This window comes from Bubalus kerabau, chromosome 19, assembly GCF_029407905.1.
Source record: "Bubalus kerabau isolate K-KA32 ecotype Philippines breed swamp buffalo chromosome 19, PCC_UOA_SB_1v2, whole genome shotgun sequence".
In the NCBI taxonomy this organism is placed as follows: domain Eukaryota; kingdom Metazoa; phylum Chordata; class Mammalia; order Artiodactyla; family Bovidae; genus Bubalus; species Bubalus kerabau.
Window position 1 is genome coordinate 35,309,528 of NC_073642.1, and position 70,079 is coordinate 35,379,606.

General features: G+C 45.9%; 3 protein-coding genes and 4 pseudogenes across 5 annotated transcripts; all 7 read right to left on the reverse strand.

Moving 5' to 3' along the window:
- Nucleotides 1-1,167: 1,167 nt before the first annotated feature.
- LOC129633921 (granzyme B-like) lies at nucleotides 1,168-6,783 on the reverse strand (annotated as a pseudogene).
- Nucleotides 6,784-9,269: 2,486 nt separating this feature from the next.
- Nucleotides 9,270-11,267, reverse strand: LOC129633836 (duodenase-1-like). The gene is made up of 5 exons (XM_055555785.1): nucleotides 11,180-11,267; nucleotides 10,838-10,985; nucleotides 10,215-10,350; nucleotides 9,767-10,024; nucleotides 9,270-9,431 (listed from the first exon to the last, which is right to left on the reverse strand). Exons 1-5 carry the CDS (start codon nucleotides 11,229-11,231, stop codon nucleotides 9,270-9,272), a joined length of 756 nt encoding a protein of 251 aa, XP_055411760.1. The 5' UTR covers nucleotides 11,232-11,267.
- An 11,385-nt stretch (nucleotides 11,268-22,652) lies between these two features.
- Nucleotides 22,653-25,120, reverse strand: LOC129633922 (granzyme H-like; annotated as a pseudogene).
- A 2,480-nt stretch (nucleotides 25,121-27,600) lies between these two features.
- LOC129633871 (duodenase-1-like) lies at nucleotides 27,601-29,563 on the reverse strand (annotated as a pseudogene).
- An 11,363-nt stretch (nucleotides 29,564-40,926) lies between these two features.
- LOC129633923 (granzyme H-like) lies at nucleotides 40,927-43,414 on the reverse strand (annotated as a pseudogene).
- A 2,569-nt stretch (nucleotides 43,415-45,983) lies between these two features.
- Nucleotides 45,984-47,922, reverse strand: LOC129633924 (mast cell protease 1A-like). The gene is made up of 5 exons (XM_055555891.1): nucleotides 47,868-47,922; nucleotides 47,506-47,653; nucleotides 46,910-47,045; nucleotides 46,462-46,719; nucleotides 45,984-46,139 (listed from the first exon to the last, which is right to left on the reverse strand). Exons 1-5 carry the CDS (start codon nucleotides 47,920-47,922, stop codon nucleotides 45,984-45,986), a joined length of 753 nt encoding a protein of 250 aa, XP_055411866.1.
- Nucleotides 47,923-60,216: 12,294 nt separating this feature from the next.
- On the reverse strand, nucleotides 60,217-63,586 carry LOC129633819 (granzyme B-like). 3 transcript variants are annotated; one of them, XM_055555752.1, is made up of 5 exons: nucleotides 63,532-63,586; nucleotides 62,138-62,285; nucleotides 61,524-61,659; nucleotides 61,261-61,326; nucleotides 60,217-60,431 (listed from the first exon to the last, which is right to left on the reverse strand). In XM_055555752.1, the coding sequence occupies exons 1-5, from the start codon at nucleotides 63,584-63,586 to the stop codon at nucleotides 60,288-60,290; spliced, it is 549 nt and encodes a 182-aa protein (XP_055411727.1). In that variant the 3' UTR covers nucleotides 60,217-60,287. The 3 variants fall into 3 exon arrangements, with proteins under 3 accessions (XP_055411727.1, XP_055411726.1, XP_055411728.1); XM_055555751.1 differs by having other exon boundaries at nucleotides 61,069-61,326; XM_055555753.1 differs by lacking the exon at nucleotides 61,261-61,326.
- Between the last annotated feature and the right edge of the window lie 6,493 nt (nucleotides 63,587-70,079).

Consider the following 70,079-nt stretch of genomic DNA (forward strand, 5'->3'; position numbering starts at 1 on the left):
TTGAGGCAATCAAGAGGTCCCAGCAGATTAAAAAGGAAGGGCCCTAGATTTCATCTCCCAGCGGGAGTGTTGCAGTCAAGGAAGAAGAGGCTGTGGGATGGGAGTTCCACGTGAAGTGAGAGTGGGTGCCAGGGAGGCAATGCAGAATTCCCCCACCACTACCCAGAGAATGGCATTCTGATGTCCCTATACAAGTTGCTAACCAAATTATCCTGGCCATGTCCCAATAATGGAAAAGGTGGAGAGAGTCATAAAATTGAAAACATCATGGGACCTTAAACACCTTGATCTCAAGTCTCTTCTAAAGCAATGAAACCTTTGATTAAGAAACAAAGCCCACTGTCAATATGGATTCTGGCAGGGGAGCCACAGGTAACCAGGGCATGTTGTCCAAGCCAAGCCCACGTCGGGTGAGCATGTGTCCACACCTGGCCTCTCTCCTGTGGGGACACACTTCTCACCCTACACCCTGCATTGGGCATCCTGGATCAGGTAACAGAATACAAGTGAGGCGGAGATTCAATGTCCACGTGGGATAAGGAGGGTGTTCACACAAGGGATGGGTGGTTTCTGAGCAAGGGGGGTTTACGGGCCTTCTCGGGGGTGGGGGCAATCAGGTGGGATTTATCAGACCAGGACAAATAAGGTGAGGTGGGCATTGGTAGGAAGGGGCCACCTAATGTGCGTCACCAGATCCTGGGGCGCGGGGATCAGGGGATGCCCTTGGGGATGATGGGTGAGAGATCGGTTATATATATATATCTCTGCACATGCTGATCAGTCAACTTATTCAGGCTACTGAGCTAGGTTTTTCACTGAGGATTAGATGATGATTGTGGCATCAGTGTTAACTTCCTGGGTCTGAAGGTTGGATGGTGGCTACGTATGTCCTTGGTTGTACGAATTACATTCTATAGTATTTGAGAAGCAATAGAGTGCCGTTTCAGTAACTTATACTAGCAAACGGTTCTGGAGAGGAAAACTTTTTGCATCGCGATTGCAACTTGTCTATGAGCTTGAGATTGTTTCCAATGTAAAAGGAAACCTGTACCTTTCACATATATAATAATAACCTGTTTTAAGATATAATTTAAAAGAAAATCTGTTACAGAAGTACCAAATATAGGTATGAAGCTGAGGAAAACCTTAACCAGAATTGTGAAAAACCTATTCATGCAAAATGTTAAACTGCTTCTGAAAAACACAAGAAGTTTTTAGAAATAGCAAGATTTTCTTAGTTCTCAAATAGAATAGATCTACACCAAAAATGTACTGATTCTCTCAAGTTAATATATGAATATGTTTATAAAAATCATATATATAATGTGATTTTTAAAAGAAAGCTATTGAATTTTTTCTCCTAGTGTTCCACAAGTTCTAGATAATTTCTAAAATTTAAGTGGAAAATAAACATGAAAGAATCACTAGGGAAATTTTGTCCAAATGAAAAATGTGTAATAAGGGAGAAGGTTAGCCTATCAGAGCTAAAAACTATGAAAGTTCTTGTTGGAACACAGTGTGATTTATTCTCTGTTCTTCTGCCCTGCTTTTCTGCTCCATTTTGTGATGTCTCATTTTGGCTTCTTTATTGGCTTTCCGTTATCTATCTACCTATTATTTTAGTTGTTACACTGAAGGATATGCCCTCAGCCTCCCCTGTGGCTCAGATGATAAAAAACCTGCCTGTAATGCCGGAGATCTGGGTTTGAGCCCTGGGTTGGGAAGATCCCCTGGAGAAGGGAATGGCTACCCACTCCAGGTTTCTTGCCTGGGAAATCCCATGGACGGAGGAGCCTGGCAGCTGTAGTCTATGGGGCTGCAAAGACTCAGACGGGACCGAGCAGCTAATGCTTTCACTTTGTTTTTCACTCATATGTGAACCTCGTATGGTATATTTTCACTCGACTTCCTTCTCACCCTTTGAGTTATCTTTGTCATGCATTTCACCACTATATGCCTCGTATACTATTTTGCCTTAAATCGTCAATAATCGATGTAAGAAACTGATATAAATTCTTTTCCATTTGGTCACTTTTTAAAAATTAGAGTATAGCAACTCACAGTATTAGTTTCTGCTGTACAATGTCGTACCCCATATTTTTATAGTTTATACTCCATATAAAGTTATTATATAGTATTGACTACATTCCCAGTGCTGTACATTATATTCATGTATCTTATGAACATTGACATTTTAGGAATCAGGGAACTAAAATGGACCAAACAGGCAAATTTAATTCAGATGACCATTAAATCTACTCCTGTGGGCACGAATGCCTTAGAAGAAATGGAGTTGTCCTCATAGTCAACAAAAGAGTCCAAAATGCAGTACTTCAGCTCAATCTCAAAAATGACAGAATGATCTCTGTTTGTTTCCAAGGCAAACCATTAAATATCACAGAAATCCAAGTCTATGGCCCAGCCACTACTGCCAAAGAAGCTGAATGGTTCTATGAAGACCTACAAGACCTTCTAGAACTAACACCAAAAAAAGATGTCCTTTTTATCATGGGGACAGGAATGCAAAAGTAGGAAGTCAAGAGATACTTGGAGTAACAAGTAAGTTTGACCTTGGAGTACAAAACGAAACAGGTCAAAGGCTAACAGAGCTTTGTCAAGAGAATGCAGTGGTCCTAGCAAGCATCCTCTTCCAACAACATAAGAGACGACTCTACACATGGATATCACCAGATGGTCAATACTGAAATCAGATTGATTATGTTCTTTGTAGCCGAAGATGGAGAAGCTCTATACAGTCAGCAAAAACAAGACCAGGAGCTGACTGTGGCTCAAATCATGAACTCCTTATTGCAAAATTCAGACTTCAGTTGAAGAAAGTAGGGAAAACAGGTCACTCAGGTATGACCTAGATCAAATCTCTTAAGATTTTACAGAGGAAGTGACAAGTAGATTCAAGGGATTAGATATGATAGATAGAATGCCTAAAGAACTATGGATGGAGGTTCATAACATTGTACAGGAGGTGGTGATCAAAACCAACCCCAAGAAGAAGAAATGCAAAAAGGCAAAATGGTTGTCTGAGGAGGCCTTACAAATAGCTGAGGAAAGAAGAGAAGCAAAAGGCAAAGGAGAAAAGGAAAGATACATCCATCTGAATGCAGAGTTCCAAAGAATAGCAAGGAGAGATAAAGCCTTCTGAAGTGATCAATGCAAACAAACAGAGGAAAACAATAGAATGGGAAGCCTACAGATCTCTTCAAGAAAATCAGAGATACCAATGGGAACATTTCATGCAAAGATGGGAACAATAAAGAACAGAAAAGGCCTAACAGAAGCAGAAGATATTAAGAAGAGGTGGCAAGAATACACAGAAGAACATTATAAAAAAGACCTTAATGACCCAGATAACCATGATGGTGTGATCACTCACCTAGAGACAGACATGCTGGAGTACAAAGACAAGTGGGCCTTCAGTTCAATTCAGTTCAGTTGCTCAGTCGTGTCCAACTCTTTGCGACCCTATGGACTGCAGCACACCAGGCCTTCCTGTCCATCACCAACTCCTGGAGTTTATTGAAACTTATGTCGATTGAGTCGGTGATGCCATCCAACCATCTCATCCTCTGTTGACCCCTTCCCCTCCTGCCTTAATCTTTCCCAGCATCAAGGTCTTTTCAATGAGTCAATTCTTCGCATCAGGTGGCCAAAGTATTGGAGTTTCAGCTTCAACATTGTCCATCCAATGAATATTCATGACTGATTTCCTTTTGGATGGACTGGTTGGATCTCCTTTCATTCCAAGGGACTCTCCTGAGTCTTCTCCAACACCACAGTTCAAAAGCATCAATTCTTCGGTGCTCAGCTGTCTTTATAGTTCAACTCTCACATGCATACATGACTACTGGAAAAACCAAAGCTTTGACTAGAGAGACCTTTGTTGGCAAAGTAATGTCTCTGCTTTTTTAATATGCTATCTAGGTTGGTCATAACTTTTCTTCCAAGGAGCAAGCGTCTTTTAATTTCATGGCTACATTCACCATCTGTGGTGATTTTGGAGCCCCCAAAAAGAAAGTCTGTCACTGTGTCCATTGCTAAGTTGTTCCCATTCCTAAGTGGGAAACATCACTATGAACAAAGCTAGTGGAGGTGATAGAATTCCAGTTGAGCTATTTCAAATCCTAAAAGAGGATGCTGTGAACGTGCTCACTCAATATGTCAGCAAATTTGGACAACTCACCAGTGGCCACAGGACTGGAAAGCTTTAGTTTTCATTCCAATCCCAAAGAAAGGCAATGCCAAAGAATGTTGAAACTGCCACACAATTGCACTCATGTCACACACTAGCATACTCACACACTAGCCCCAGGATGTGTCTTGGTGTCTAGAGGGTGAGGCGGTCCCCAGGTCCCAGATCTTCTGCAAACACACTTCTCCCCAGATCCAAGCAAAGTAGATGTCATTCTCACCTTAAAGGAAGCTTTCTTTGTCTTTGGGTCCCCCATACATAGCTGGATGGTGTTGGTGTAATAGTAGTGTAAGTGGGACTCACACATTTGATCCTCCTGCATGATCAGCTTTACCTCCTGCAGTGAGTTAGGGTAGGTGCCTATGGTGTCCTTCCCCCAGCCACAGCCACACTGCACGTCTGTCCTGGCTTCATTCAGGCCATGGCCCTGGGCAGGCGGAGCTGCCTCACAGCTGCAGTCTTCTTGGCCTTTCTCTCCAGCTATGGGAAGAGGCAAGAGTCTGGCTCAGCCAGTGGTCCCCAAGCCTGGACAGGGCAGTGACGTTGATGTGTCTCCCCTCTCTCCTGAGCCACAGGGACTGGTCAGGCAGCCAGGATGGGAGGGACGAAAGGGCAGGAGATCCTGGGAGGGCAATCTGATCCCAGGAGGGCAGGGCCAGTGGGGAGTTTTCCTTGCCTGCAGTAACATGATGTCGTTGGAGAAGTTCTTAGGATTATAGTCTGGATGGCGGATGGCCCTCCTCACCTGGATGACCTGCTGTGTCCTCTCCTGCTGTTTGATGTTGTGGGCCCCCAGGGTGACGATGATTGAGCTGCTCAGAGACCAGAGCAGAGGTGTGGGGATCATGGGGTCACTGGAGATACAGCCCAGGAGCTGTGACAGGCAGCTGAGACCAGGGCAGGCCAGCAGCTGAGGGGGAATTGAGGTGACAGACGGTCCTGGGGCTGAGTGACTCTGAGCCCTGTGCTTCTCAGGGACATGAGGGCAGGGCTCCGGGAGCTTTCTCAGCAATATTGTGAAGTGACTCTGAATTTGGGTTTTGGCTCTCACTGCACACTCTCATCCTTCTCTGATGCTGTATTTGGCCATTGTGGGTCAACTCTTCTCAACCTGTCTCTTGTTCTTACCTCCGACCCACTGACCTCAAAACCTTTCTTGTCCTGTTTCTCAGCTTTTCATCACCCTAGTCCTGCTCATAAGATGGCTTGTCTAATGAGCACTTGTGGTCCTGATTTTTAGGATCCTGGAGTGATGGAGGGGTACCCCTGGGCTCAGCTCCTGGGGAGAGGACGGGTCCCTGCCCAGGCCTCAGGTAGGGTAGGCTGGCTACTGCCCCTCACCTTCCTCTGCAGTGAGCAGCTGTCAGAACAAAGTCCTTTTGTGTGAGAACACCGCCACACCTCTTCCAACTCATCTCATCCAGAAACTGAACCAAAGCCATGTAGGGGCGGGAGTGGGGCTTGGCCTCGGGGCCCCCAATGATCTCCTCTGAAAGAAAGGGCTGAAAGATGGGGAGATGGGAGAGGCTATGGTTAGAAGGGCGGTTCGGGAAGGTGGCAGTCAAGGTGGGTCGACAGTGCCCAACAGACTCTAGGGGAGAGTCCCCCAGGTTCTCACTGCAGTGGGATAACCTTTTCTGAACCCCAAACCTCAGTATTGTTCTCCACATCCTGAGTCACACACACATATGGAGGGGCCCAAGACTGCCTTCCAGAGGGTGGAGCTCAGAAGATCATGGATGGGACCCCCTAATGAGCCCTCATTCTCATGGAGTCTCCTGGACCCTTCTGAGCCTCTGCTAACATCCTGATTGGTGCCGTTTTCTAATAATCCACCTATGAGTTTATGGAGTTGGGTTTTCTAAAATCCTCATGTCCTAGGGCATAACGCATCCGAGGATCTCAGTAAACATCTGTTGACTGGACGCCTGAATGGCCTGCAATTAGCTTTTGGCTGAGGTTTGGTGGGGATAGTACTGGTGGGATTTAAGACGACAGGGATGGGGGAGGACATGCCAAAGACACTGGGGCAGAAAATGAACTGCTTAGGGCCTGGGGAAGAGTAACGACACCCAGAGAGCTTTGGGTGCTGCCATCTAGCCATTTCTGACCAGTCACACCCTGGGCTCCTCTCCTGGGCAGGAGTGAAGGGTGGGGAAACTGATAAGTTTTCTGGTTCTTAAGCTGGGTCCACTGAGAACTCCGGCACTGGGGATGGTTTGTCTGAGTTGTCCTTTCCTGGCTAGAGTGAGGAATTTTCCTACTTGTGCTTTGCAGCTTCACATCCTCCAGCAAATGCACAACCCACTTTACCAGTGGTGAGAGAGAGGCTAAGAGCTACAAAAGCTTTTAGTGAAAGCTTGCTTCCTACCACCCATCCTTGCTGAATGTCTATGCAGCATCGAACTTGTAGTCTCAGTTAGGATGGGAGCTGGTTCAGATTGAAGCTGAGCAGAAGGGCCAGGATGTCGGGAGGTTTAGTGAGATGGGCTACCCTGTCAGAAATGGGGATGGTCACTCACGTATCCCAGCCTGGGAGGCCGAAGAAAGGCCATGAGGATCAGGAGTAGCTGCATCTTCCAGAAGATTTGCCCAGTTCAGAGCTGCTGGGGTTTCTTCCCTCCAGACACAAAGCATAGGGGAAGGAAGCAGGGGAGGCTCAGTGCCCCCACAGACCCCCCAGAGCTGTGCTCACCCCAGCCGGGTGTGAGCATGCCACTGTGCCCATGTTCTCTGCTGTGGGATAGGTGAGAACGACACAGTCACCACCCTTGCACCCCCACCGCTGAGTCACAGAGCAAGAGGAACAGCAAGAAAGTGGAGGCTGTGTTGCAGCCAGGGGAGGAGCTGGATCCCCAGAGGCCCTCAGTGACTGAATCAGGAGGGTCTGCATTTCTCCCCTCTTGAGTCTTCTTGAATTCTGGGGAAAGCATGAAGAATTACCCAAAAGGTGAGTGTCAGGGATTCAGTGACTTGGCTCCTGTACTTGGGAAGCTCAGGGGCTGGAGGAGACCTAGAATGTATGGGCAGAAGTCACGTGCGTGAGGACTATGGTGTGGGGCTCTGCTTGGGCCGAGGGTGAGGCAGAGACTGCACTTGCTCTAGGAGCAGAGAGGCCTGGACTCAGCCAAATGGCCCAAAGAGCAACCCCATTTCGTATCTTGCCAGGTTTCCAGCCTCACAATTTTGGAGAATTTAGAATCTCTTTTTTAAATATAAGTATTCTGTAACAGACAGCCTTTCTTATCTGAAAAATTTGAACATAAAGCCCTAGACTTGATATTCACTGAACCAGAAAAAAACCATCACCGGGTCCTTCAGCAACGAGGCACATGGTTGGGTTTTGCCGAGGTATCCAGCGCCCCTGAAGCTGAGACGGAGGCTTTCCCACCCGAATCAGGGTGTTTATGAGTCAGGAAGGGCTTCCTCTTCAGAAATGCTGGTGACTGGTGAGTGGTGAAGGGGAAACAGATGCCCGTCATCTAATACTTACTCCCCACTAAGTATTCCCTGTCCAGAGGCCAGAGAGCCATCTATCTGCTGTCTCTGGGCCAGGCCATCCTAAACATGTGCAGATGACCCCCACATTCTCAGCAGTATGAGGACAGAAGAAAGAGGAATGGAAAGGAGGTCATGAGGAGCGCTAAACAACCCAATCCCAAGGAAGTTGAAGCAAGAGAATCTTAAGAATTAATAGAAAAATAGTGGAAGGAAGTATGCTTAAGCATGAATGATGATGATCGCAGGTGGGGGACTGCACTTCGTTTCCTTTTCTCATCCATATGTTCTGTATTTACTTGTCTTTCTATGACGAATGGGCAGAGGAGCCTGGAGGGCGACCGTCCATAGGGTCACAAAGAATTCGACACGACTGAAGTAACTTAGCACGCTTGCACGCACCGTGTTGACTATGTTCCATTTATGAGGAATGTATTTTGATGAATATGTGTTACTTTCTACCAGAACACATTTTGCAATAGTTGAAGCTCACTCTCCATTCAAATGTTCAGCAAACCACTTCTCTTAAGCCCTCCTTAAACTTCATGTCTTAAAACTAAGGTTGCTCTTCTGAACCTTGCAGTAAAACTTCAGCAATTGATTAAAAAAAAAATACAGGAAGAAATGTACCCAATAACTATAGGCTATAGATACTCTTTGAAATTTTAGGATACCTTGAAACCAATGATTTTCTTTAGAGTGAGTTTCCTTTGCAGATAAATATATTTATGCACAAACACACATGGGAATGATGAAGGTGGGGAGCGTCTGGCTCAGCCCAAGGTGGAAGAGCCCCCTCAAGGTCACTTGGGGCTGAAGGAGGATGTGTCCTCAGGACACCAGACGCTGCACAGGGCCCTGGGCCGAGGACCCCAAGACAGGGCTGTGACAGGCACTCAAGCTGGGCCTAGGAATACTGAAGGCCTCCTGGAATTTTCTCAGGCTTCTGAGCTCTGCCTGCTCTGATGCAGGGATGGAACACTCATGGGGTGAGCCACACCTTTGTAAACCTCCCCCATTTCTGTTAGGGTGGACAAGTGCCCCCCTCGACCCCAGAGTTTCTCAGGTGGTCCCCTTTCCAAATCTAGATTCTCTTCTGTTGCCCCCTGGACTCTGGGATGTGGGGGAGGGAAGTAGGTGTTGACGAGGAGGAGGGCATATGAATGAGACACAAGGGTCGTGGACCAGGGGGTCCTGTGTTCCTGAGGAGGGGTCTCCCTTCTCTGATGGAGCTCACGGGCAGCCTGAGGGGGAGCTGGCACTGGGGACATGTGACTGGAGGGAGCTGGCTGTAGGTACAGCAGAAGATTTTATTCTAGAGAATGGAAGGGAGGGGTGGGAGGAGCAGTGTATGTGCTGGAGGCGGAAGCTGCTAACAGATCAGAAATGTGAACAGATGTTTCCCTGACAGAGAAGGTACCTAACGAATTTGTGAATAACGGAGCAATCAGTGATTTCTTTTCAAGAGATGAATGTTTATTAAGTTCCAGGCAACCTTCCTCCACACACTTTGACCAGTGCTTCCAATCCCAGGGAAGATGGAGGGGTCCATCCCGCGGACATGTCATGCTGATCCCTGGCGTGTGTACCGTCTCATTGTTTTCTGGATCCAGGACAGAAATCTGGAGATTCTGGTGTAGACATCTGGAGTTGTCCCATCATCTCTTCCATAGGACACAATGCCCTGGGCCACACCATTACACACAAGCGGGCCCCCAGAGTCACCCTGTGGGTAGAGAGAGCAAGGGCTGAGCTCACCTTCTTCAGGTCTGGTCTCCCTGCAACCCTGGAGTGGGTGGGCTCAGTTAGCGGTCCTGGCTGATACCAGGGCCTTGTTGGTCCTGAGGTTTCATCCTGGCATTGACAATCCTGCTGCTCCTCCTGCAGGAAACCTCCACCCATTTGTGACTGTGGGGCAGTGTTCACGCCCCAGGGACACAGGACAGTGTCCAGATAGGAGGACAGGCTGGGGACACAGGGGCGGGCTTTGTTCCCACAGCCAACCATCGTCCCAGCTCAGTTGGGCCCAGGGTTTTGCACGGATAACACTGGGGGTCTCACCAAGAAAGAATTCTTCCTCGTGCTTGGATCTCCAGCACATATTTGTGTGGAGGTGTGGTAGTCTTGGAAGCGATCCCCACATTTCTCCTCACTTTGGACTTCAAGATCTACCTCCTGTAGTTTGTCTGTAGAGGGCATATTTACCCCCAGTTGCCCCCAGCCGGCCACACTGCACATCATCCCTGGCTTCACCTTCGCCAATCTCCTGGGCAGGTTGATGGGGCTCACTTTATCCGTAATGTCAGCCTTCCTAGTCAGCTGAAGGTAGAGGAAAAGCATTCTCACCTACTGTTGGCCCACAGAGGCTTCAGGACAGTAATGGGGTTGCCTTCTTCTCAGCATTGGGACCACGGAGGGGTTGTACAGGAGGAGGGTCAGGAATGAGGTCATGGGGGATGCAGAACCCTGGATGGAAGGGTCCCATACTCAGTGCAGCCACGTGTCCCACCTGCAGTAACATGATGTCGTTGGCCAGAGTTTCATCATTATAGCGTGGGTGGGGAATGGCTCTTCTCACTGGGATGACCTGCTGGGACCTCTCTCGTTCTTTGATGTTGTGGGCCCCCAGGGTGACGTTGATTGAGCTGCACAGAGAGCAGAAACAGAGGCGGCGTCACAGGAGAACTGGTCCAGGAGCCAGGAGGAAAGAGCACAGCTTGGGACAGGGCCAAACTTGGGGTGGGGCCGGGGGAGGGTGTGGTGAAATTCTAGGTGGTGGGCCCTGGGGCTGAGCATCTCTAAACTGTCTGCTCCCTGGAAGCCTGGGCAGGGTGGCAGTTCCTGAAGTCCACGGAGGGTGTTCAGTCCTGCTCGAGCTTGACTGTCTCTAAGGAAAACATGAATTTCTCACATTTGCACTGTGGGCTCCAGGCCACAACCTTGGCTTCCTTATGTTCCAGGTTTGACCAGTCCCTTCTCTCCATGCACGACTGGCATTGGCTGTCCCTCCCTCCCCAGTGCTCCCCTGTCCTCTGAATAGCTTCCTGTGTTACCTGGAGGCACAGGTCTGCAGCTCCTAAGAGGGCTCCCCGGGAGGGCTCCACAGAGGGGCGGGGCCGCACTGCTCCTCACCTTCCCAGGCAGTGAGCCGCTGTCAGCACGAAGTCCTCACGCACGAGGAAACCCCCACATTCTTGAGGTTCCCCTGAAATCTTGACCTGAAGAAACGCCATGTAGGGACGGGAGTGTGGCTTGGCCTCGTGGCCCCCGATGATTTTCCCTGAAAGAAAGATTCCAGCCTGCCCGCTGTGCTCATGGAGCCAAAGTTTGAACAGGGGAGATGGATTCAAGGTTTCCCTGAGTTCAGAAATTTTCTTAAATGGACCAGGCCCAGGCTGTGCATGAGAGTAGCGTCTGGGCAGGTCTGTTCGTGTGGGGTGGGACTGGGCCTCTGAGGGTGTGACCGTCACTCACCTGCCTCCCCGGTAGGGGACAGAAGGGCCACCAGGAGCAGGAGCAGGACCATCTCTGCAGGAAAGCTGCCCAGATCTGAGCAGCTGCTACTTCCATCTGGCCTTTTAACCAGTGTCTCCGCCTTGTTGTGGCTTTATCACTTGAGATTTCTCTGACGCCTCACACCTCTGTCTCACCTGGTCCTGGGGTCTGAGTGGAGTGTGTGCTTAGTGGTCACCACAGAAGCACCCATAAGCTCTTGGCTTAGTGCCATCACTCAGCAGGAAACAAGAAAATCACTACAAGTAGAGGTAGTGAGACGTTGTATCAACAAATACCAGATCTTTGAGCCCCAGCATTCTGGGTCCCATGATGAGAGATTCATGACATAGAATATCTTCATTTCTGTGGTTCTCTTTGGTCACCAGGGTGAATGTGTATTAAGGCCTCTTTGTATGAGAAATTTGGAGGTAAGATCTCTCACTTCTGGTGGAGGAGACAAAACCATCTTGGTCAAACAGGATAGTGAGAACCATGGTATGGTATATACAGGATGGCGTGTGAGAGTGATGCTGAAGAAAGATTATTCCAGTTATTAAAGACTGAGTATTTTTTTTTTTCAAAACAGCAACATTGTTTTAGCCATGAATCTGCGTTTTGGTCAGGATCCAGTGTGGATAGCATTCCTCTGCTCCTCTTGGTATCAGGGAGGTTTGAAGCCTGGATGCTGAATTACTTGACGTCTCGCTCACACATGCCCAGTGGATGGTGCTGGCTGTTCACTGGGCATGTTGGTTTCTCTCCATGAGGCACCTCAAGTCATCTCTGTTTCTGGGATGGTCAGTCTCCCTCACACATGACATGTTGTTGGCTTTCTCCCAAAGAAGCATCTGCTAAGAACAAGCCAGGCACAAGCTGGGCTCTTTTAATTACCTCACTTTTGATGTCCTATGGCATCTATTCCACCATATCCCTCTGTTTGAGGCAATCAAGAGGTCCCAGCAGATTAAAAAGGAAGGGCCCTAGATTTCATCTCCCAGCAGGAGTGTTGCAGTCAAGGAAGAAGAGGCTGTGGGATGGGAGTTCCACGTGAAGTGAGAGTGGGTGCCAGGGAGGCAACGCAGAATTCCCCCACCACTACCCAGAGAATGGCATTCTGATGTCCCTATACAATTTGCTAACCAAATTATCCTGGCCATGTCCCAACAATGGAAAAAGTGTTGAGAGTCATATAACTGAAAACATCATTGGGGCTAAACACCTTGATCTCAAGTCTCTTCTAAAGCAATGAAACCTTTGATTAAGAAACAAAGCCCACTGTCGATATGGATTCTGGCAGGGGAGCCACAGGTAACCAGGGCATGTTGTCCAAGCCAAGCCCACATCGGGTGAGCGTGTGTCCACCCCTGGCCTCTCTCCTGTGTGGACACACTTCTCACCCTACACCCTGCATTGGGCATCCTGGATCAGGTAACAGAATACACATGAGCCGGAGATTCAATGCCCACGTGGGATAAGGAGGATGTTCCCACAACGGATGGGTGGCTTCTGAGCAGGAGGGGTTTACGGGCCTTCTCGGGGGTGGGGGCAATCAGGTGGGATTTATCAGACCAGGACAAATAGGGTGAGGAGGGCATTGGTAGGAAGGGGCCACCTAATGTGCGTCACCAGATCCTGGGGCGCGGGGATCAGGGGATGCCCTTGGGGATGATGGGTGAGAGATCGGTTATATATATCTCTGCACATGCTGATCAGATAAGTCAACTTATTCAGGCTACTGAGCTAGGTTTTTCACTGAGGATTAGATGATGATTTTGGCATCAGTGTTAACTTCCTGGGTCTGAAGGTTGGATGGTGGCTACGTATGTCCTTGTTTGTACGAATTACATTCTATAGTATTTGAGAAGCAATAGAGTGCCGTTTCAGTAACTTATACTAGCAAACGGTTCTGGAGAGGAAAACTTTTTGCATCGTGATTGCAACTTGTTTATGAGCTTGAGATTGTTTCCAATGTAAAAGGAAACCTGTACCTTTCACATATATAATAATAACCTGTTTTAAGATATAATTTAAAAGAAAATCTGTTACAGAAGTACCAAATATAGGTATGAGGCTGAGGAAAACCTTAACCAGAATTGTGAAAATCCTATTCATGCAAAATGTTAAACTGCTTCTGAAAACCACAAGAAGTCTTTACAAACAGCAAGATATTCTTAGTTCTCAAATAGAATAGATCTACACCAAAAATGTACTGATTCTCCCAAGTTAATATATGAATATGGTTATAAAAATAATATATATAATGTGATTTTTAAAAGAAAGCTATTGAATTTTTCCTCCTAGTGTTCCACAAGTTCTAGACAATTTCTAAAATTTATGTGGAAAATAAACACGAAAGAATCACTAGGGAAATTTTGTCCAAATGAAAAATGTATAATAAGGGAGAATGTTAGCCTATCAGAGCTAAAAACTATGAAAGTTCTTGTTGGAACACAGTGTGATTTATTCTCTGTTCTTCTGCCCTGCTTTTCTGCTCCATTTTGTGATGTCTCATTTTGGCTTCTTTATTGGCTTTCCGTTATCTAACTACCGATTATTTTAGTTGTTACACTGAAGGATATGCCGTCAGTCTCCCCTGTGGCTCAGATGGTAAAAAATCTGCCTGTAATGCCGGAGATCTGGGTTTGAGCCCTGGGTTGGGAAGATCCCCTGGAGAAGGAATGGCTACCCACTCCAGGTTTCTTGCCTGGGAAATCCCATGGACGGAGGAGCCTGGCAGCTGTAGTCTATGGGGCTGCAAAGACTCAGACGGGACCGAGCAGCTAATGCTTTCACTTTGTTTTTCACTCATATGTGAACCTCGTATGGTATATTTTCACTCGACTTCCTTCTCACCCTTTGAGTTATCTTTGTCATACATTTCACCACTATATGCCTCATATACTATTTTGCCTTAAATCATCAATAATCGATGTAAGAAACTGATATAAATTCTTTTCCATTTGGTCACTTTTTAAAAATTAGAGTATAGCAACTCGCAGTATTAGTTTCTGCTGTACAATGTCGTACCCCATATTTTTATAGTTTATACTCCATATAAAGTTATTTTATAGTATTGACTACATTCCCAGTGCTGTACATTATATTCATGTATCTTATTTATTTGATACCTTCTGGTTTGTACCTCTTAATCCCCTTCGACTATCTTGTCTCTGTCTCCACCCACTCCCCTCTGGTAACCACTAATTTGTTCTCTGTATCTATGAGTCTGCTTGTATTTTGTTCAATTTGTTCAACTGTTTTATATTTTAGATTCCACATGTAAGTGAAAATGTGTAGTAGTTATCCTTCTCTGTCTGATATCACTAAACTTAATACTTTATAGGTCCATTCATGTTGTTGCAAATGGAAAAATTTCATTTTTTTATGGCTGAGTATATACTTTGTGTGTATATGTGTGCCACCCCTTCTCTATCCATTCATCTGTTAATGGATGCTGAGCTTGATTTCATAGCTTGGTTTTTGTAAATAATACTTTTTTGAACATTGGAGTGCATATATTAATGACTTATTGAATTCGTGCTTTTCTTTACTTTGGATATACCCAGGTGTGGAATTGGTGAATCCTATATAGACTGGTTCCAAATAGGAAAAGGAGTTCGTCAAGGCTGTATATTGTCACCCTGCTTGTTTAGCTTATATGCAGAGTACATAATGAGAAACGCTGGGCTGGAAGAAGCACAAGCTGGAATCAAGATTGCTGGGAGAAATATCAATAACCTCAGATATGCAGATGACACCACCCTTATGGCAGAAAGTGAAGAGGAACTAAAAAGCCTTTTGATGAAAGTGAAAGTGGAGAGTGAAAAAGTTGGCTTAAAGCTCAACATTCAGAAAACGAAGATCATGGCATCCGGTCCCATCACTTCATGGGAAATAGATGGGGAAACAGTGGAAACAGTGTCAGACTTTATTTTTTGGGGTCTCCAAAATCCCTGCAGATGGTGATTGCGGCCATGAAATTAAAAGACACTTACTCATTGGAAGGAAAGTTATGACCAACCTAGATACAATATTGAAAAGCAGAGACATTACTTTGCCAACAAAGGTCCATCTAGTCAAGGCTATGGTTTTTCCCGTGGTCATGTATGGATGTGAGAGTTGGACTGTGAAGAAGGCTGAGCGCCGAAGAATTGATGCTTTTGACCTGTGGTGTTGGAGAAGACTCTTGAGAGTCCCTTGGACTGCAAGGAGATCCAACCAGTCCATTCTGAAGGAGATCAGCCCTGGGATTTCTTTGGAGGGAATGATGCTGAAGCTGAAACTCCAGTACTTTGGCCACCTCATGCAAAGAACTGACTCATTGGAAAAGCCTCTGTTGCTGGGAGGGATTGGGGGCAGGAGGAGAAGGGGATGACATTCCAATAAAAATTTATAAATAACTTGAATAAATTTACCCATGAAAGTATTATACTCTAAAATCTGTAAAACACTGATTGAAGGAATTTGAAGACAATTCCAATAAATGGAAAGATATTGCATGTTCAGGGATTGAAAAAGCTATTATTACTAAAATGAGTGAACTACTCCGAGCAACCTACAGTTAAGGCAATACGTATGAAAACACCCATGTCATTTTTCAGAAGTAGAACAAATAGTCCCACAAATAATTCATCTGGAACAACAAAAGACCCCATAGAGGCAAAGCAATGTTGAGGAAAAAGAATGAAGATGGGGTTATCAGGCTTCCTGAGGCTTCCGGGGTGGCTCAAATGGTAAAGACTCTGCCTACAATGCAAGAGCAGGGGTTCTATCCTTGGGTCAAGAAGATCCCTTGGAGAATGGAATGGCTATCTCTCCAGTGTTCTTGCCTGGAAACTTCCAGGGACAGAGAAGCCTGGCGGGCTACCGTCCCTGGGGTTGCAAAGAGTCAGACACAACTGAGCAGCTAGCACTTTCACTGTTCATCATGCTCCCTCAATTCAGACTACACTATAAAGCTAGTGTAATCACAATGGTATGGAAGTGGCACAAAGCAGACACATAGACCAATGGAACAGAATGGCGGGCCCAGAAATGAACCCACACGTGTAAGGTCTATTTATATCACAAAAGAGGCAAGATACATAAAATAGAGAAAAGACAGTCTCTTTGATAAGTCATTTTGGCAAAACGGGACAGCTACACATAAAGGAATAAAATTAGAACATTTTCTCACAGCATACACGAAGATAAACTCAAACTTATTCAAGACCAGAAACGATTAAATTCTTAGAAGAAAACACAAGCCGTACACTCTTTGGTCAGGTCTTAGCAATACTTTTTTGGCTGTTTCTCCTCAGGCAAGGGAAACAAAAGCAAAAAAGAGCAAATGGGACCTAATCAAACTTCAAAGCGTTTGCACAGCAAAGGAAATCATTAACAAAACAAAAGAGAAACCTACTGAGTAGGAGAAACTATTTACAAATGATATGTCTCATAAGTGGCTAACATTTAAAATATATAAAGAACTCATACAACTCATATTAAAAGAGAAACTAACCCAACTGAAAAATAGGCAGAGCACAGGGGATTATACTCAGTAACCTGTGATATACCATAATGGAAAAGGATATAAAAAAGGATATATATGAATAACTGAACCATTTTTCTGTGCAGCATAAATTAACACAGCATGTACATCACCTATATTTTAATAAAAGTAATTTTTTAAATGGGTAGAACATCTGAATAGACATTCTTCCAAAGAAGACATGAAGATGGCCAACAGGTACATAAAAAGATGCTGAGTTCAGTTTAGTCACTCCGTCATGTCCGATTCTATGCTACCCCATGAACCGCAGCATGCCAGGCCTCCTTGTGCATCACAAACCCCCAGAGTCCACCCAAACCCATGTCCATCAAGTCGGTGATGCCATCCAAACATCTCATCCTCTGTCGTCCCCTTCTCGTCCTGCCCTCTATCTTTCCCAGCATCAGGGTCTTTTCAGATGAGTCAGCTTTTCACATCAGATGGCCAAAGTACTGGAGTTTCAGCTTCAACCTCAGTCCCCTCAGTGAACATCCAGGACTGATCTCCTTTAGGATGGACTGGTAGGATCTGCTTGCAGTCCAAGGGGCTCTCAAGAGTCTTCTCCAACACCACATTTCAAAAGCATCAATTCTTTGGCACTCAGACTTCTTTATAGTCCAACTCTCACATCCATACCTGATTACTGGAAAAACCATAGCCTTGACTAGATGGACCTTTGTTGGGAAAGTAATGTCTCTGCTTTTGAATATGCTATCTAGGTTGGTCATAACTTTCCTTCCAAGGAGTAAGTGTCTTAATTTCATGGCTGCAGTAACCATCTGCAGTGATTTTGGAGCCTTGAAAACAAACTCAGCCACTGTGTCTTTTGTTTCCCCGTCTATTTGCCATGAAGTGATGGGACCAGATGCCATGTTAGTTTTCTGAATGTTGAGCTTTAAACCAATATTTTCACTCTCCTCTTTCACGTTCATCAAGAGGCTCTTTAGTTCTTCCTCACTTTCTGCCATAAGGGTGGTGTCATCTGCATATCTGAGGTTATTGATATTTCTCCCGGCAATCTTGATTCCAGCTTGTGCTTCTTCCAGCCCAGCATTTCTCATGATGTACTCTGCATATAAATTATATAAGCAGGGTGACAATATGCAGTCTTGACAAATGCCTTTTCCTATTTGGAACCAGACTGTTGTTCCATGTCCAGTTCTAACTGTTGCTTCCTGACCTGCATATAGATTTCTCAAGAGGCAGGTCAGGTGGTCTGGCATTCCCATCTCTTTCAGAATTTTCCACAGTTTATTGTGATCCACACAGTCAAAGGCTTTGGCATAGTCAATAAAGCAGAAATAGATATTTTTCTGGAACACTCTTGCTTTTTCCATGATCCGGTGGATGTTGGCAATTTGATCTCTGGTTCCTCTGCCTTTTCTAAAACCAGCTTGAACCTCTGGAAATTCATGGTTCACGTATTGCTGAAGCCTGGCTTGGAAAATTTTGAGCATTACTTTACTAACGTGTGACATGAGTGCAACTGTGTGGTACTTTGAGCATTCTTTGGCATTGCCTTTCTTTGGGATTGGAATAGAACTGATCTTTTCCAGTCCTGTGGCCACTGCTGACTTTTCCTAATTTGCTGGCATATTGAGTGTACCTGTCGGGAGCCGCGTTAGGCATTACTGACAAAATGGAGGCACGGCCCCAATCCCCTCTCCTAGTCCCGCAGGCACAGACCTGGGATGAAGGAGTTAGGCCTTGTGATTCTGACTTGTTCTTTCTTTTCTTCGGTTGAGTTGGCTGGAAAGAATGTTAAGGTGCTTATTGTTCTTAAGAGAAGCATGAGAAAGCACAGACCCTTCTGCAGTTGTGCCCAGAAAATAATCTATAAAGTAACCATTGACATTTGTTCAAGGATCTTTACAAAGAATGTTACAGGATGAGCACATAGGCCACAGCTTGAGGCCATGGGAAGGACTGTTATCTGAGACCTGTTTGTGAAGGCAATGTTTATGGCAAAGGAAGTTTGCTGAGTTTAGGGTTTAGGAATAGTGGAGAGTGAAAAAGTTGTCTTAAAGCTCAACATTCAGAAAACGAAGATCATGGCATCCGGTCCCATCACTTCATGGGAAATAGATGGGGAAACAGTGGAAACAGTGTCAGACTTTATTTTTCTGGGCTCCAAAATCACTGCAGATGGTGACTGCAGCCATGAAATTAAAAGACGCTTAGTCTTTGGAAGAAAAGTTATGACCAACCTAGATAGCATATTGAAAAGCAGAGACATTACTTTGCCAACAAAGGTCCATCTAGTCAAGGCTATGGTTTTTCCTGTGGTCATGTATGGATGTGAGAGTTGGACTGTGAAGAAGGCTGAGCGCCAAATAATTGATGCTTTTGAACTGCGGTGTTGGAGAAGACTCTTGAGAGTCCCTTGGACTGCAAGGAGATTCAACCAGTCCATTCTGAAGGCGATCAGCCCTAGGATTTCTTAGGAGGGAATGATGCTGAAGCTGAAACTCCAGTACTTTGGCCACCTCATGCGAAGAGTTGACTCATTGGAAAAGACCCTGATGCTGGGAGAGATTGGGGGCAGGAGGAGAAGGGGATGACAGAGCATGAGATGGCTGGATGGCATCACTGACTCGATGGATGTGAGTCAGAGTGAACTCCAGGAGTTGGTGATAGACAGGGAGGCCTGGCGTGCTACGATTCATGGGGTCGCAAAGAGTTGGACATGACTGAGTGACTGAAGTGAACTGAACTGAACTGAAGAATAGCTAGAAGCCTTTTTAGGATTTCTGTTTTGTTCCTAATCTTAGGGGAAAAGCTTTCAGCTTTTCACTGATGAATGTGATGTAAGTGGTGGGTCTGTCATGGAAAGTGAAAGTGTTAGTCATTCAGTCATGTCCAACTCTCTGGGACCCCATGCACTGTAGCCCACTGGGCTCCTTTGTCCATGGAATTCTCCAGGCAAGAATACTGGAGTGGTAGCCATTCCCTTCTCCAGAGGATCTTCCTGACCCAGGGATTGAACCTGAGTCTCCTGCATTGCAGGCAGACTTTTAGTGTCTGAGCCACAAGGGAAGCCCAATGTGGATCTGTCATAAACAGCCTGTATGTTGCTGAGATATATTTCCTCTGTACCAAGTTTGTTGAGAGTTTTTATTCTGAATGGGCTCAGACAGTAGAACCTGTATTGAGTCCACTGTACAATCATAGTGTCCAGCACTTAGTAGGTGATCTACCAGCATTTGTATTGATAAATGAAAAATGTGCTTTTCAGTCCTACTAAGGACAGGAGCTCTTTCTAACTCAAAAGGCCGCAGCTGACCAGCAGGGAATCTTGGCCCAGTGACCAGCTATGACTAAAGGGACAGGATGAAAGGTACTCTTTCAAACTAACCAAACTGATCACTTGGATCACAGACTTGTTTAACCCAATGAAACTATGAGCTGTGCCATGTAGGGCCACCCAAGACAGACGGGTGGAGACTTCGGACAAAACACGGTCTACTGTAGAAGGGAATGGAAAACTACTTCAGTATTCTTGCCTTGAGAACCCCATGAACAATATGAAAAGGCAAAAAGATATGATACTGAAAGATGAACTCCCTATATCGGTTGGTAACTAATATGCTACTGGAGAAGAGTAGAGAAATAGCTCTAGAAAGAATCAAGAGGTTGAGTCAAAGTGAAAACCATGCCCAGTATGGATGTGACTTGTGATGGAAGTAAGATCTGATGCTAGAAAGTACAATATTGCATAGGAACCTGGAATGTTAGGCCCATGAATCAAGGTAAATTGGAAGTGGTCAAACAGGAGATGGCAAGGGTGAACATTGACATTTTAGGAATCAGGGAACTAAAATGGACCAAACAGGCAAATTTAATTCAGATGACCATTAAATCTACTCCTGTGGGCACAAATGCCTTAGAAGAAATGGAGTTGTCCTCATAGTCAACAAAAGAGTCCAAAATGCAGTACTTTGGTTCAATCTCAAAAATGACAGAATGATCTCTGTTTGTTTCCAAGGCAAACCATTAAATATCACAGAAATCCAAGTCTATGCCCCAGCCACTACTGCCAAAGAAGCTGAATGGTTCTATGAAGACCTACAAGACCTTCTAGAACTAACACCAAAAAAAGATGTCCTTTATATCATGGGGACAGGAATGCAAAAGTAATAAGTCAAGAGATACTTGGAGTAACAAGTAAGTTTGACCTTGGAGTACAAAACGAAACAGGTCAAAGGCTAACAGAGCTTTGTCAAGAGAATGCAGTGGTCCTAGCAAACATCCTCTTCCAACAACATAAGGGACGACTCTACACATGGATATCACCAGATGGTCAATACTGAAATCAGATTGATTATGTTCTTTGTAGTGGAAGATGGAGAAGCTCTATACGGTCAGCAAAAACAAGACCAGGAGCGGACTGTGGCTCAAATCATGAACTCCTTATTGCAAAATTCAGACTTCAGTTGAAGCAAGTAGGGAAAACAGGTCATTCAGGTATGACCTAGATCAAATCTCTTAAGATTTTACAGAGGAAGTGACAAGTAGATTCAAGGGATTAGATATGATAGATAGAATGCCTAAAGAACTATGGATGGAGGTTCATAACATTGTACAGGAGGTGGTGATCAAAACCAACCCCAAGAAGAAGAAATGCAAAAAGGCAAAATGGTTGTCTGAGGAGGCCTTACAAATAGCTGAGGAAAGAAGAGAAGCAAAAGGCAAAGGAGAAAAGGAAAGATACATCCATCTGAATGCAGAGTTCCAAAGAATAGCAAGGAGAGATAAAGCTTTCTGAAGTGATCAATGCAAACAAATAGAGGAAAACAATAGAATGGGAAGACTACAGATCTCTTCAAGAAAATTAGAGATACCAATGGGAACTATTCATGCAAAGATGGGAACAATAAAGAACAGAAAAGGCCTAACAGAAGCAGAAGATATTAAGAAGAGGTGGCAAGAATACACAGAAGAACATTATAAAAAAGACCTTAATGACCCAGATAACCATGATGGTGTGATCACTCACCTAGAGACAGACATGCTGGAGTACAAAGACAAGTGGGCCTTCAGTTCAATTCAGTTCAGTTGCTCAGTCGTGTCCAACTCTTTGCGACCCTATGGACTGCAGCACACCAGGCCTTCCTGTCCATCACCAACTCCTGGAGTTTATTGAAACTTATGTCGATTGAGTCGGTGATGCCATCCAACCATCTCATCCTCTGTTGACCCCTTCCCCTCCTGCCCTAATCTTTCCCAGCATCAAGGTCTTTTCAATGAGTCAATTCTTCACATCAGGTGGCCAAAGTATTGGAGTTTCAGCTTCAACATCGTCCATCCAATGAATATTCATGACTGATTTCCTTTCGGATGGACTGGTTGGATCTCCTTTCATTCCAAGGGACTCTCCTGAGTCTTCTCCAACACCACAGTTCAAAAGCATCAATTCTTCGGTGCTCAGCTGTCTTTATAGTTCAACTCTCACATGCATACATGACTACTGGAAAAACCAAAGCTTTGACTAGAGAGACCTTTGTTGGCAAAGTAATGTCTCTGCTTTTTTAATATGCTATCTAGGTTGGTCATAACTTTTCTTCCAAGGAGCAAGCGTCTTTTAATTTCATGGCTACATTCACCATCTGTGGTGATTTTGGAGCCCCCAAAAAGAAAGTCTGTCACTGTGTCCATTGCTAAGTTGTTCCCATTTCTAAGTGGGAAACATCACTATGAACAAAGCTAGTGGAGGTGATAGAATTCCAGTTGAGCTATTTCAAATCCTAAAAGAGGATGCTGTGAACATGCTCACTCAATATGTCAGCAAATTTGGACAACTCACCGGTGGCCACAGGACTGGAAAGGGTTAGTTTTCATTCCAATCCCAAAGAAAAGCAATGCCAAAGAATGTTGAAACTGCCACACAATTGCACTCATGTCACACACTAGCATACTCACACACTAGCCCCAGGATGTGTCTTGGTGTCTAGAGGGTGAGGCGGTCCCCAGGTCCCAGATCTTCTGCAAACACTCTTCTCCCCAGATCCAAGCAAAGTAGACTGTCATTCTCACCTTAAAGGAAGCTTTCTTTGTCTTTGGGTCCCCCATACATAGCTGGATGGTGTTGGTGTAATAGTAGTGTAAGTGGGACTCACACATTTGATCCTCCTGCATGATCAGCTTTACCTCCTGCAGTGAGTTAGGGTAGGTGCCTATGGTGTCCTTCCCCCAGCCACAGCCACACTGCACGTCTGTCCTGGCTTCATGCAGGCCATGGCCCTGGGCAGGCAGAGCTGCCTCACAGCTGCAGTCTTCTTGGCCTTTCTCTCCAGCTATGGGAAGAGGCAAGAGTCTGGCTCAGCCAGTGGTCCCCAAGCCTGGACAGGGCAGTGACGTTGATGTGTCTCCCCTCTCTCCTGAGCCACAGGGACTGGTCAGGCAGCCAGGATGGGAGGGACGAAAGGGCAGGAGATCCTGGGAGGGCAATCTGATCCCAGGAGGGCAGGGCCAGTGGGGAGTTTTCCTTGCCTGCAGTAACATGATGTCTTTGGAGAAGTTCTTAGGATTATAGTCTGGATGGTGGATGGCCCTCCTCACCTGGATGACCTGCTGTGTCCTCTCCTGCTGTTTGATGTTGTGGGCCCCCAGGGTGACGATGATTGAGCTGCTCAGAGACCAGAGCAGAGGTGTGGGGATCATGGGGTCACTGGAGATACAGCCCAGGAACTGTGACAGGCAGCTGAGACCAGGGCAGGCCAGCAGCTGAGGGGGAATTGAGGTGACAGACGGTCCTGGGGCTGAGTGACTCTGAGCCCTGTGCTTCTCAGGGACATGAGGACAGGGCTCTGGGAGCTTTCTCAGCAATATTGTGAAGTGACTCTGAGTTTGGGTTTTGGCTCTCACTGCACACTCTCATCCTTCTTTGATGCTGTATTTGGCCAGTGTGGGTCAACTCTTCTCAACCTGTCTCTTGTTCTTACCTCCGACCCACTGACCTGAAAACCTTTCTTGTCCTGTTTCTCAGCTTTTCATCACCCTAGTCCTGCTCATAAGATGGCTTGTCTAATGAGCACTTGTGGTCCTGATTTTCAGGGTCCTGGAGTGACGGAGGGGTACCCCTGTGCTCAGCTCCTGGGGAGAGGACGGGTCCCTGTCCAGGCCTCAGTTAGAGTAGGCTGGCTACTGCCCCTCACCTTTCTCTGAAGCAAGCAGCCATCAGAACAAAGTCTTTTTGTATGAGAACACCACCACATCTCTTCCAACTCTTCTCACCCATAAGCTGAATCAAAGCCATGTAGGGGTGGGAGTGGGGCTTGGCCTCGTGGCTCCCAATGATTTCCTCTGAAAGAAAAGGCTGAAAGATGGGGAGATGGGAGAGGCTATGGTTAGAAGGGAGGTTCAGGAAGGTGGCAGTCAAGGTGGGTTGACAGTGCCCAACAGACACTAGGGGAGAGTCCCCCAGGTTCTCATGGTGGTGGGATAACCTTTTCTGAACCCCAAACCTCAGTATTGTTCTCCACATCCTGAGTCACACACACATATGGAGGGGCCCGAGAGTGCCTTCCAGAGGGTGGAGCCCAGAAGATCATGGATGGGACCCTCTGATGAGCCTTCATTCTCATGGAGTCTCCTGGACCCTTCTGAGCCTCTGCTAACATCCTGATTGGTGCCATTTTCTGATAATCCACCTATGAGTTTATGGAGTTGGGTTTTCTAAAATCCTCATGTCCTAGGGCATAACACATCTGAGGATCTCAGTAAACATCTGTTGACTGGACGCCTGAATGGCCTGCAATTAGCTTTTGGCTGAGGTTTGGTGGGGATAGTACTGGTGGGATTTAAGACCACAGGGATGGGGGAGGACATGCCAAAGACACTGGGGCAGAAAATGAACTGCTTGGGGTCTGGGGAAGAGTAACGACACCCAGAGAGCTTTGGGTGCTGCCATCTAGCCATTTCTGACCAGTCACACCCTGGGCTCCTCTCCTGGGCAGGAGTGAAGGGTGGGGAAACTGACAAGTTTCTCTGGTTCTTAAGCTGGGTCCACTGAGAACTCCGGCGCTGGGGATGGTTTGTCTGAGTTGTCCTTTCCTGGCTGGAGTGAGGAATTTTCCTACTTGTGCTTTGCAGCTTCACATCCTCCAGCAAATGCACAACCCACTTTACCAGTGGTGAGAGAGAGGCTAAGAGCTACAAAAGCTTTTAGTGAAAGCTTGCTTCCTACCACCCATCCTTGCTGAATGTCTATGCAGCATCGAACTTGTAGTCTCAGTTGGGATGGGAGCTGGTTCAGATTGGAGCTGAGCAGAAGGGCCAGGACTTCGGGAGGTTTAGTGAGATGGGCTACCCTGTCAGAAATGGGGATGGTCACTCACGTATCCCAGCCCGGGAGGCAGAAGAAAGGCCATGAGGATCAGGAGTAGCTGCATCTTCCAGAAGATTTGCCCAGTTCAGAGCTGCTGGGGTTTCTTCTCTCCAGACACAAAGCACAGGGGAAGGAAGCGGGGGAGGCTCAGTGCCCCCACAGACCCCCCAGAGCTGTGCTCACCCCAGCCGGGTGTGAGCATGCCACTGTGCCCATGTTCTCTGCTGTGGGATAGGTGAGAACGACACAGTCACCACCCTTGCACCCCCACCGCTGAGTCACAAGCAAGAGGAACAGCAAGAAAGTGGAGGCTGTGTTGCAGCCAGGGGAGGAGCTGGATCCCCAGAGGCCCTCAGTGACTGAATCAGGAGGGTCTGCATTTCTCCCCTCTTGGGTCTTCTTTGATTCTGGGGAAAGCATGAAGAATTACCCCAAAGGTGAGTGTCAGGGATTCAGCAACTTGGCTCCTGTACTTGGGAAGCTCAGGGGCTGGAGGAGACCTAGAATCTATGGGCAGAAGACACATGCGTGAGGACTACGGTGTGGGGCTCTGCTTGGGCCGAGGTGAAGCAGAGACTGCACTTGCTCTAGGAGCAGAGAGGCCTGGCTCAGCCAAATGGCCCAAAGAGCAACCCCATTTCATATCTTGTCAGGGTTCCAGCCTCACATTTTTGCGGGATTTAGAATCTCTTTTTTAAATATAAGTATTCTGTAACAGAGAGCCTTTCTTATCTGAAAAATTTGAACATAAAGTCCTAGACTTGATATTCACTGAACCAGAAAAAAACCATCTCCGGGTCCTTCAGCAACGAGGCACATGGTTGGGTTTGCCGAGGTATCCTGCGCCCCTCAAGCTGAGACAGAGGCTTTCCCACCCGAATCAGGGTGTTTATGAGTCAGGAAGGGCTTCCTCTTCAGAAATGCTGGTGACTGGTGAGTGGTGAAGGGGAAACAGATGCCCGTCATCTAATACTTACTCCCCACTAAGTATTCCCTGTCCAGAGGCCAGAGAGCCATCTATCTGCTGTCTCTGGGCCAGGCCATCCTAAACATGTGCAGATGACCCCACATTCTCAGCAGTATGAGGACAGAAGAAAGAGGAATGGAAAGGAGGTTATGAGGAGCGCTAAACAACCCAATCCCAAGGAAGTTGAAGCAAGAGAATCTTAAGAATTAATAGAAAAATAGTGGAAGGAAGTATGCTTAAGCATGAATGATGATGATCGCGGGTGGGGGACTGCACTTCGTTTCCTTTTCTCATCCATATGTTCTGTATTTACTTGTCTTTCTATGACGAATGGGCAGAGGAGCCTGGAGGGTGACCGTCCATAGGGTCACAAAGAATCCGACACGACTGAAGTAACTTAGCACGCTTGCACGCACCGTGTTGACTATGTTCCATTGATGAGGAATGTATTTTGATGAATATGTGTTACTTTCTACCAGAACACATTTTGCAATAGTTGAAGCTCACTCTCCATTCAAATGTTCAGCAAACCACTTCTCTTAAGCCCTCCTTAAACTGCATGTCTTAAAACTAAGGTTGCTCTTCTGAACCTTGCATTAAAACTTCAGCAATTGATTAAAAAAAAAATACAGGAAGAAATGTACCCAATAACTATAGGCTATAGATACTCTTTGAAATTTTAGGATACCTTGAAACCAATGATTTTCTTTAGAGTGAGTTTCTTTGGAGATAAATATATTTATGCACAAACACACATGGGAATGATGAAGGTGGGGAGCGTCTGGCTCAGCCCAAGGTGGAAGAGCCCCCTCAAGGTCACTTGGGGCTGAAGGAGGATGTGCCCTCAGGACACCAGACGCTGCACAGGGCCCTGGGCCGAGGACCCCAAGACAGGGCTGTGACAGGCACTCAAGCTGGGCCTAGGAATACTGAAGGCCTCCTGGAATTTTCTCAGGCTTCTGAGCTCTGCCTGCTCTGATGCAGGGATGGAACACTCATGGGGTGAGCCACACCTTTGTAAACCTCCCCCATTTCTGTTAGGGTGGACAAGTGCCCCCCTCGACCCCAGAGTTTCTCAGGTGGTCCCCTTTCCAAATCTGGATTCTCTTCTGTTGCCCCCTGGACACTGGGATGTGGGGGAGGGAAGTAGGTGTTGACGAGGAGGAGGGCATATGGATGAGACACAAGGGTCGTGGACCAGGGGGTCCTGTGTTCCTGAGGAGGGGTCTCCCTTCTCTGATGGAGCTCACGGGCAGCCTGAGGGGGAGCTGGCACTGGGGACATGTGACTGGAGGGAGCTGGCTGTAGGTACAGCAGAAGACTTTATTCTAGAGAATGGAAGGGAGGGGTGAGAGGAGCAGTGTATGTGCTGGAGGCGGAAGCTGCTAACAGATCAGAAATGTGAACAGATGTTTCCCTGACAGAGAAGGTACCTAACGAATTTGTGAATAACGGAGCAATCAGTGATTTCTTTTCAAGAGATGAATGTTTATTAAGTTCCAGGGAACCTTCCTCCACACACTTTGACCAGTGCTTCCAATCCCAGGGAAGATGGAGGGGTCCATCCCGCGGACATGTCATGCTGATCCCTGGCGTGTGTACCGTCTCATTGTTTTCTGGATCCAGGACAGAAATCTGGAGATTCTGGTGTAGACATCTGGAGTTGTCCCATCATCTCTTCCATAGGACACAATGCCCTGGGCCACACCATTACACACAAGCGGGCCCCCAGAGTCACCCTGTGGGTAGAGAGAGCAAGGGCTGAGCTCACCTTCTTCAGGTCTGGTCTCCCTGCAACCCTGGAGTGGGTGGGCTCAGTTAGCGGTCCTGGCTGATACCAGGGCCTTGTTGGTCCTGAGGTTTCATCCTGGCATTGACAATCCTGCTGCTCCTCCTGCAGGAAACCTCTACCCGTTTGTGACTGTGGGGCAGTGTTCACGCCCCAGGGACACAGGACAGTGTCCAGATAGGAGGACAGGCTGGGGACACAGGGGCGGGCTTTGTTCCCACAGCCACCCATCGTCCCAGCTCAGTTGGGCCCAGGGTTTTGCACGGATAACACTGGGGGTCTCACCAAGAAAGAATTCTTCCTCGTGCTTGGATCTCCAGCACATATCTGTGTGGAGGTGTTGTAGTCTTGGAAGCGATCCCCACATTTCTCCTCACTTTGGACTTCAAGATCTACCTCCTGTAGTTTGTCTGTAGAGGGCATATTTACCCCCAGTTGCCCCCAGCCGGCCACACTGCACATCATCCCTGGCTTCACCTTCGCCAATCTCCTGGGCAGGTTGATGGGGCTCACTTTATCCGTAATGTCAGCCTTCCTAGTCAGCTGAAGGTAGAGGAAAAGCATTCTCACCTACTGTTGGCCCACAGAGGCTTCAGGACAGTCACGGGGTTGCCTTCTTCTCAGCATTGGGACCACGGAGGGGTTGTACAGGAGGAGGGTCAGGAATGGGTTCATGGGGGATGCAGAACCGTGGATGGAAGGGTCCCATACTCAGTGCAGCCATGTGTCCCACCTGCAGTAACATGATGTCCTTGGCCAGAGTCTCATCATTATAGCGTGGGTGTGGGATGGGTCTTCTCACTGGGATGACCTGCTGGGACCTCTCTCGTTCTTTGATGTTGTGGGCCCCCAGGGTGACGTTGATTGAGCTGCACAGAGAGCAGAAACAGAGGCGGCGTCACAGGAGAACTGGTCCAGGAGCCAGGAGGAAAGAGCACAGCTTGGGACAGGGCCAAACTTGGGGTGGGGCCGGGGGAGGGTGTGGTGAAATTCTAGGTGGTGGGCCCTGGGGCTGAGCATCTCTAAACTGTCTGCTCCCTGGAAGCCTGGGCAGGGTGGCAGTTCCTGAAGTCCACGGAGGGTGCTCAGTCCTGCTCGAGCTTGACTGTCTCTAAGGAAAACATGAATTTCTCACATTTGCACTGTGGGCTCCAGGCCACAACCTTGGCTTCCTTATGTTCCAGGTTTGACCAGTCCCTTCTCTCCATGCACGACTGGCATTGGCTGTCCCTCCCTCCCCAGTGCTCCCCTGTCCTCTGAATAGCTTCCTGTGTTACCTGGAGGCACAGGTCTGCAGCTCCTAAGAGGGCTCCCCGGGAGGGCTCCACAGAGGGGCGGGGCCGCACTGCTCCTCACCTTCCCAGGCAGTGAGCCGCTGTCAGCACGAAGTCCTCACGCACGAGGAAACCCCCACATTCTTGAGGTTCCCCTGAAATCTTGACCTGAAGAAACGCCATGTAGGGATGGGAGTGTGGCTTGGCCTCGTGGCCCCCGATGATTTTCCCTGAAAGAAAGATTCCAGCCTGCCCGCTGTGCTCATGGAGCCAAAGTTTGAACAGGGGAGATGGGATCAAGGTTTCCCTGAGTTCAGAAATTCTCTTAGATGGCCCAGGCCCAGGCTGTGCATGAGTGTAGCGTCTGGGCAGGTCTGTTCATGTGGGGTGGGACTGGGCCTCTGAGGGTGGGACTGTCACTCACCTGCCTCCCCGGTAGGGGACAAGGGCCGCCAGGAGCAGGAGCAGCAGGACCATCTCTGCAGGAAAGCTGCCCAGATCTGAGCAGCTGCTACTTCCTTGTGGCCTTTTAACCAGTGTCTCCGCCTATGTTGTGGCTTTATCACTTGAGATTTCTCTGAAGTCTCACACCTCTGTCTGACCAGGTCCTGGGGTCTGAGTGGAGTGTGTGCTTAGTGGTCACCACAGAAGCACCCATAAGCTCTTGGCTTAGTGCCATCACTCAGCAGAAAACAAGAAAATCACTACAAGTAGAGGTAGTGAGACATTGTATCAACAAATACCAGATCTTTGAGCCCCAGCATTCTGGGTCCCATGATGAGAGATTCATAACATAGAATGTCTTCATTTCTGTGGTTCTCTTTGGTCACCAGGGTGAATGTGTATTAAGGCCTCTTTGTACGAGAAATTTGGAGGTAAGATCTCTCACTTCTGGTGGAGGAGACAAAACCATCTTGGTCAAACAGGATGGTGAGAACCATGGTGTGGTATATACAGGATGGTGTGTGAGAGTGATGCTGAAGAAAGATTATTCCAGTTATTAAAGACTGAGTATTTTTTTTTTCAAAACAGCAACATTGTTTTAGCCATGAATCTGCGTTTTGGTCAGGATCCAGTGTGGATAGCATTCCTCTGCTCCTCTTGGTATCAGGGAGGTTTGAAGCCTGGATGCTGAATTACTTGATGTCTCGCTCACACATGCCCAGTGGATGGTGCTGGCTGTTCACTGGGCATGTTGGTTTCTCTCCATGAGGCACCTCAAGTCATCTCTGTTTCTGGGATGGTCAGTCTCCCTCACACATGACATGTTGTTGGCTTTCTCCCAAAGAAGCATCTGCTAAGAAACAAGCCAAGCACAAGCTGGGCTCTTTTAATTACCTCACTTTTGATGTCCTATGGCATCTATTCCACCATATCCCTCTGTTTGAGGCAATCAAGAGGTCCCAGCAGATTAAAAAGGAAGGGCCCTAGATTTCATCTCCCAGCAGGAGTGTTGCAGTCAAGGAAGAAGAGGCTGTGGGATGGGAGTTCCACGTGAAGTGAGAGTGGGTGCCAGGGAGGCAACGCAGAATTCCCCCACCACTACCCAGAGAATGGCATTCTGATGTCCCTATACAATTTGCTAACCAAATTATCCTGGCCATGTCCCAACAATGGAAAAGGCGGAGAGAGTCATATAACTGAAAACATCATTGGGGCTAAACACCTTGATCTCAAGTCTCTTCTAAAGCAATGAAACCTTTGATTAAGAAACAAAGCCCACTGTCAATATGGATTCTGGCAGGGGAGCCACAGGTAACCAGGGCATGGTGTCCAAGCCAAGCCCACATCGGGTGAGCGTGTGTCCACACCTGGCCTCTCTCCTGTGTGGACACACTTCTCACCCTACACCCTGCATTGGGCATCCTGGATCAGGTAACAGAATACACATGAGCCGGAGATTCAATGCCCATGTGGGATAAGGAGGATGTTCCCACAAGGGATGGGTGGCTTCTGAGCAGGAGGGGTTTACGGGCCTTCTCGGGGGTGGGGGCAATCAGGTGGGATTTATCAGTGCAGGACAAATAGGGTGAGGAGGGCATTGGTAGGAAGGGGCCACCTAATGTGCGTCACCAGATCCTGGGGTGCGGGGATCAGGGGATGCCCTTGGGGATGATGGGTGAGAGATCGGTTATATATATCTCTGCACATGCTGATCAGATAAGTCAACTTATTCAGGCTACTGAGCTAGGTTTTTCACTGAGGATTAGATGATGATTGTGGCATCAGTGTTAACTTCCTGGGTCTGAAGGTTGGATGGTGGCTACGTATGTCCTTGGTTGTACGAATTACATTCTATAGTATTTGAGAAGCAATAGAGTGCCGTTTCAGTAACTTATTCTAGCAAACGGTTCTGGAGAGGAAAACTTTTTGCATCGCGATTGCAACTTGTCTATGAGCTTGAGATTGTTTCCAATGTAAAAGGAAACCTGTACCTTTCACATATATAATAATAACCTGTTTTAAGATATAATTTAAAAGAAAATCTGTTACAGAAATACCAAATATAGGTATGAGGCTGAGGAAAACCTTAACCAGAATTGTGAAAAACCTATTCATGCAAAATGTTAAACTGCTTCTGAAAAACACAAGAAGTCTTTAGAAACAGTAAGGTATTCTTAGTTCTCAAATAGAATAGATCTACACCAAAAATGTACTGATTCTCCCAAGTTAATATATGAATATGGTTATAAAAATAATATATATAATGTGATTTTTAAAAGAAAGCTATTGAATTTTTCCTCCTAGTGTTCCACAAGTTCTAGACAATTTCTAAAATTTATGTGGAAAATAAACACGAAAGAATCACTAGGGAAATTTTGTCCAAATGAAAAATGTATAATAAGGGAGAAGGTTAGCCTATCAGAGCTAAAAACTATGAAAGTTCTTGTTGGAACACAGTGTGATTTATTCTCTGTTCTTCTGCCCTGCTTTTCTGCTCTATTTTGTGATGTCTCATTTTGGCTTCTTTATTGGCTTTCTGTTATCTATCTACCTATTATTTTAGTTGTTACATTGAAGGATATGCCCTCAGCCTCCCCTGTGGCTCAGATGGTAAAAAACCTGCCTGCAATGCCGGAGATCTGGGTTTGAGCTCTGGGTTGGGAAGATCCCCTGGAGTAGGGAATGGCTACCCACTCCAGGTTTCTTGCCTGGGAAATCCCATGGATGGAGGAGCCTGGCAGCTGTAGTCTATGGGGCTGCAAAGACTCAGATGGGACCGAGCAGCTAACACTTTCACTTTGTTTTTCACTCATATGTGAACCTCGTATGGTATATTTTCGCTCGACTTCCTTCTCACCCTTTGAGTTATCTTTGTCATGCATTTCACCACTATATGCCTCATATACTATTTTGCCTTAAATCGTCAATAATCGATGTAAGAAACTGATATAAATTCTTTTCCATTTAGTCACTTTTTAAAAATTAGAGTATAGCAACTCGCAGTATTAGTTTCTGGTGTACAATGTCATACCCCATATTTTTATAGTTTATACTCCATATAAAGTTATTTTATAGTATTGACTACATTCCCAGTGCTGTACATTATATCCATGTATCTAATTTATTTGATACCTACTGGTTTGTACCTCTTAATCCCTTTCGACTATCTTGTCTCTGTCTCCACCCACTCCTCTCTGGTAACCACTAATTTGTTCTCTGTATCTATGAGTCTGTTTGCATTTTGTTCAATTTGTTCAACTGTTTTATGTTTTAGATTCCGCATATAAGTGATAATGTGTAGTAGTTATTCTTCTCTGATATCACTAAAATTAATACTTTACAGGTCCATTCATGTTGTTGCAAATGGACAAATTTCATTTTTTTATGGCTGAGTATATACTATTGTGTGTATATATATGCCACCCCTTCTCTATCCATTCATCTGTTAATGGATGCTAAGCTTGATTTCATAGCTTGGTTTTTGTAAATAATGCCTTTTACAACATTGGAGTGCATGTATTAATGACTTATTGAATTCGTGCTTTTCTTTACTTTGGATATATACCCAGGTGTGGAATTGCTGAATCTTATATAGACTGGTTCCAAATAGGAAAAGGAGTACGTCAAGGCTGTATATTTTCACCCTGCTTGTTTAGCTTATATGCAGAGTACATCATGAGAAATGCTGGGCTGGAAGAATCACAAGCTGGCATCAAGATTGCCGGGAGAAATATCAATAACCTCAGATATGCAGATGACACCACCCTTATGGCAGAAAGTGAAGAAGAACTAAAAAGCCTTTTGATGAAAGTGAAAGTGGAGAGTGAAAAAGTTGGCTTAAAGCTCAACATTCAGAAAATGAAGGTCATGGCATCTGGTCCCATCACTTCATGGGAAATAGATGGGGAAACAGTGGAAATAGTGTCAGACTATTTTTTGGGGCTCCAAAATCACTGCAGATGGTGATTGCAGCCATGAAATTAAAAGACACTTACTCCTTGGAAGGAAAGTTATGACCAACCTAGATACAATATTGAAAAGAAAAGACATTACTTTGCCAACAAAGGTCCGTCTATTCAAGGCTATGGTTTTTCCTGTGGTCATGTATGGATGTGAGAGTTGGACTGTGAAGAAAGCTGAGCGCCGAAGACTTGATGCTTTTGAACTCTGGTGTTGGAGAAGACTCTTGAGAGTCCCTTGGACTGCAAGGAGATCCAACCAGTCCATTCTGAAGGAGATCAGCCCTGGGATTTCTTCGGAAGGAATGATACTGAATCTGAACTCCAGTACTTTGGCCACCTCATGCAAGGAATTGACTGATTGGAAAAGACTGTGATGCTGGAAGGGATTGGGGGCAGGAGGAGAAGGGGATGACAATCCAATCAAAATTTATAAATAACTATGAATAAATTTACCCATGAAGGTATTATACTCTAAAATCTGTAAAACACTGATTGAAGGAATTTGAAGACAATACCAATAAATGGAAAGATATTGCATGTTCAGGGATTGAAAAAGCTATTATTACTAAAATGAGTGAACTACTCCAAGCAACCTACAGTTAAGGCAATACGTATGAAAACACCCATGACATTTTTCAGAACTAGAACAAATAGTCCCACAAATAATTCATCTGGAACAACAAAAGATCCCGTAGAGGCAAAGCAATGTTGAGGAAAAAGGACGAAGATGGGGTTATCAGGCTTCCTGAGGCTTCCGGGGTGGCTCAAATGGTAAAGACTCTGCCTACAATGCAAGAGCATGGGTTCTATCCTTGGGTCAAGAAGATCCCCTGGAGAATGGAATGGCTATCTCTCCAGTGTTCTTGCCTGGAAAATTCCAGGGACAGAGAAGCCTGGCGGGCTACGGTCCCTGGGGTTGCAAAGAGTCAGACACAACTGAGCAGCTAGCACTTTCACTGTTCATCATGCTCCCTCAATTCAGACTACACTATAAAGCTAGTGTAATCAAAATGGTATGGAAGTGGCACAAAGCAGACACATAGACCAATGGAACAGAATGGAGGGCCCAGAAATGACCCACATATGTAAGGCCAATTTATATCACAAAAGAGGCGAGATACATACAATAGAGAAGACAGTTTTTTCGATAAGTCATTTTGGCAAAACGGGACAGCTACACATAAAGGAATAAAATTAGAACATTTTCTCACACCATACACGAAGATAAACTCAAACTTATTCAAGACCAGAAACGATTAAATTCTTAGAAGAAAACACAAGCAGTACACTCTTTGGTCAGGTCTTAGCAATACTTTTTTTGCTATTTCTCCTCAGGCAAGGGAAACAAAAGCAAAAAGGTGCAAATGTGACCTAATCAAACTTCAAAGCTTTTACACAGCAAAGGAAATCATTAACAAAACAAAAGAGAAATCTACTGGATAGGAGAAAGTATTTACAAATGATATGTCTCATAAGTGGCTAACATTTAAAATATATAAAGAACTCATACAACTCAATATTAAAAGAGAAAATAACCCAACTGAAAAATAGGCAGAGCACAGGGTATTATACTCAGTAACCTGTGATATACCATAATGGAAAAGCATATAAAAAAAGATATATATGAATAACTGAACCACATTTCTGTAACACAGCATGTAAATCACCTATATTTCAATAAAAGTAATTTTTTAAATGGGTAGAACATCTGAATAGACATTCTTCCAAAGACATGAAGATGGCCAACAGGTACATAAAAAGATGCTGAGTTCAGTTTAGTCACTCCATCATGTACGATTCTATACTACCCCATGAACCGCAGCATGCCAGGCCTCCTTGTGCATCACCAACCCCCAGAGTCCACCCAAACCCATGTCCATTGAGTCACTGATTCCATCCAACCATCTCATCCTCTGTGGTCCCCTTCTCGTCCTGCCCTCCATCTTTCCCAGCATCAGGGTCTTTTCAAATGAGTCACTTTTCACATCAGATGGCCAAAGTACTGGAGTTTCAGCTTCAACCTCAGTCCCCTCAGTGAACATCCAGGACTGATCTCCTTAAGGATGGAATGGTTAGATCTCCTTGCAGTCCAAGGGACTCTCAAGAGTCTTCGCCAACACCACAATTCAAAAGCATCAATAATTCGGCGCTCAGCCTTCTTTATAGTCCAACTCTCACATCCATACATGACCACTGGAAAAACCATAGCCTTGACTAGATGGACCTTTGTTGGCAAAGTAATGTCTCTGCTTTTGAATATGCTGTCTAGGTTGGTCATAACTTTCCTTCCAAGGAGTAAGCGTCTTTTAATTTCATAGCTGCAGTCACCATCTGCAGTGATTTAGAGCCCAGAAAACAAACTCAGCCACTGTGTCCACTGTTTCCCCATCTATTTGCCATGAAGTGATGGGACCAGATGCCATGATCTTAGTTTTCTGAATGTTGAGCTTTAAACCAATATTTTCACTCTCCTCTTTCACTTTCATCAAGAGGCTCTTTAGTTCTTCCTCACTTTCTGCCATAAGGGTGGTGTCATCTGCATATCTGAGGTTATTGATATTTCTCCCGGCGATCTTGATTCCAGCTTGTGCTTCTTCCAGCCCAGCATTTCTCATGATGTACTCTGCATATAAATTATATAAGCAGGGTGACAATATGCAGTCTTGACAAATGCCTTTTCCTATTTGGAACCAGACTGTTGTTCCATGTCCAGTTCTAACTGTTGCTTCCTGACCTGCATATAGGTTTCTCAAGAGGCAGGTCAGGTGGTCTGGTATTCCCATCTCTTTCAGAATTTTCCACAGTTGATTGTGATCCACACAGTCAAAGGCTTTGGCATAGTCAATAAAGCAGAAATAGATATTTTTCTGGAACTCTCTTGCTTTTTCCATGATCCAGTGGATGTTGGCAGTTTGATCTCTGGTTCCTCTGCCTTCTCTAAAACCAGCTTGAACCTCTGGAAATTCATGGTTCACGTATTGCTGAAGCCTGGCTTGGAGAATTTTGAGCATTAGTTTACTAGCATGTGAGATGAGTGCAATTGTGCGGTAGTTTGAGCATTCTTTGGCATTGCCTTTCTTTGGGATTGGAATAGAACTGACCTTTTCCAGTCCTGTGGCCACTGCTGACTTTTCCAAATTTGCTGGCATATTGAGTGTAGCTGTTGGGAGCCATGTTAGGCATTACTGACAAAATGGAGGCACGGCCCCCAATCCCCTCTCCTAGTCCCGCAGGCACAGACCTGGGATGAAGGAGTTAGGCCTTGTGATTCTGACTTGTTCTTTCCTTTCTTCGGTTGAGTTGGCTGGAAAGAATGTTAAGGTGCTTATTGTTCTTAAGAGAAGCATGAGAAAGCACAGACCCTTCTGCAGTTGTGCCCAGAAAATAATCTATAAAGTAACCATTGACATTTGTTCAAGGATCTTTACAAAGAATGTTACAGGATGAGCACATAGGCCACAGCTTGAGGCCATGGGAAGGATTGTTATCTGAGACCTGTTTGTGAAGGAAATGTTTACGGCAAAGGAAGTTTGCTGAGTTAGGGTTTAGCAATAGTGGAAAGTGAAAAAGTTGTCTTAAAGCTCAACATTCAGAAAATGAAGATCATGGCATCTGGTCCCATCACTTCATGGAAATAGATGGGGAAACAGTGTCAGACTTTATTTTTTTGGGCTCCAAAATCACTGCAGATGGTGACTGCAGCCATGAAATTAAAAGACGCTTAGTCTTTGGAAGAAAAGTTATGACCAACCTAGATAGCATATTGAAAAGCAGAGACATTACTTTGCCAAAAAGGTCCATCTAGTCAAGGCTATGGTTTTTCCTGTGGTTATGTATAGATGGGAGAGTTGGACTGTGAAGAAAGTTGAGAGCCAAAGACTTGATGCTTTTGAACTCTGGTGTTGGAGAAGACTCTTGAGTGTCCCTTGGACTGCAAGGAGATCCAACCAGTCCATTCTGAAGACGATCAGCCCTGGGATTTCTTAGGAGGGAATGATGCTGAAGCTGAAACTCCAGTACTTTGGCCACCTCATGCGAAGAGTTGACTCATTGGAAAAGACCCTGATGCTGGGAGGGATTGGGGGCAGGAGGAGAAGGGGATGACAGAGGTTGAGATGGCTGGATGGCATCACTGACTCGATGGATGTGAGTCTGAGTGAACTCCGGGAGTTGGTGATAGACAGGGAGGCCTGGCGTGCTACGATTCATGGGGTCGCAAAGAGTCTGACATGACTGAGCGACTGAACTGAACTGAAGAATAGCTAGAAGCCTTTTTAAGATTTCTGTTTTGTTCCTAATCTTAGGGGAAAAGCTTTCAGCTTTTCACTGATGAATGTGATGTAAGTGGTGGGTCTGTCATGGAAAGTGAAAGTGTTAGTCATTCAGTCATGTCCTACTCTCTGGGACCCCATGCACTGTAGCCCACCGGGCTCCTTTATCCATGGAATTCTCCAGGCAAGAATACTGGAGTGGTAGCCATTCCCTTCTCCAGAGGATCTTCCTGACCCAGGGATTGAACCTGAGTCTCCTGCATTGCAGGCAGACTTTTAATGTCTGAGCCACAAGGGAAGCCCTATGTGGATCTGTCATAAACAGCCTGTATGTTGCTGAGATATATTTCCTCTGTACCAAGTTTGTTGAGAGTTTTTATTCTGAATGGGCTCAGACAGTAGAACCTGTATTGAGTCCACTGTACCACTGTACAATCATAGTGTCCAGCACTTAGTAGGTGATCTACCAGCATTTGTATTGATAAATGAAAAATGTGCTTTTCAGTCCTACTAAGGATAGGAGCCCTTTCTAAGTCAAAAGGCCCCAGCTGACCGCAGGGAATCTTGGCCCAGTGACCAGCTATGACTAAAGGGACAGGATGAAAGGTACTCTTTCAAACTAACCAAAATGATCACTTGGATCACAGACTTGTTTAACCCAATGAAACTATGTGCTATGCCATGTAGGGCCACCCAAGACAGACGGTGGAGACTTCTGACAAAACACGGTCTACTGGAGAAGGGAATGGCAAACCACTTCAGTATTCTTGCCTTGAGAACCCCATGAAAAATATGAAAAGGCAAAAAGATATGATACTGAAAGATGAACTCCCCATATCGGTTGGTAACTAATATGCTACTGGAGAAGAGTAGAGAAATAGCTCTAGAAAGAATCAAGAGGTTGAGTCAAAGTGAAAACAATGCCCAGTATGGATGTGACTTGTGATGGATGTAAGATCTTGCTAGAAAGTACAATATTGCATAGGAACCTGGAATGTTAGGCCCACGAATCAAGGTAAATTGAAAGTGGTCAAACAGGAGATGGCAAGGGTGAACATTGACATTTTAGGAATCAGGGAACTAAAATGGACCAAACAGGCAAATTTAATTCAGATGACCATTAAATCTACTCCTGTGGGCACGAATGCCTTAGAAGAAATGAAGTAGTCCTCATAGTCAACAAAAGAGTCCAAAATGCAGTACTTCAGTTCAATCTCAAAATGACAGAATGATCTCTGTTTGTTTCCAAGGCAAACCATTAAATATCACAGAAATCCAAGTCTATGGCCCAGCCACTACTGCCAAAGAAGCTGAATGGTTCTATGAAGACCTACAAGACCTTCTAGAACTAACACCAAAAAAAGATGTCCTTTTTATCATGGGGACAGGAATGCAAAAGTAGGAAGTCAAGAGATACTTGGAGTAACAAGTAAGTTTGACCTTGGAGTACAAAACGAAACAGGTCAAAGGCTAACAGAGCTTTGTCAAGAGAATGCAGTGGTCCTAGCAAGCATCCTCTTCCAACAACATAAGAGACGACTCTACACATGGATATCACCAGATGGTCAATACTGAAATCAGATTGATTATGTTCTTTGTAGCCAAAGATGGAGAAGCTCTATACAGTCAGCAAAAACAAGACCAGGAGCGGACTGTGGCTCAAATCATGAACTCCTTATTGCAAAATTCAGACTTCAGTTGAAGCAAGTAGGGAAAACAGGTCATTCAGGTATGACCTAGATCAAATCTCTTAAGATTTTACAGAGGAAGTGACAAGTAGATTCAAGGGATTAGATATGATAGATAGAATGCCTAAAGAACTATGGATGGAGGTTCATAACATTGTACAGGAGGTGGTGATCAAAACCAACCCCAAGAAGAAGAAATGCAAAAAGGCAAAATGGTTGTCTGAGGAGGCCTTACAAATAGCTGAGGAAAGAAGAGAAGCAAAAGGCAAAGGAGAAAAGGAAAGATACATCCATCTGAATGCAGAGTTCCAAAGAATAGCAAGGAGAGATAAAGCTTTCTGAAGTGATCAATGCAAAGAAATAGAAGGAAACAATAGAATGGGAAGACTACAGATCTCTTCAAGAAAATTAGAGATACCAATGGGAACTATTCATGCAAAGATGGGAACAATAAAGAACAGAAAAGGCCTAACAGAAGCAGAAGATATTAAGAAGAGGTGGCAAGAATACACAGAAGAACATTATAAAAAAGACCTTAATGACCCAGATAACCATGATGGTGTGATCACTCACCTAGAGACAGACATGCTGGAGTACAAAGACAAGTGGGCCTTCAGTTCAATTCAGTTCAGTTGCTCAGTCGTGTCCAACTCTTTGAGACCCTATGGACTGTAGCACACCAGGCCTTCCTGTCCATCACCAACTCCTGGAGTTTACTCAAACTTATGTCGATTGAGTCGGTGATGCCATCCAACCATCTCATCCTCTGTTGACCCCTTCCCCTCCTGCCTTCAATCTTTCCCAGCATCAAGGTCTTTTCCAATGAGTCAATTCTTCGCCTCAGGTGGCCAAAGTAATGAAGTTTCAGCTTCAACATCGTCCATCCAATGAATATTCATGACTGATTTCCTTTCGGATGGACTGGTTGGATCTCCTTTCATTCCAAGGGACTCTCCTGAGTCTTCTCCAACACCACAGTTCAAAAGCATCAGTTCTTCGGTGCTCAGCTGTCTTTATAGTCCAACTCTCACATCCATACATGACTACTGGAAAAACCAAAGCTTTGACTAGAGAGACCTTTGTTGGCAAAGTAATGTCTCTGCTTTTTTAATATGCTATCTAGGTTGGTCATAACTTTTCCTCCAAGGAGCAAACGTTTAATTTCCTGGCTACATTCACCATCTGCGGTGATTTTGGAGCCCCCAAAAAGAAAGTCTGTCACTGTGTCCATTGCTAAGTTGTTCCCATTCCTAAGTGGGAAACATCACTATGAACAAAGCTAGTGGAGGTGATAGAATTCCAGTTGAGCTATTTCAAATCCTAAAAGAGGATGCTGTGAACGTGCTCACTCAATATGTCAGCAAATTTGGACAACTCACCAGTGGCCACAGGACTGGTAAGGATTAGTTTTCATTGCAATCCCAAAGAAAGGCAATGCCAAAGAATGTTGAAACTGCCACACAATTGCACTCATGTCACACACTAGCATACTCACACACTAGCCCCAGGATGTGTCTTGGTGTCTAGAGGGTGAGGCGGTCCCCAGGTCCCAGATCTTCTGCAAACACACTTCTCCCCAGATCCAAGCAAAGTAGATGTCATTCTCACCTTAAAGGAAGCTTTCTTTGTCGTTGGGTCCCCCATACATAGCTGGATGGCATTGGTATAATAGTAGTGTAAGTGGGACTCACACATTTGATCCTCCTGCATGATCAGCTTTACCTCCTGCAGTGAGTTAGGGTAGGTGCCTATGGAGTCCTTCCCCCAGCCACAGCCACACTGCACGTCTGTCCTGGCTTCATGCAGGCCATGGCCCTGGGCAGGCAGAGCTGCCTCACAGCTGCAGTCTTCTTGGCCTTTCTCTCCAGCTATGGGAAGAGGCAAGACTCTGCCTCAGCCAGTGGTCCCCAAGCCTGGACAGGGCAGTGACGTTGATGTGTCTCCCCTCTCTCCTGAGCCACAGGGAGTGGTCAGGCAGCCAGGATGGGAGGGACGAAAGGGCAGGAGACCTGGGAGGGCAATCTGATCCCAGGAGGGCAGGGCCAGTGGGGAGTTTTCCTTGCCTGCAGTAACATGATGTCATTGGAGAAGTTGTTAGGATTATAGTCTGGGTGGCGGATGACCGTCCTCACCCAGATGACCTGCTGGGTCTTCTCCTGCTGTTTGATGTTGTGGGCCCCCAGGGTGACGATGATTGAGCTGCTCAGAGACCAGAGCAGAGGTGTGGGGATCATGGGGTCACTGGAGATACAGCCCAGGAGCTGTGACAGGCAGCTGACACCAGGGCAGGCAGCAGCTGAGGGGAATTGAGGTGACAGACGGTCCTGGGGCTGAGTGACTGAGCCCTGTGCTTCTCAGGGACATGAGGGCAGGGCTCTGGGAGCTTTCTCGGCAATATTGTGAAGTGACTCTGAGTTTGGGTTTTGGCTCTCACTGCACACTCTCATCCTTCTCTGATGCTGTATTTGGCCATTGTGGTTCAAGCCTTCTCAACCCTGTCTCTTGTTCTCACCTCCGACCCACTGACCTCAAAACCTTTCTTGTCCTGTTTCTCAGCTTTTCATCACCCTAGTCCTGCTCATAAGATGGCTTGTCTGATGAGCTCTTGTGGTCCTGATTTCCAGGATCCTGGAGTGAAGGAGGGGTACCCCTGGGCTCAGCTCCTGGGGAGAGGATGGGTCCCTGTCCAGGCCTCAGGTAGGGTAGGCTGGCTACTGCCCCTCACCTTCCTCTGCAGTGAGCAGCTGTCAGAACAAAGTCCTTTTGTATGAGAACACCGCCACACCTCTTCCAACTCTTCTCACCCAGAAAGTGAACCAAAGCCATGTAGGGGCGGGAGTGGGGCTTGGCCTCGTGGCCCCCAATGATCTCCTCTGAAAGAAAAGGCTGAAAGATGGGGAGATGGGAGAGGCTATCGTTAGAAGGGCGGTTCGGGAAGGTGGCAGTCAAGGTGGGTCGACAGTGCCCAACAGACTCTAGGGGAGAGTCCCCCAGGTTCTCACTGCAGTGGGATAACCTTTTCTGAACCCCAAACCTCAGTATTGTTCTCCACATCCTGAGTCACACACACATATGGAGGGGCCCGAGACTGCCTTCCAGAGGGTGGAGCCCAGAAGATCATGGATGGGACCCCCTGATGAGCCCGCATTCTCATGGAGTCTTCTGGACCCCTCTGAGCCTCTGCTAACATCCTGATTGGTGCCGTTTTCTGATAATCCACCTATGAGTTTATGGAGTTGGGTTTTCAAAAATCCTCATGTCCTAGGGCATAACGCATCCCACGATCTCAGTAAACATCTGTTGATTGGACACCTGAATGGCCTCCAATTAGCTTTTGGCTGAGGTTTGGTGGGGATAATACTGGTGGGATTTAAGACCACAGGGATAGGGGAGGACATGCCAAAGACACTGGGGCAGAAAATGAACTGCTTAGGGCCTGGGGAAGAGTAACGACACCCAGAGAGCTTTGGGTGCTGCCCTCTAGCCATTTCTGACTAGTCACACCCTGGGCTCCTCTCCTGGGCAGGAGTGAAGGGTGGGGAAACTGAGAAGTTTCTCTTGTTCTTATGCTGGGTCCACTGAGAACTCCCGTGCTGTGGATGGTTTGTCTGAGTTGTCCTTTCCTGGCTGGAGTGAGGAATTTTCTTACTTGTGCTTTGCAGCTTCACATCCTCCAGCAAATGCACAACCCACTTTACCAGTGGTGAGAGAGAGGCTAAGAGCTACAAAAGCTTTTAGTGAAAGCTTGCTTTCTACCACCCATCCTTGCTGAATGCCTATGCAGCATTAAACTTGTAGTCTCAGTTGGGATGGGAGCTGGTTCAGAAATTGGAGCTGAGCAGAAGGGCCAGGACTTCAGGATGTTTAGTGAGATGTGCTACCCTGTCAAGAATGGGGACAGTCACTCACATATCCCAGACCAGGAGGCAGAAGAAAGGCCATCAGGAGCAGGAGTGGCTGCATCTTCCAGAAGGTTTGCCCAGTTCAGAGCTGCTGGGGTTTCTTCCTTCCAGACACAAAGCACAGGGGAAGGAAGCAGGGGAGGCTCAGTGCCCCCACAGACCCCACAGAGCTGTGCTCACCCCAGCCGGGTGTGAGCATGTCACGTGTGCCCATGTTCTCTGCTGTGGGATAGGTGAGAACGACACAGTCACCACCCTTGCACCCCCACGTCTGAGTCACAGAGCAAGAGGAACAGCAAGAAAGTGGAGGCTGTGTTGCAGCCAGGGGAGGAGCTGGATCCCCAGAGGCCCTCAGTGACTGAATCAGGAGGGTCTGCATTTCTCCCCTCTTGGGTTTTTGATTCTGGGGAAAGCATGAAGAATTACCCAATAGGTGAGTGTCAGGGATTCAGCGACTTGGCTCCTGTACTTGGGAAGCTCAGGGGCTGGAGGAGACCTAGAATCTATGGGCAGAAAACACGTGCGTGAGGACTACAGCGTGGGGCTCTGCTTGGGGTTGAGGGTGAGGCAGAGACTGCACTTGCTTTAGGGGCAAAGAGGCCTGGACTCACCCAAGTGGCTCAAACAGCAGCCCCATTTCATATCTTGCCAGGGTTCCAGCCTCACATTTTTGGAGGATTTAGAATCTCTTTTTTAAATATAAATATTCTGAAAAAAGAGAGCTTTTATTATCTAAAAATTTTTAACATAAAGTCCTGGACTTGATATTCACTGAACCAGAAATAAACCATCACCAGGTCCTTTGGCAATGAGGGACATGATTGGGTTGTGCTGAGGTATCCAGCACCCCTCAAGCTCCCTGGGGTCTGTCCCACCTGAATCAGGGTGTTTGTGAGTCAGGAGGGGCTTCCTCTCCAGAAATCCTGGTGACTGGTGAGTGGTGAAGGGGAAACAGATGCCCATCATCTCATACTTACTGCCCACTAAGAATTCCCTGTCCAGAGCCCAGAGAGCCATATATCTGCTGTGTCTGGCCAGGCCATCCTAAACATGTGCAGATGACCCCAACACTCTTACCAGTATGAGGACAGAAGAAAGAGGAATGGAAAGGATGGCATGAGGAGCTCTAAACCCAATCCCAAGGGAATTGAAGCAAGCGCATCTTATGAATAAATAGAAAAACAGTGGAAGAAAATATGCTTAAGCATTAGTGATGATGATCTGAGATTGTGAAATTCTTAGTAATTTTTATTTTCTGATATATGTATGTTCTGTTTTAGTTGTTTTTCTGTGATGAATATGTTCCATTTATGAGGAATATTGTTTTGATGAATATGTGTTACTTTCTACCCAAAACACATTTTGTGATGGTTGAAGCTCACTCTCCATTCACATGTTCAGCAAACCACTTCCCCTCAGTGCTCTCTAAGGTGTATGTTTTAAGAGTGAAGTTGGTTTGCTCAATATGTACCTGTAGTAAAACCTCAAGATTGATGAAAAATAGAAAAAAAAATATATCCAATAGTCTATGGCTATAGACACCTTTGAAAGTTTAGGATACCATGAAACCAAATATTGCTTTACAGTGACTTTCCTTTGGAGATAAATATATTTACACACACACACACATGCGAGCAATGAAGGTGGGAGCAGCTACCTCAGCCCAAGGTGGAAAAGCTCCCTCAAGGTCACTTGGGGCTGAAGGAGGATGTGCCCTCAGGACACCAGAGGCTGCACATGGCCCTGGGCCCAGGACTCCAAGACAGGGCTGTGACAGGCACTTGAGCTGAGCTTGGGAATACTGAAGTGAAGTAAAGTAGCTCAGTTGTTTCTGACTCTTTGCGACCCCATGGACAGCGGAGCCTGGGATTTTCCAGGCAAGAATACTGGAGTGGGTTGCCATTTCCTTCTCCAGGGGATCTTCCCAACCCAGGGATTGAACCCGGGTCTCCTGTATTGCAGACAGACGCTTTACCGTCTGAGCCACCAGGGAATATTGAAGGCCTCCTGAAACTTTCTCAGGCTTCTGACCTCTGCCTGCTCTGATGCAGGGAGGGAACACTCATAGGGTGAACCACACCTTTGTAAACCTCCCCCATTTCTGTTAGGGTGGACAAGTGCCCCCTCAACCCCAGAGTTTCTCAGGGGGTCCCCTTTCCAAATCTGGATTCTCTTCTGTTGCCCCCTGGGCACTGGGATGTGGGGGAGGGGAGTAGGTGTGGACAAGGAGGAGGGCATATGGATGACACACAGGGTGGGAATCAAGAGAGACCTATACTCCTTAGGAGGGGTCTCCCTTCTCTGATGGAGCTCACGGGCAGCCTGCAGGGGAAGCTGGCACTGGGGACATGTGGCTGGAGGGAGCTGGCTATTGGTGCAGTAGAAGTTTTATTCCAGAGATGGAAGGTGGGGGTGAGAGGGGCGGTGTATGTGCCGGAGGGGGAAGCTGGTGACAGATCAGAAATGTGAACAGATGTTTCCCTGGCAGAGTAGGTGCCTAATGAGTATGTGAATAAAGGAGGAATCAGTGGTTTCTGCTCAAAAGATAAAACTTTATTAAGTTCCAGGCAGCCCTCCTCCACCCAACACCTCTACCCCAGGGAAGATGGACAGATCAATCCTGGGGGACCTCAGTCTGGTCCCTGCAGTCTGTACATTTTCATTGTTTCTTTGATCCATTGCTGAAACCTTGAGATTCTAGTGTAGACATCTGGAGGTGTCTCTTCTCCATAGGACACAATGCCCTGGGCCACACCATTACATACGAGGGGGCCCCCGGAGTCACCCTGTGGGCAGAGAGAGCAAGGGCTGAGCTCACCTTCTTCAGGTCTGGTCTCCCTGCGACCCTGGGGTGTGGTCTCTGTTAGGGGCCCTGGCTGATATCAGGGCTTTGTTGCTCCTGATGTTTCAATCTGGACCTGACAATCCCCCTCCTCCTGCAGGAAGCCTCCACCCATATGTGACTGTGGGGCAGTATTCACCCCCCAGGGACACGGGACAGAGACCAGATAGGAGGACAGGCTGGGGACGAGGCTCATTCCCACTGCTCCCCATCCCCACAGCTTGGCTGTGCCCAGGGCTTTGCATGCATAAAGGTGTGTTACTCACATACATAGCGTTCTTCCTCATCCTTGGGTTCCCCACACATATCTGGGTGTCGGTGTTGTAAACTTCATAGTGAGATTTGCATTTCTCATCCGTTTGGACTTCAAGCTCTACCTCCTGCAGTTTGTTTGCGGTGGAGCCATTGACATGGAGGAGTCCCCAGCCAGCCACACTGCACAGCATCCCTGGGTTCACCGTATCTGAGCTGCTGGGCAGGCCGATGGTGCTCACAGCAGCGGTCACTTTGGCCTTTCTCTTCAGCTGAAGGCAGAGGAAAGGCATTCTCACCTACTGATGGCCCACAGAAACTGCAGGACATTTGTGGAGTTGCCTTCCACCAGCCCTGGGACCACAGAAGGGGCCGTATAGAAGGAAGGTCAGGGATGAGTCATGGGGGATGCAGAACCTTGGGAGGAAAGTGTCCCAGAACCAGCGCAGCCGCGTGTCCCACCTGCAGTAACATGAGGTCGTTGGCATACGTCTCACTATTATAGCCTGGGTAGGGGATGGCTCTTCTTAGCTGGATGACCTGCTGGGTCCTCTCCTTCTTCTTGATGTTGTGGGCCCCCAGTGTGACCTTAATTGATCTGCATACATAGCAGAGAGGGAAGGGGAGTCACAGGAGATACAGACCAGGAGCCTGAAGGACAGAGCGCTGCTGGGAACAGGGCAGGTCTGGGGAAAGAATTCTAGACAATGGACCCTGGATCTGGGCTTCTCTGTGCTGCCTGCTTCTGGCAGCCTGGGCAGGGTGGTACTTCCTGGAGTTCATGGAGGGTGTTCGATCCTGCACAGGCTTGGCTGTCTCTAAGGAAAACGTGAACTTCTCACATTTGCACTCCAGGGTACAACCTTGGCTTCCTTCTGTCTCAGGTTTGATCAGTTCCTTCTCTCTATGCATCACTGGCATTGACCTGTCCATCTCTCCCCAAAGCTCACCTGTCCTCCGAAGAACTTCCTGTGTTGCTGGTAGCCAAGATCTGCAGCCCCTGAGAAGAGGGCTCCTGGGAGGGCTCCACAGAGGGGCGGGGCCGCACTGCTCCTCACCTTCCCAGGCAGTGAGCCGCTGTCAGCACGAAGTCCTCACGCACGAGGAAACCCCCACAGTGGTTAGGTTTCCCCGAAGTCTTGAACTGAAGAAACGCCATGTAGGGACGGGAGTGTGGCTCGGCCTCGTGGCCCCCGATGATTTTCCCTGAAAGAAAGATTCCAGCCTGCCCGCTGTGCTCATGGAGCCAAAGGCTAGAGAGGGGAGATGGGCCCAGATTTGTTGGGCTTTGAGGGAATTTGACCTGAATTCAGAAATTTCCTTACATGGACCAGGGCCAGGGCATGCATGAGTGTAGCATCTGAGCAGGTCTGTCCATGTGGGGTGGGTCTGGGCCTCTGAGGGTGGGACCGTCACTCACCTGCCTCCCCAGTGGGGAACAGAGGAAGGGCCGCCAGGAGCAGGAACAGGACCATCTCTCCAGGAAGGCTGACCAGATTCTGAATAGCTGCTGCTTCTGTCTGGTCTTTTAATCCTAAGTGTCTGCTCTGGTGTGGTTTTTACCATGTGAGACTTTTCTGAAAGCCTTACACCTCTGTCTGATCAGGTCTTGGGGTCTGAGTGGAGTACGTACTTAGTGGTCACCACAGAGGCACCCATAAGCTCTTGGTTTAGTGCCATTACTCGGCAGAAAACAAGAAAATTGCTACAAGTAGGAGTAGTGAGAGGTCGTATCAGCAAATACCAGATCTTTGAGACCCAACATCCTGGGGCTCATGATGAGTGCTTCAAGAATGTCTTCATTTCTGTGGTTCTCTTTAGATCACCAGGGTCATTATTTATTTATTTAACAATTTTATTTCATTTTTAAGTGGAGGAAAATTACTTTACAATATTGTGATGGTTTCTGCCATATGTCATAATGAATCAGCCATAGGAATAAATGTCCCCTCCCCCTGAAACCGCCTTCCCACCTCCCTCTCCATCCCACCTCCATAGGTTGTCATAGAGCACTGGCTTTGGGTTACCTGCATCATGCAGCAAATTCCCACTGGCTATCTATTTTATCTTTACAAAAGGTAATGTATATGTTTCAGTACTACACCCTCAAGTCATCCCACATTCTCCCTCCCTCACTGTGACCGTAAGTCTGCTCTTTATGCCTGTATCTCCTTTGCTGCTCTGCAAATAGGATCATCAGTACCATCTTTCTATTACATAGAAAGAGTCCATACATATGCATTAATATACTATATGTGTCTTCCTCTTTCTGACTTACTTCAGTCCGTACAATAGGTTCTAGGTTCATCCACCTCATTTGAATGGATTCAAATGCATTCCTTTTTATAGCTGCGTAACATTCCGTTGTGTATATGCACCACAGTTTCTTTATCCGTTCATCTGTTGATGGACATCTAGGTTGCTTCCAAGCCCCACCAATTGCAAGTAGTGCTGCACTGAACACTGGAGCGTATACACCTTTTTCAATTATGGTTTTCTTAGGGTATATGCCCAGGACTGAGGTGCTGTGTCATATGGTAATTTTGTTCCTAGTTCTTTAAGGAGTCTGCATACTGTTCTCCATAGTGACTGTATCAATTTGCATTCCTACCCACAGCGCAAGAGGGTTCTCTCTTCTCTACAACCTCTCCAGCATTTATTGTTTGTAGACTTTTTGATGATGGCCATTCTGACTAGGATGAGATGATACCTTATTGTAGTTTTGATTTGCATTTCTCTAATAATGAGCAATGCTGAGCGTCTTTTCGTGTATTTAATAGCCATCTGTGTGTCTTCTTTGGGGAAATGTCTGTTTAGTTCTTCTATCCTCTTTTCGATTGGATTGTTTATTTTTCTGATATTGAGCTGCATGAGCTGCTTGTATATATTGGAGATTAATCCTCTGTCAGTTGTTTCGTTTGCTATTATTTTCTTCCATTCTGAGGGCTGTCTTTTCATTTTGCTTGTAGTTTCCTTCATTGTGCAAAAGAATTTACACCAGGGTCATTGTAGATTGAGGTCCCTTTGTGTGTGAGACTGTGGGAAGCATTGGAGATAAGATTTCTTGCTTCTGGTTGAGGAGACAAAACTATCATGATCAGACAAGGATGGTGAGATTCATGGTGTGGGATGGACAGAATGGTGTGAGAGTGATGCTGAAGAGGACTTATTGCCATTACTAAAGAACTGAGTAGTTTAAAAAAGAACAGCAATGTTACTGTTACCCTAGAATCTGCATTTGGTCAGGGTGCAATGTGGATAGCACCCCTCTGCTCCCTTGGTATCAGGGAGGCTTCAAGCCTGGAGGCTGAATCTCTTGAAGGCTCGCTCACATATGCTGAGTGGATGGTGCTGGCTGCTGACTGGGCATGTTGGCTTCTTGCCATAAAGGTCCCTCAAGCAGTCTTTATTTGTGGGATTGTTAGTCTCCCTCACAACATGGGGTTGCTTTGCCCTCGGATGAGCATCTGCTAAGAAATGAGCCAGGCACAGGCTGTGTTCATTACCTAGACTTTGATGTCATAAGGCATCTGTTCTACCATATTCCACTCCTTGAGGCAATCAAGAGCTCCTACCAGTTAAAAATAGAAGGGCCCTAGACGTCACCCCCATCAGGAGTGTTGCAGTCAGGGAAGAAGAGCCTGTGGGAAGGGAATCCCACATGAAGTGAGAAAGGATGCCAGGGAGGCAAAGCAGAATTCCCCCACCACTACCCAGAAAATGGCATTCTGATGTCTCTGTACCACTTGCAAACCAAATCACCCTGGTCATGTCCTCATAATGGAAAAGGTGAAGAGAGGCATGGAGTTGAAAATATTGTAGGTCCTAAACATCTTGATTCACACCCCCTGCCCGCCCCCCAACAAAAGCAACAACATGTTAAAGAAACAAAGCCCACTGCCAATAAGGATTCTGGCGGGAGAGCCACAGCACACCAGGGTGGGGTGTCCACGCCAAGCCTGTGTGGGGTGACAATGTGCTCACGCCCGGCCTCTCTCCTGAGTGCACACACTTCTCACCCTACTCTGCAGTGGGCAGCCTGGATCAGGTAACCAGAATACATGTGTGGTGCAGAGTGGATGCCCCAGTGGGGTGAAGAGGGTGTTCACACAAGGGATGGGCTACAAGTTGGTTTCTGATCAAGGGGAATTTATAGGCTTTCATGGGTTTGGGGGCAGTCTGGTAGGATATGTCAGAGTAGGACAAATATGGTGAAATGGCTGTTGGTACCAAGGGGCTGGCTGGTGTGGATCACCAGAGCCTAGGTGGGGGCAGCAGGGTCTTGCACTTGTGGAAGAGGGGTGAGAGATATGTTGTATGAATCTTTGTAGACTAATCAGATAAGTCAGCACATTAAAGGTGATGAGCCAGGTTTCTCTGTGTCTGAGGATTAGATGATGACATCGATGTTAATTTCCTGGGTTTGATGGTTTGCATGTGGTTCTGTAAGAGTGTCCTTGTTTTAGGAGTTACACTTTAAAGTATTTGAAAAGCAATGAAGCATCATGTCGGTAACTTTACTTGCAAATAGTTCTGGAAAACAAAAGTTTTTGTATTGCAATTGTAGCTTTTCTATAAGCTTGAGATTGGTTCAGAATTGAAATCTGTACAGAGACTACCCTGGTGGTCCAGTGGATAAGAATCCACCTGCCAATCTTCCTGGTCCAGGAAGATTCCACATGCTGCTGAGCAACTAAAGCTGTGCACCCTGTGCTCTGCAACGAGAAGCCACCTCGGTAAGAAGCCCACGCACCAAAGCTAGAGTAGCGCCCTCTCTGGGCAAGTCGAGGGAGCCCATACGCAGCGACAGAACCCATCACAGCCAAAAATCAAAAAACTGGAAACGTGTACCTTTCGCCTAAACAAATGATAACCAGCTTGAAGATCACTGAAAAGAAAATCTGTACAGTAGCAACAGAGGAAGACACGATGCTTAGGAAAAATTTAACCAGAGTTGTAAAAAACCTATCTGTGCAAGACGATAAAGTACTTCTGAAAAACAAAACAAATGTTAAAGTACTTCTGAAGAACACAGACTTAGAAACATCAAGGTGTTCTTAGTTCTTGGATCGGATGGATCTACACCAAAAAAAGGTTCTGATTCTCCCAAAGATAATACATAAGTATGATATAAAATAAGATAATGTGATTTTAAAAATCAATCCAATTTTTCTCTTGATGTTATACAAGTCCTAGACAATCTCTGAAATTTCTGGGAAAAATCAGTATGAAAGAATCACTAGGGAAATTATGCCACCAAGCAAAAGGAATAGTGTGGGAGACAGCCTATTGGAGTTTAAAAACTACTAAAGTTCTTTCTGGAAGACAGTGTGGAGCTGAATGATGAACAGACAGAGAGACTAGTGAAACAGAATGAAAGATCTCAGAAACATTCACAAGCATCTATGGAAATGTAGTTTCTAATAAGGTAGCATTTCGAATCATGAGGGGAAAAATGGACTTTTAACAAAGATTTTTGAACAAGTCATTTGTTAAGAGATTAAGTTAGAGTAACACTTCATAGAAACCACCAGAATAAAGTTTGAATAGATATTTGTATTTTCAAATATACAGCATAAAACCATACATGTGCTGGAAATAAGCACGAGGAAATTCCTTCATATGAGAGTGGGGAAAGCCTTTCTGGTAATGACTAGAAATCCAGAAACATTCTATGAAAGGCTGATAAATAAATTATTATTTGAAAAAATAATTTTTAATGTTTCTATATCAAAAGTGAGTACAAGCATATTTGATTTACAGGCAGCAAACTTGTGAAAAATTATTGCAAAATATGTCACAATCTTGGAATACGGAATGAAACAGAGCAAAGACTAATAGAGTTTTGCCAAGAAAATGCACTGGTCATAACAAACACCCTCTTCCAACAGCACAAGAGAAGACTCTATACATGGACATCACCAGATGGTCAACACCGAAATCAGATTGATTATATTCTTTGCAGCCAAAGATGGAGAAGCTCTATACAGTCAGAAAAAACAAGACCAGGAGCTGACTGTGGCTAAGACCATGAACTCCTTATTGCCAAATTCAGACTTAAATTGAAGAAAGTAGGGAAAACCACTAGACCATTCAGGTATGACCTAAATCAAATCCCTTATGATTATACAGTGGAAGTGAGAAATAGATTTAAGGGCCTAGATCTGATAGATAGAGTGCCTGATGAACTATGGAATGAGGTTTGTGACATTGTACAGGAGACAGGGATCAAGACCATCCCCATAGAAAAGAAATGCAAAAAAGCAAAATGGCTGTCTGAGGAGGCCTTACAAATAGCTGTGAAAAGAAGAGAAATGAAAAGCAAAGGAGAAAAGGAAAGATATAAACATCTGAATGCAGAGTTCCAAAGAATAGCAAGAAGAGATAAGAAAGCCTTCTTCAGCGATCAATGCAAAGAAATAGAGGAAAACAACAGAATGGGAAAGACTAGGGATCTCTTCAAGAAAATCAGAGATACCAAAGGAACATTTCATGCAAAGATGAGCTCGATAAAGGACAGAAATGGTATGGACCTAACAGAAGCGGAAGATATCAAGAAGAGATGGCAAGAATACACAGAAGAACTGTACAAAAAAGATCTTCACGACCCAGATAATCACGATGGTGTGATCACTGACCTAGAGCCAGACATCCTGGAATGTGAAGTCAAGTGGGCCTTAGACAGCATCACTACGAACAAAGCTAGTGGAGGTGATGGAATTTCAGTTGAGCTATTCCAAATCCTGAAAGATGATGCTGTGAAAGTGCTGCACTCAATATGCCAGCAAATTTGGAAAACTCAGCAGTGGCCACAGGACTGGAAAAGGTCAGTTTTCATTCCAATCCCAAAGAAAGGCAATGCCAAAGAATGCTCAAACTACCACACAATTGCACTCATCTCACACGCTAGTAAAGTAAGGCTCAAAATTCTCCAAGCCAGGCTTCAGCAATATGTGAACAGTTAACTTCCTGATGTTCAAGCTGGTTTTAGAACAGGCAGAGGAACCAGAGATCAAATTGCCAACATCCGCTGGATCATGGAAAAAGCAAGCGAGTTCCAGAAAAATATCTATTTCTGCTTTATTGACTATGCCAAAGCCTTTGACTGTGTGGATCACAATAAACCGTGGAAAATTCTGAAAAAGATGGCAATACCAGACCACCCGATCTGCCTTTTGAGAAATTTGTATGCAGGTCGGAAGCAACAGTTAGAACTGGACATGGAACAACAGACTGGTTCCAAATAGGAAAAGGAGTACGTCAAGGCTGTATATTGTCATCCTGTTTATTTAACTTATATGCAGAGTACATCATGAGAAACACTGGACTGGAAGAAACACAAGCTGGAGTCAAGATTGCCGGGAGAAATATCAATAACCTCAGATATGCAGATGACACCACCCTTATGGCAGAAAGTGAAGAGGAACTCAAAAGCCTCTTGATGAAAGTGAAAGTGGAGAGTGAAAAAGTTGGCTTAAAGCTCAACATTCAGAAAACGAAGATCATGGCATCCGGTCCAACCACTTCATGGGAAATGGATGGGGAAACAGTGGAAACAGTGTCAGACTTTATTTTTCTGGGCTCCAAAATCACTACAGATGGTGACTTCAGCCATGAAATTAAAAGACGCTTACTCCTTGGAAGGAAAGTTATGACCAACCTAGATAGCATATTCAAAAGCAGAGACATTACTTTGCCAACAAAGGTCCGTCTAGTCAAGGCTATGGTTTTTCCTGTGGTCATGTATGGATGTGAGAGTTGGACTGTGAAGAAGGCTGAGCGCCAAAGAATTGATGCTTTTGAACTGTGGTGTTGGAGAAGAGTCTTGAGAGTCCCTTGGACTGCAAGGAGATCCAACCAGTCCATTCTGAAGGAGATCAGCCATGGGATTTCTTTGGAAGGAATGATGTTAAAGCTGAAACTCCAGTACTTTGGCCACCTCATGCGAAGAGTTGACTCATTGGAAAAGACTCTGATGCTGGGAGGGATTGAGGGGAAGAGGAGAAGGGGACGACAGAGGATGAGATGGCTGGATGGCATCACTGACTCGATGGACATGAGTCTGAGTGAACTCTGGGAGTTGGTGATGTACAGGGAGGCCTGGTGTGCTGCGATTCATGGGTTCTCAAAGAGTTGGACACGACTGAGAGACTGATCTGATCTGATCCATTATAATGTACAGAGATCTGTAATCCAGAAGAAATAGACCAAAAACCTGATAGAATGGGCAAAAGATCTGAAAGTTCACAGTAAAACATATATAAAAACTAATTAAGAGTCTCAACTTCACTGTTGCAAAGCTAAATAGAAATAAGGAAAAAAGAAAATAATTATTCTACTCTATGTTATCTCACAGATGGCCAAAAATTCTACAGTTAAACAGCATATACCATGGATAATGCTTTTTTTTAAAAATTGGGGTTACAGGATACATCTTTTTTGTTGCCCCATAAGTTTATCTTCCATCCATGTCTTTATATTCAAGATGTTTCTCCTGTAAATTACACAAAATTGGATCTTACATTTTTGATCTAGACTGACAGTCTCTGCTATTTGGAGTATTTAATCTACTAAAATTTAATGCCACTGCTGCTAAGATGAGATTGAAGAACATTGCATTACTATTTGATTTCTATTAATGTGATTTAATTACACTAATAATTAAAATTATAATCATTATATAAAAAATTGATAATAAAAACAAGGAAGCAAAAGGCAAAGGATAAAATGAAAGATATACTCATCTGAATGCAGAGTTCCAAAGAATAGAAAAGAGGGAAAAAAAAGAAAGGCCTTCTAAGTGCACAATGCAAAGAAATAGAGGAAAACAATAGGATGGGAAAGACTAGAGATCTTTCCAAGAAAATTAGAGATACCAAGGGAACATTTCAAGCAAAGATGAACCCAATAAAGGACAGAAATGGTATCAACCTAACAGAAGCAGAAAATATTGAGAAGAGGTGGCAAGAATACACAGAAGAACTTTACAAAGAAGATCTTCATGACCCAGATAACCATGATGGTGTGATCAATCTCCTAGAGCCAGATATCCTAGGAGTGTGAAGTCAATTGGGCCTTAGGAAGCATCACTACAAACAAAGCTAGTGGAGGTGATGGAATTTCAGTTGAGCTATTTCAAATCATAAAAGATGATGCTGTGAAAGTGCTGCACTCAATATGCCAGCTAATTTGGAAAACTCAGCAGTGGCCACAGGACTGGAAAAGGTCAGTTTTCATTCCAATCCCAAAGAAGGGCAATGTCAAAGAATGTTCAAACTATTGAACAATTGCACTCATCTCACGCGCTAGCAAAGTAATGCTCAAAATTCTCCAAGCCAGGCTTCAACAGTATGTGAGCTGAGAACTTCCAGATGTGCAAGCTATATTTAGAAAAAGGTAGAGGAACCAGAGATCAAATTGCCAATATCTGTTGGATCATAGAAAAAGCAAGATAATTCCAGAAAAGCATCTACTTCTGCTTCATTGACTACGCTAAAGCCTTTGACTGTATGGCTCACAACAAAGTGGAAAATTCTTAAAGAGATGGGAATACCAGACTACCTTACCTGCCTCCGGAAAAACCTGTATGCAGGTCAAGAAGCAACAGTTAGACTGAACATGGAACACAGTTCAAAAGGAGTACATCAAGGCTGTGTACTGTCACCCTGCTTATTTAACTTATATGCAGAGTACCTCATGAGAAACGCTCGGCTGGAAGAAGCACAAGCTGGAATCAAGATTGCCGGGAGAAATATCAATAACCTCAGATATGTAGATGACACCACCCTTATGGCAGAAAGTAAAGAGGAACTAAAAAGCTTCTTGATGAAAGTGAAAGAGGAGAGTGAAAAAGTTGGCATAAAGCTCAACATTCAGGAAACGAAGATCATGGCATCTGGTCCCATCACTTCATGGGAAATAGATGGGGAAACAGTGGAATCAGTGTGAGACTTTATTTTGGGGAGCTCCAAAATCACTGCAGATGGTGATTCCTTGGAAGGAAAGTTATGACCAACCTAGATAGCATATTCAAAAGCAGAGACGTTACTTTGCCAACAAAGGTCCATCTAGTCAAGGCTATGGTTTTTCCAGTAGTCATGTATGGATGTGAGAGTTGGACTGTGAAGAAGGCTGAGTGCTAAAGAATTTATGCTTTTGAACTGTGGTGTTGGAGAAGACTCTTGAGAGTCTCTTGGACTGAAAGGAGATCCAACCAGTCCATCCTAAAGGTGATCAGTCCTGGGTGTTCATTGGAAGGACTGATGCTGAAGCTAAAACTCCAATACTTTGGCCACCTCATGCGAAGAGTTGACTCATTTGAAAAGACCCTGATGCTGAGAGGGATTGGGGGCAGGAGGAGAAGGGGATGACAGAGGATGAGATGGCTGGATGGCATCACCACCTCGATGGACACAAGTTTGATTGAACTCCAGGAGTTGGTGATGGACAGGGAGGCCTGGAGTGCTGTGATTCATGGGATCGCAACGAGTCGGACACAACTGAGCGACTGAACTGAACTGATTTCTGACAAGAAGATTGTGATTGTTGTTTCCCCTGAAGTATTTTCTTTTCTTCTCTGTCTATGTTCAACTTTATCTCTTTCTCTTTGATTTTCATTAATTTGACCATTACATGCTTAGATGTGATTTTCTTTCCTACCTGAGTAACACAGGTTGACTGAGCCCCCTGACTGAAGAAGGAATATAGTCTAGCAATATGCCTCTGGAAAAAAAAGAAACAGTTGCTGAATTTTTTTCATGGAGCAAGGTGTTTGTTGACCAAAAGCAGTGTTTGGTGGGATATGAAGATAGGAAATAGGAAATAAACCCTGGATGTTCTGCAAGTCCATGGTGAGTGGTACCGGCAGCAGCATGATCATGGGCTGGGAAGGCGGAGCCATCCCTGTTCCAGTGCACATTCCCAAACCAAATCAGCAAGGATTTGAATCCCTTTAGGCCCATCCCCCCCAGAGCTGGCTGGTCAATTCCCTACCAGTATGCTGGTACCTGACTCTTCTTGCGAGTCTGGACAGAAGGAAAAGTGATGGGAGAGGCCTTGGTGAGTAGAGAAATTTCCTTAGCGGTATCTTCAGAGATGTTTTACTGTATGTCATGTTTTATTTCATTAAAGAGATATTTAAGCAAGGCAAGATTTGTTTCCTTAAAGGTGGGAGCTAGAGGATAACTCTATGGAGAAGATTTGAAGAAATCAGCATGTTTTAGGTGCTTACCCACCTTCATCTGATTGTGCCCATGAGCAGACAGACCAGCTCACCAAGAAGCTGTCTGAGTACTTGCCAGAGAATGGCTACAGTGGGAGCCCAGAGGCTCACTGTGTGTGGAGGGAGGTATCTGAGCAGAGGCTCCTGTCTTGTCCAGGGATGGCAGGAAGTCATCAGTGGGCAGGGTTAGAAAACATGGAAGTCCTCTTGCTGGCCTGACTCTCAGGGGGCCTGGCTGAGCCCAAGCTCCATCCTAACTCTGTGGGGCCTCCAGGCACTCACTGTCCCTCCTGGGACTCTGTCTCCCTCATCTCTCAAAGGAGGACGAGAGTCTGCAACAAATATTCTTTAACACTTTCAAACCACAGAACCATTTCCTCAAAGTAAATGAGGTAATTCAGCTCAATTATACTTGAGCTGACTATGTATGTGGCTAGGCTCATTTTTTTAAACAGTACGTTTTTGTTTCTTTGTTTTCCTTTTGTGTGATTTTCAATCAAGGAGCTGGGTCCCTAGTAAATCTTGGGATTTTTTCAGCATGTCATCACCGCTCTTCCTTTGTAAACGTGCCCCAGGTCACTAGGAGATTGCGTTGCTGTGTGATTTGTGCACAACCAGAGGAGAAAGGGCCTGCCTATAGGGTAACTGTATCCTAGAGTATTGACACATGCCTCAGAGAAGCACAGTGCTGTGTGTAGGGTGGCACCAACCAAGAGCTGGAACTCAGGCTCAGCTCCCAGGCAGCTCAGCACAACAGTCAAGACCCTGGAGGGATGGCAGATGGAAGTGTCTGGTGAGGGGAGACCAGCACAGGGAGATCCTTGCTCAGCAAAAATCACATACTCTCCAAACCAAGACCTTCCCAAGGATGAAAAGTCTAGGTCATCTTGGACCCTATGGAGCAGCAGTAACCATGACGGCCTAAGAGCAGAGGCGTTTTTCCATTTGTCTAGACCACACGGGCCCCCCTGACTGCAGTTTGGTTTGCACAGGCAGGAGCTTGCAGCCATGACAGGGAGCCTGTTTCTGGTCCATCCAATGGATGAGTGTTTAGAGTCAGATTCTAATTGCCTTTCAAATAGGTGTTCCTACCATCTGAGCGTGAGCAAGGACATTCCTGCCTACTATCTTTAGAGTAAAACAAATAAAGCTGCCCATGTTCCTTCTCTTCCCTCCCTGCTGCCCATTCCCCCAGGGGACGAGGATGCTCCAGTGAGCACAGCATTATCTTCTTGTCTAGAAACCAAATGACGGATGTTCAAGAGTCACACATAACAACATCCTATGAGTGTAACCAGAAATAAAAATAAACACAAATCTTTGTCCCTGTGGACTACCCACAGAGATGTAGGCCCCTCAAGTGGACTCATGAGAGGGAGGGAATATAGACAATTTGGATGATATTGACACTGTCAGTTACAGCTGGACTGAGATGATAGAACCTGTATGTGTCCACTGTACAACCATAATGTCCGGCACTTAGTAGGGGTTCCATCAGCATTTGTGTTGACGGATGAAAACCAATGCACTTTTCAGTCCTACTAAAGACAGGATCCCTTTCTAACTCAAAAGGTCCCAGGTGACCAGCAGGGATTCTTGGCCCAGAGGCCGCCAGTACCTAAAGGGACAGGCTGACAGGGACTCAGGCTACTGAGCCATCAGGAGCCAGAGGACCCTGAGCACATGGGGGACACTGGGCTGCATGTGAGGGGTTGAGCTGGCCCTGCCCAGGTGAGAGATGGGGCCCAGCTATCTGGACTTGCCCAGTACAGCACAGGCCTGGTCCCTCTGATCCCTCTCTGCCAAGGCATGAGCTGGGCTGGTACGTCAGTGGTGAGGCCCTGCTGGAACCCCATGGGACTCGGGTATGCAGGGTGGGAAGGATATGAGGAAGGGCTCAGCAGAGATCAGTGTGGTCTTGAGGGGACAGGAGATGGTGGCCCTGCTGAGGATGTGCAGTGATGGGCAGGGATGGAGAAGGGGTGGCAGAGGAGACTGGAGACAGAGCTGGGGCCCTGGGCTCTGAGGAGGGCAGAGCAGGACACTCAGCCTGGGTGAGATGGAGGGGCTTCTCAGGAGACCAGCCCAGCTCTGGACCAGCTCCCCTGGCTGTGGGGGTTAAAGGTCAGCTCAGGTAGCCCCCCTCCCCAGTAGGAGGGTCTCTGTCCTGGAGCTGAAGCCCCAGGCTGTGCTCTTGGTGTTGGGGACCCATGGTGTGACCCACTCCTCCCTGCCATGTACACAGAGCAAGGAGCTAAGGAGCTCACCCTGAGCCCCAGGACCAGAGAGGTTCATGTTTTTCCCTGATGGTGCTCAGCTTCAGCCCTGGCGGGAGGGCCGGCCCTGGAAGACAGGTGTGGGTAAGCAGACCTGGGTGACAGCTTTGCATGGGGTTTAGGGGAAGAGATGGTGGGAGGGGGGAGAGGAGGAGCAGAAAACAGCAGAATCCTGTCATTGCCTTTCTAAGCACAGACTAGATGCGCGTGAATAAGAGTCAGAGAATAAACAAGCAACCAGCCCTTCGAGCTCTGCTGAGAGACATTTATTGAGCTGTGGGCACCCCCAACCCCGCAGTGTGATTCTGGATCAGCCCCAGGAGAGATGGTCTGGTTCCTGCAGTCAGAGGCTTTTCATGGTTTTCTTTATCCAGGGCAGGAAACTTGAGACTTTGGTGAAGGCCCGTGGAGTTGATCCATCTCTTTTTCCATAAGAGACAATGCCCTGGGCCACATTGTCACACACGAGAGGGCCCCCGGAGTCCCCCTGAGGACAGAGAAGGGGAAGGACTGAGTCTGCTCTCCTCCCGGTCCTGCCCTCTCTCCCACCCTGCCATTTCAAGACCCCTCTCTGAGAAGGCCACTTCGCAAGGCCTCCATGTGTGAGACAAGTGAGCAAGGCAGGTCTATGGGCCCCCCGCTGCCAAGCCCTGACTGGACATTGTCCCTGCTTCACTTCCCCCAGGGGGCAGCTCCTTCTCTGCCCCCAGGTCTCTGTCCCCTCTCTCTCTAGATGCTGGGGGCTACTGGCTCCAGGCTGCTGTTAGGACAGGGAAGCAGGTGGGCGGGCTGACACTCATCAGGGAGGGTGAGCTCAGTAAGCAGGTGGGTTCCAGCTCTGAGCAGGCACCTGGACTGAACCACCTCCCACTCAGGAAGCCTGGTTTTCTAACACCTGAGCCTCAGTGCGTGACAGATTCTCCCTTCCAGAGGAGCGCCAGGTTGGGATTCACTGCAGGTCTTGTGTGGCTTGCAGAGGCTCTAGGTCCTCCCAGCTCCGGCTGTTCCCCCTTTTACTCCTGGAGAGAGGTCCCAAGCCTAGAGGGTGAGGCGGTCCCCAGGTCCCAGATCTTCTGCCAACACCCTTCTCCCCAGATTCAAGCAAGGTAGGCTGTGATTCTCACCTGAAAGGAAGCTTTCTTTGTCTTTGGGTCCCCCACACACAGCTGGATGGCACGGTTATAATAGTTGTGTAAGTAGGCCTCACACTTTCCATCCTCCTGCACGGTCAGCTTTACCTCCTGCAGTGTGTCAGCGTAGGTGCCCGTGGAGTCCCGCCCCCAGCCGGCCACGCTGCACGTCTGTCCTGGCTTCACCCGGGCCTTGGCCCTGGGCAGACTGAGGGGCTTCACAGCTGATGTCTGCTTGGCCTCTCTCTCCAGCTATGGGAAGAGACAAGAGTCTGGCTCAGCCAGTGGTCCCTGAGCCTGGACACGGCAATGACGCTGATGTGTCTCCCCTCTCTCCTGAGCCACAGGGATGGGTCAGGCAGCCAGGATGAGAAGGAAGAAAGGGGTAGGAGGTCCTGGGAGGGAAAACGAGCTGATCCCAGGAGGGCATGAGAAGCAGGGCGGTTTACCTTTAATAACATGATGTCATTGGAGAAGGTCTTAGGATTATAGTCTGGGTGGCTGATGGCTGTTCTCACCCGGATGACCTGCTGGGTCCTCTCCTGCTGTTTGATGTTGTGGGCCCCCAGGGTGACGTTGATTGAGCTGCACAGAGCAGGAGATGGGGGTCACAGCCTCAGGGTTTACAGCCCTGGAGCCATGAAGGGCAGGTGACTCCAGGGCAAGGCTCCCACTGAGGGGAAGTGCGGGTACCAGGAGGGCCCTGGGGGCTAAGCTGTCTGTACTGTCTGTTTCTTGGCAGCCAAGGTCAGATTCTGGAGCCACTGGGAAGAGCACAGCTGTTCTCCATGGGCAGTTAGCCCTAGGAACACATGTGAAGTTGCATTGGTTTGCATTCTGATATCCAGGCGCGCCCTATGTCTCATCTCTCTCACTTCAGGAACGCCTCCGGCAGTGACCTTCCCTCTTTCTCACCCTCTCACTCTCCTGCCGCCCTCTTTCTTGCCCTCCCAGGAGCCCTCCTGGCTCAATGTTCCTAACAGCCTGGTTGCTCCTGGAGAAAAAAGGCAGGGCTCCCTTGCAAGGGTGTTCAGAAAGGTACGGGCTACCTGCTGCTCCTCACCTTCCGTGGCAGTGAGCGGCTGTCAGCACGAAGTCCTGTCGAACCAGGAACCCACCGCACCTACTCTGGACATCCTGATTCCAGTATTGAAGATAGGCCATGTAGGGGCGGGAGTGGGGCTTGGCTTCATGGCCCCCGATGATCTCCCCTGAAGGAAAAGGGCTGTTCTGCTTGTGTGCCCCCACTGAGTGTACCTTGTTGGCATCGGCTTCATGTTCAGGACTGCTGGGCACTGGGGAGTCCAGCCTGGCCTGGAGTTGGTGGGGCAGGAGGAGGCTGGGAAGGGGGCTCAACTTCCTCCTCTAGAACAGAGCAGCTGTCTGGGTCTGCGAATCTGTCTCCCACACATAATTGCAGGTGAGCATAGAATCTGCCTGCAATGCAGGAGACTCAGGTTCGATATCTGGGCTGGGAAGATCTCCTGGAGCAGAGAATGGCAACCCACTCCAGTATTCTTGCCTGGAGAATTCCATGGACAGAGGAGACTGGTGGGCTACAGTCCTTGGAGTCTCAAAGAGTCAGACAGGACTGAGTGACTAACACTTTCACTTTTCATACCTGTCCTAGGGATAGCAAAGTCCTAGAGGCTTCTGAAAATTCCTCCCCCACCTGTGCTTCATTCCAGGTGAGTTTCTAAGGGCCCCATTACCCTATTTTATTCAGGATAGCCCTGTTTTCCAGGGCACAGGAATTCAGAGTAGGGACCTAGATGTCACCATAGCCTCTTTCCCAGGGCCTGACTGGTAGTAAGTGCACAATGAGTATTTGTTGGCTGCATGAAGGAGTGACCACGCCCCTCCTGCATCCTCCCTGCTCACAATGGGCCTCTGGGTGGGGGCTGTTGGTATGGCCACTGCTAGTGGGCTTCTGGGAAGCAGAGCAGTTCAGGTCTACCAAACATTGGCTTCATCCTTTAAAGAGAGAAGCCCCTGATGGCCTGGGAAGGGAAGTCAAGTTGGGTAAAGGGCCTGTGGGTCCTAGGGATTGAGCACACACAGAGGCACCAACTCCAGGGTCTGCCAAGCAGATGCTGAGGTAACTAGAAGCAGAGGCCAGACCCACTCTGCCCTCTTCAGGGGCAATTTAATATTTTCTTTTCTCCAGTTTGTGACCATCTGCCATCACTTCTGGGAAATTTCCACTTTCCAGATGGCAGAGGTAGGGCTGGAGGAGGGGCTGGTACCCACTGGCTCCTCTTGAGAGCAGGCTTTGCTCTGTTGTTCCTGCTGGTGGTTTATCCAGCATCGTACTCCCTGCTATGAGGTGGGATGGCAGCTGGTGTTCTGAATGTTCCTGCCTGCTGGATAGCTAGATCAGGGACATGCAGAATGGGCAGGACCTCTGTGCCACCTGGGGGATGGGGTTGGGCCCCTAGGATGGGGATGGTCACTCACCTGCCTTTGCCCTGGGTGTCAGGAGAAAGGCCACCAGGAGCAGGAGAGGCTTCATCTTCCTAGAAAAACTGCTCAGGATGGAGATGCTGGCACTACCTCCTGGCTCTCTTTCAGATCCCCCAGTCTCTTGGAGAGAAATGCAGTGTCAGTGGACTCAGTGATCTCGTGTTCCCCTCTGGATTTGCGATGCTTCATCCTAAAAGCTTTCTATGAAAGCTTGCCCCACCCCCACTCCATCTGCCTGATGACGTTCTCTGGGTGGTTGTGTGAGAAACATACAGTGACCACACCAGTACCCACAAATGATGACTCAGAGCAGACCACTTGTTCCAGCCCAGAGCAGGAACCCAAGAGTACAAGGTGGGGACTGTAGGGTGTGGTATCGACCAGTAGAGGTAGTAGAGCCCAGAAACCGGAGTCCCCAGTGGTAGAACCATCAGGGCCTCATTTCCATGCTGCTAAGTCCACACGATAATTTCTTGAGCAGATGTGGGTTTAAGCTCTTCTCTGTGTTATGACCAAACACACTGGAGATGCCTCTCCTTCCCTTAGAGAGCTGACAATCTGCTGGAGGAGAAAGAAACATCCATGACCACAGTGCAGCATGGGAAGGGCTGTGGTCCAGGGATGCACAGAGCTTGACTGCCACCTACTAAGTCCATATAGTCATCCACTCATCATCTTAACTTCCTTTCTAACACATGTACACCCATGGCTGATTCATGTCAATGTATGGCAAAACCACTACAATATCGTAAAGTAATTAGCCTCCAATTTAAATAAATTAAAAAAACCAAAAACCAAAAGACCCCCACCATTTTAAAAAATTACAAATGCTCAGAGTGAGAGTCCATTTCTCTTGCCATGTTTTGCAAACAAATGTAATGCACTCGACATTTATTGGCCTAATTTAACGAATCACTATGGCTCTAGAAACTGAATCTACAGATTGATGTAAGTCTAGGTCATTCCTCTTTTGAGTAGGCTGGGGTGGGTTCCACCTAAACCATCTGAACTAAGACAGGGAAAGGGCTGGTTCGCCAAAGGAAGTTTGGATTACTAAGTTGCCCATGCCATGTGAAGTAGGAAAGCATGCTGGGTGACCAAAGACCAATAATTGTCCTTTGAGTATTGTCTGTGCTGTGTCCTGAGGGCCACACTTCAGATTTAGCAGCCCAGGCACATTAGAGGCTCACACTGGCTGAACAAACTCTGCTGAAGACCTTGCTGTATGGAAATAAAGGACAGTTCTTTCTAAATAGTCCAAACCCAGCCCTGTTCAAGAACAACAGAGAATCTGTCAGTGGTTAGAGTCTGGGGATTTAAGTGTCTATATTGACGTAGTCTATACTTTATTTCTGAGGAATATTATGCATCAAAAGATGTAATTCCAGGGTAAATATCCTCCTTATAAAACCAAATACATTTATCGAACCTTTATTTTTTTGAACTTAGTTTGCCCACCAGTAGAAATTTTTAAAATAAAATTAGCTTTGTTATTTTTGTGTAGTATATGTTCATTAAGAAAATTTGGAAAGTAGAAAGGAAAAATATTACTCATTTGCTTATGTCTCACAGATAATTATCATAGGCAGTGCATTTAAAATACTTGGGATGATAGTAGGAAGTATTAGGAAGTGTTCCCCCTTCTTTAATTTTTTGAAACAATACTGGGTAAGACTAGTGTTAATTATTCTTTAAATGCTTTATAGAATTCACCAGGGTAGCCTAGGATTTTCTTTGTTAGAAGGTTTTTGATTTTTGATTCAATCTCTTTATTATCATAAGTCTGATTAGATTTCCTATTTATTTTTGAATGAGCTTTGGTTATTTCTGTATTTCCGGGGAACTGTTCATTTCATCTTGATTTTATCTAATTTGTTGGTGTGCAAACATTGATAGTATTCTCTAAGAATTCTTTTAATTTCTCTGAGGTTGGTAGTAATGTCCTCTTTTTTTAATTTCTGATTTTAGTAATGTGAATCTTCTCTCTCTCTTTTTTTGTTGGTCTAGCTAAAAGTTTATCAATTCTATTGATCTTTTCAAAGAACCAACTTTTGGTTTGTTGATTCTTTTTATTTTGATTATTTGCCTCTAATCTTTAGTATTTCCTTATATCTGCTGGCTTGAGTGGTTTGATCTATTTTTAGTTTTGTTAGGCTGAAAGTTGTATTGTTGGTTAGGAATATTTCTTCTTTAACTCATTCATAGTTATATATTTTTCTCTGAACATTACTTTTACAGCATCTTATACATTTGGTATGTTGTATTTTCATTTTCACTTATCTCAAAGTACTTTCTAACCTTTCTTATAATTTCTTCTTAGGCCCACTAGTTACTTAAGATTGTGTTGTTTAATTTCCATATATTTCCATGTTTGTGAATTTTCCAGTTTTCCTTTTGTTATTCATTCCTAGCTTCCTTTCACTGTGGTTAAAAAAGATAATTTGTATTCAGTTTAGTTCAGTTCAGTCACTCAGTCATGTCTGACTCTTTGTGACCCCATGAATTGCAGCATGCCAGGCCTCCCTGTCCATCACCAACTCCCGGAGTTCACCCAAACTCATGTTCATCGAGTCGGTGATGCCATCCAGCCATCTCATCCTCTGTCGTCCCCTTCTCTTCCTGCCCCCAATCCCTCCCAGCATCAGAGTCTTTTCCAATGAGTCAACTCTTCACATGAGGTGGCCAAAGTATTGGAGTTTCAGCTTTAGCCTCAGTCCTTCCAAAGAACACCCAGGACTGATCTCCTTTAGGATGGACTGATTGGATCTCCTTGCAGTCCAGGGGACTCTCAAGAGTCTTCTCCAACACCACAGTTCAAAAGCATCAAGTCTTCAGTGCTCAGCTTTCTTCACAGTCAAACTTTCACAACCGTACATGACCACTGGAAAAACCATAGCCTTGACTAGATGGACCTTTGTTGGCAAAGTAATGTCTCTGCTTTTGAATATGCTCTTTAGGTAGGTCATAACTTTCCTTCCAAGGAGTAAGTGTCTTTTAATTTCATGGGCGCAATCACCATCTGCAGTGATTTTGGTGCCCCCCAAAATAAAATCTGACACTATTTCCACTGTTTCCCCATCTATTTGCCATGAAATGATGGGACAAGATGCCATGATCTTCATTTTCTGAATGTTGAGCTTTAAGCCAACTTTTTCACTCTCCTCTTTTACTTACATCAAGAGGCTTTTGAGTTCCTCTTCACTTTCTGCCATAAGTGTGGTGTCATCTGCGTATCTGAGGTTATTGATATTTCTCCCGGCAATCTTGATTCCAACTTGTGCTTCTTCCAGCCCAGCGTTTCTCATGATGTAGTCTGCATAGAAGTTAAATAAGCAGGGTGACAATATACAGCCTTGACGTACTCCTTTTCCTATTTGGAACCAGTCTGTTGTTCCATGTCCATTTTAGCTGTTGCTTCCTGACCTGCATACAAATTTCTCAAGAGGCAGGTCAGGTGTTCTGGTATTCCCATCTCTTTCAGAATTTTCCACAGTTTATTGTGATCCATACAGTCAAAGGCTTTGGCATAGTCAATAAAGCAGAAATAGATATTTTTCTGGAACTCTCTTCCTTTTTCCATGATCCAGTGGATGTTGGCAATTTGATCTCTGGTTCCTCTGCCTTTTCTAAAACCAGCTTGAACATCTTGAAGTTTACGGCTCATGTATTGCTGAAGTATTATTTCAGTCTTTTAAAATGTATTGAGAAATGTTTTATGGCCTAACCTATTGTCTATCCTAGGGAATTCTTCATATGCCCTTGAGGAGTATGTGTAGTCTAATTGGTTTATAGATGTACTATTTACTACTGAAAGTAAGATATTGAGGTATCCAACTATTTTTATAAAACTATTTCTCTCCTCAATTCTTTCAATGTTGCTTCATATATTTTGGAGTTCTGATGTTTGGTGTGTTATGGCTTCTTAATTGATCTTTTGTCAATATATAATGTTGTCTCTTTTAACAATTTTTCACTTAAAATCTATTTTATCTAGTATTGTTATAACCATTCCAATTTCCTCTTGATTACTATTTACATAGCACATCTTCTTCCATTGTTTCATTTTCAACTATTTTTGTCTGTGGATCTAAAGGGAGTCTCTTGCAAGCTACATGGAGTTAGACCATATTTTTAAATTCATTCTTCCAATCTGTCTTTTAATTGGTTAGTTTAATCCACTTACAGTTGAAGTGATTGCTGATAATGAGGGACTTACTTTTGCCATTTTGCTACTTGGTTTTTATTTGTTTTATGTATCTTCTGTTTCTTCAAAATTGCCTTCTATTGTGTTTGATCACTTTTTTCCCTAGTGTGCTATTTTTAATACCTCTTCATTTCCTGTTCTGTATATTTTAAAGTTACTTTCTTAATGGTTACCATGGTTAATGCCCTAAATTTATAACAATATACTTTGAATACATATCAATGTAGCCTCAACATTATACATTAACTCTGCTCCTATCTAGTTCCATTGCCCACCTTGTTACTGTCAAATATTACACCTTTATACATGTGTGTCCATTGACATAGGTTATAATTATTGTTTTATGCATTTGTCTTTTAAACCATATGAGAAACAAAAAGAAATTAAAAGCCAAAAATACAAATACTACTAGATTTTATAATTATCTATGTGGTTATTTTGACCAGCGATTTTGTTTTCTTCATTTGGCTTCAAGTTGCCATCTGGTGTCTTTGTGTTTCAACTTAAAGGATTCTCCTTAGCATTTCTAGTAGGACAGGTCTGTGTGCTGTGCTGAACTCAGTCACTTCAGTTGTGTCCGACTCTGTGACACTATGGACTGTAGCCCCCAGTCTCTTCTGTCCATGGGATTTTCCAGGCAAGTAATACTGGAGTGGGTTGCCGTGCCCTCCTACAGGGGATCTTCCCAATGCAGGGATCAAAACTTCAAGTCCCGTGGCTTCTGCATTTCAGGTGAATTCTCTACTGCTGAGCCACCAGGGAAGCCCAGGGCAGGTCTACAGGGCAGTAACAATGATTAATTCCCCTAGCTTTTGTTTATCTGGGAACATATTTATTTCTTCATTTTTGGAGGGCAGTTTTACCAGATATATAGTTTTTGGTTGCCAGATCTTTTTCTTTCAGCACTTTGAATATGTCATGCCACTGCCTCTATGGTTGCTGATGAGAAATTGGGCATTAATCTCATTGAAAAATCACTTCTCCGTAAGTCATCACTTCTGTCTCGCTGCTTTCTAGATTTTGTCTTTGGCCCTTGACAGTTTGGTTGTAGTGTGTCTCAGTGTGGATCTCTTTGAGACTATTTGGGAGTTTGTTGGGCTTCTTTGTTATTTGGCTATGGTTTTTCCTGTGGTCATGTGTGGATGTGAGAGTTGGACTGTGAAGAAGGCTGAGCACTGAAGAATTGATGCTTTTGAACTGTGGTGTTGGAGAAGACTCTTGAGAGTCCCCTGGACTGCAAGGAGATCCAACCAGTCCATTCTGAAGGAGATCAGTCCTGGGTGTTCTGTGGAAGGAATGATGCTAAAGCTGAAACTCCAGTACTTTGGCCACTTCATGCGAAGAGTTGACTCGTTGGAAAAGACTCTGATGCTGGGAGGGATTGGGGGCAAGAGGAGAAGGGGACAACAGAGGATGAGATGGCTGGATGGCATCACTGACTCGATGGACGTGGGTCTCAGTGAACTCCGGGAGTTGGTGATGGACAGGGAGGCCTGGCATGCTGCAATTCATGGGGTCTCAAAGAGTCCGACACGACTGCGCGACTGATCTGATCTGATCTGATCTGATGTTTCATCAAATTTGGGATCTTTTTAGCCATTATTTCTTCAAGTATTTTTTTCTGACCCTTCTTTCTTCTCCTTTTGTGACTCCCTTAATGCATATGTTAGTACATTTGATAGTATCTCATAGGTCCCTTAAATTGTGTTCATTTTTCTTCATTCTTTTTTCCTTTCTACTCTTCAGACTGAATTATTTTATTTTCCCACCAAGTTCACTGATTCTTTCCTTTGCCTAGTCATATCTACTGTTGAAATTCTCTATTGAAATTTTCATGTCTGTTATTGTGCTTTTCAGTTCCAGAATTTTAATTTGCATCTCTTTATAGACATTCTCTACATTTTCATATATTGTTCTGATTTGCTTTAGTTCCTTTCATGGTTCCTTCAGCTCTTTGAAGTATTTTTTTTTTTTTCTTCTTCTTTGAATGTTTTTAAGACAGTCAATTTAAAATCTTTGTCTGGTATAAAAAGTATTTGTGTGATCAGTTGCCAAGTTGTGTCTGACTGTTTGTGATCCCACAGGCTATGGCATGCCAGGCCTCCCTCTCTCTCACCATCTCCCGGAGTTTGCCCAAGTTCATGTCCATTGAATCCAATGCTATTCAACCATCTCATCCTCTGTCACCCTCTTCTCCTTCTGCTTTCAATCTTTCCCAGTATCAGGGTCTTTTCATTGGGCTGTTTGCATCAGGTGGCCAAAGTATTGGAGCTTCAGCTTTAGCATCAGTTCTTCCAATGAATATTCAGAGTTGATTTCCTTTAGTATTGACTGGTTT

What these genes read in the sequence shown, in the direction of transcription:
- LOC129633924 (XM_055555891.1), bottom strand. Translation starts at nt 47,922, where the DNA reads ATGGTCCTGTTCCTGCTCCTGGCGGCCCTTCCTCTGTTCCCCACTGGG. An exon ending in GTTCCCCACTGGGGAGGCAG is followed by an intron (nt 47,654 to 47,867) that starts GTGAGTGACGGT and finishes TCTTTCTTTCAG; the next exon opens with GGAAAATCATCGGGGGCCAC. An exon ending in ACGACCTCATGTTACTGCAG is followed by an intron (nt 46,720 to 46,909) that starts GTGGGACACGCG and finishes CTCTGCCTTCAG; the next exon opens with CTGAAGAGAAAGGCCAAAGT.
- LOC129633836 (XM_055555785.1), bottom strand. Translation starts at nt 11,231, where the DNA reads ATGGTCCTGCTCCTGCTCCTGGTGGCCCTTCTGTCCCCTACCGGGGAG. An exon ending in GTCCCCTACCGGGGAGGCAG is followed by an intron (nt 10,986 to 11,179) that starts GTGAGTGACGGT and finishes TCTTTCTTTCAG; the next exon opens with GGAAAATCATCGGGGGCCAC. An exon ending in ACGACATCATGTTACTGCAG is followed by an intron (nt 10,025 to 10,214) that starts GTGGGACACGTG and finishes CTCTACCTTCAG; the next exon opens with CTGACTAGGAAGGCTGACAT.
- LOC129633819 (XM_055555751.1), bottom strand. Translation starts at nt 63,586, where the DNA reads ATGAAGCCTCTCCTGCTCCTGGTGGCCTTTCTCCTGACACCCAGGGCA. An exon ending in GACACCCAGGGCAAAGGCAG is followed by an intron (nt 62,286 to 63,531) that starts GTGAGTGACCAT and finishes CTTTTCCTTCAG; the next exon opens with GGGAGATCATCGGGGGCCAT. An exon ending in CAAAGAAAGCTTCCTTTCAG is followed by an intron (nt 60,432 to 61,068) that starts GTGAGAATCACA and finishes CTCTGTCCTCAG; the next exon opens with GGGGACTCCGGGGGCCCTCT.